The sequence below is a fragment of the Zea mays genome, chromosome 2, assembly GCF_902167145.1.
Source record: "Zea mays cultivar B73 chromosome 2, Zm-B73-REFERENCE-NAM-5.0, whole genome shotgun sequence".
NCBI classification, from domain to species: domain Eukaryota; kingdom Viridiplantae; phylum Streptophyta; class Magnoliopsida; order Poales; family Poaceae; genus Zea; species Zea mays.
In genome coordinates, this window is record NC_050097.1 from 31,024,249 (window position 1) to 31,096,337 (window position 72,089).

General features: G+C 47.5%; 2 protein-coding genes across 2 annotated transcripts; one reads left to right on the forward strand and one right to left on the reverse strand.

Annotated features, from left to right (window-relative positions):
* Nucleotides 1-12,443: 12,443 nt before the first annotated feature.
* On the forward strand, nt 12,444-15,045 carry LOC100194081 (uncharacterized). The gene is given in 2 exon segments (NM_001139136.1): nt 12,444-12,699; nt 14,497-15,045. Coding segments are annotated over 2 exon segments (549 nt in total). The 5' UTR covers nt 12,444-12,478; the 3' UTR covers nt 14,825-15,045.
* Nucleotides 15,046-33,357: 18,312 nt separating this feature from the next.
* On the reverse strand, nt 33,358-35,453 carry LOC541733 (transcription factor MYB4). Its single transcript, XM_008670966.4, has 3 exons — nt 35,191-35,453; nt 34,926-35,055; nt 33,358-34,336 (listed from the first exon to the last, which is right to left on the reverse strand). The coding sequence occupies exons 1-3, from the start codon at nt 35,321-35,323 to the stop codon at nt 33,715-33,717; spliced, it is 885 nt and encodes a 294-aa protein (XP_008669188.1). The 5' UTR covers nt 35,324-35,453; the 3' UTR covers nt 33,358-33,714.
* Nucleotides 35,454-72,089: the final 36,636 nt, after the last annotated feature.

Consider the following 72,089-nt stretch of genomic DNA (forward strand, 5'->3'; position numbering starts at 1 on the left):
AGGCGGAGGCTCCTCTGAGTTCGAGGCTGAGTCCGGGCCCGGGGGTCGGGCGAGGCGGAGACCGTCGTCCGGAGTCGAGGTTGAGTCCGAGCCCTGGGGTCGGGCGAGGCGGAGACCGCCTTCCAGAGTCGAGGTTGAGTCCGAGCCCTGGGGTCGGGCGAGGCGGAGACCGCCTTCCAGAGTCAAGGTTGGGTCCGAGCCCTGGGGTCGGGCGAGGCGGAGTCCGTCTTCCGAGGTCGAGGTGGAGTCCGAGCCCTGGGGTCGGGCGAGGCGGAGCTTCCTATGGCGCCTGAGGCCGGTCTTGGCGGCTGTCAGCCTCACCCTGACGGGTGGCACAGCAGTCGAAGCAGCGCAGGCGGCACTGTTTTCCTGTCAGGTCAGCCAGTGGAGGGGCGAAGTGACTGCGGTCACTTCGGCCTTGTCGTCTGAGGAGAGCGCGTCAGGATAAGGTGTCAGACGATCCTTGCATTAAATGCTCCTGCGATACGGTCGGTTGGCGTGGCGATCTGGCCAAGGTTGCTTCTCCGTGAAGCCTGTTCGAGCTGGGCCTCGGGCGAGTCGAAGGTGTGTCCGTTGCTTGAGGGGACCCTCGGGCGAGACGTGAATCCTCCTGGGTCGGCTGCCTTTGCCCGAGGCTGGGCTCGGGCGAGGCGGGATCGTGTCCCTTGAGTGGACAGAGCCTTGACCTGAATCGCGCCCATCAGGCCTTTGCGGCTTTGTGCTGATGGGGGTTACCAGCTGAGATTAGGAGTCTTGGGGGTACCCCTAATTATGGTCCCTGACAAGAGGGTCAGCTATACTTAGTTGATTTTAATAGAGCTGAACTCGACACTTGCTTAATTGCTAAGACTAACATGGGTTGGCTCTGGCATCGCCGACTAGCCCACGTTGGGATGAAGAATCTTCATAAGCTTCTAAAGGGAGAACACATTTTGGGACTAATAAATGTTCATTTTGAGAAAGACAAGATTTGTAGCACATGTCAAGCAGGGAAGCAAGTTGGTGTTCATCATCCACACAATAACATCATGACGACCGACAGGCCGCTTGAGCTACTCCACATGGATCTATTCGGCCCGATAGCTTACATAAGCATCGGCGGGAGTAAGTACTGTCTAGTTATTGTGGATGATTATTCTCGCTTCACTTGGGTGTTCTTTTTGCATGATAAATCTCAAACCCAAGAGACCTTAAAGGGATTCTTGAGACAGGCTCAAAATGAGTTCGGCTTAAGGATCAAAAAGATTAGAAGCGACAACGGGACGGAGTTCAAGAACTCACAAATCAAAGGCTTTCTTGAGGACGAGGGCATCAAGCATGAGTTCTCTTCTCCCTACACTCCACAACAAAATGGAGTAGTGGAGAGGCAGAATAGAACTCTACTTGACATGGCGAGGACCATGCTTGATGAGTACAAGACTTCGGACCGGTTTTGGGCGGAAGCAATCAACACCGCTTGCTACGCCATCAACCATCTCTACCTTCACCGAATCCTCAAGAAGACATCTTATGAACTCCTCACCTGTAAAAAGCCCAATGTTTCATATTTTAGAGTCTCTGGTAGCAAATGTTTTTTCTTGTTAAAAGAGGTAGAAAATCCAAATTTGCTCCTAAGGCTGTAGAAGGTTTTTTACTTGGTTATGATTCAAACACAAGGGCATATAGAGTCTTTAACAAGTCCACTGGACTAGTTGAAGTTTCTTGTGACATTGTGTTTGATGAGACTAATGGCTCTCAAGTAGAGGAAGTTGATCTTGATGAGCTAGATGATGAAGAGGCTCCATGTGTCGCGCTAAGGAACATGTCCATTGGGGATGTGTGTCCTAAGGAATCCAAAGAGCCTCCACATGCACAAGATCAACCATCTTCCTCCATGCAAGCATCTCCACCAACCCAAGATGAGGATCAAGCTCAAGATGATGAAAATGAAGATCAAGAGGAGCCACCTCAAGAGGAGGACAATGATCAAGGGGGAGATGCTAATAATCAAGACAAGGAAGATGATGAGGGCACAAGAAAGCCACACCCAAGAGTCCACCAAGCAATACAACGAGATCACCCCGTGAACTCCATTCTCAGCGATATTCATAAGGGGGTAACCACTCGATCTCGTGTTGCTCATTTTTGTGAACATTACTCCATTGTGTCTTATATTGAGCCATACAGGGTGGAAGATGCATTAAGAGATTCAGACTGGGTGTTGGCAATGCAAGAGGAACTCAACAACTTCACAAGGAATGAGGTATGGCATTTAGTTCCACGTCCTAATCAAAATGTTGTAGGAACCAAGTGGGTCTTCCGCAACAAGCAAGATGAGCATGGTGTGGTGACAAGGAACAAAGCCTGACTTGTGGCCTTGGGATATTCATAAGTCGAAGGTTTGGATTTTGGTGAAACCTATGCACCCGTAGCTAGGCTTGAGTCAATTCGAATATTACTTGCCTATGCTACTTACCATGGCTTTAAGCTCTACCAGATGGACGTGAAAAATGCCTTCCTCAATGGACCAATCAAGGAAGAGGTCTATATTGAGCAATCTCCCGGCTTTGAAGATAGTAAGTACCCTAACCATGTCTATAAACTCTCTAAGGCGCTTTATGGGCTCAAGCAAGCCCCAAGAGCATGGTATTAATGGCTAAGAGATTTTCTTATCGCTAATGGCTTCAAAGTCGGAAAAGCCGATCCTACTCTCTTTACTAAAACAATTGCTAATGATTTGTTTGTATGCCAAATTTATGTTGATGATATTATATTTGGGTCTACTAACAAATCTACTTATGAAGAGTTTAGTAGGATAATGGTTCAAAAATTCGAGATGTCTATGATGGGGGAGTTGAAGTACTTCTTAGGATTTCAAGTGAAACAACTCCAAGAGGGCACCTTCATCAGCCAAACCAAGTATATTCAAGACATACTCACAAAGTTTGGGATGAAGGATGCCAAGCCCATCAAGACACCCATGGGAACTAATGGGCATCTCGACCTCGACACGGGAGGTAAATCCGTAGATCAAAAGGTATACCGGTCGATGATAGGATCTTTACTCTATTTATGTGCATCTCGACCGGATATTATGCTTTCCGTATGCATGTGTGCAAGATTCCAAGCCGATCCTAAGGAAGTTCACCTTAGGGCCGTAAAACGAATCTTGAGATATTTAGTTTATACTCCTAAGTTTGGCCTTTGGTACCCCAAGGGATCCACTTTTGATTTAATTGGTTATTCAGATGCTGATTGGGCAGGGTCTAAAATTCATAGAAAGAGCACATCAAGGACTTGTCAGTTCTTGGGAAGATCCCTGGTGTCTTGGGCTTCAAAGAAACAAAATTCAGTAGCTCTTTCTACCGTCGAAGCCGAGTACATTGTCGCAGGACACTGTTGCGCGCAATTGCTTTGGATGAGGCAAACCCTTAGGGACTATGGTTACAAATTAACCAAAGTCCCTCTCCTGTGTGATAATGAGAGTGCAATCTGCATGGCAGATAATCCCGTTGAGCATAGCCGCACTAAGCACATAGCCATTCGGTATCACTTTTTGAGGGATCACCAACACCGGGGGGATATCGAGATTGCTTATGTTAGCACCAAAGAACAATTAGCTGATATCTTTACCAAGCCATTAGATGAGAAAACTTTTACCAAACTTAGGCATGAGCTAAATATTCTTGATTCTAGGAATTTTGATTGATATTTTGCACACATAGCTTATCTATATACCTTTGATCATACCTCTTTCATGTGCTATGACTAATGTGGTTTTCAAGTGTATTTCATGCTAAGTCATAGATTGAAAGGGAAATGGAGTTCTTCGGCGAAGACAAGGCTTCCACTCCACTCCATCGAATTATTCATCCTTCGCCGTCACTCCGCCTTGCTCTTCAATTTGGTATAATCTTCACTCCTATATTATTTACCAAAGGGAGAGAAAGTAAAAGGGCTTATATTTAACTCACAAGTATCCGTTTTTGGCGATTCGTGCCAAAGGGGGAGAAAGTATTAGCCCAAAGCAAAAGGACCGCACCACCACCAATTTCAAAAATGTAGTCTTTCAAATTTGTATTAAGAGAAGGTTTTTCAATTGATATCCTATTTTTGATAGAATTTCAAATTAGTATAACCTCTTCAAAATTATTATCTAAAAACCCTCTTGAACACTAAGAGGAGAATTTCATTGAGGGGGAGTTTTGTTTAGTCAAAGGAAAAAGCATTTGAAACAGGGGGAGAAAATTTCAAATCTTGAAAATGCTTCTCAAAATCTTATTCATTTACCTTTGACTATTTGCAAAAATACTTTGAAAAGAATTTCCAAAAGAATTTGCAAAAACAAAACAAGTGGTGCAAGCGTGGTCCAAAATGTTAAAATAGAAGAAAGCATCCATGCATATCTTATGAAATGTAAATTGGTTTAAATCCAAGTAACCTTTGCACTTACCTTATGCAAACTAGTTCAATTCTGCATTTATATATTTGCTTTAGTTTGTGTTGGCATCAATCCCCAAAAGGGGGAGATTGAAAGGGAAATAGGCTTACACCTTTTCCTAAATGATTTTGGTGGTTGAATTACCTAACACAAATAATTAGACTAACTAGTATGCTCTAGATTATAAGTTCTACAGGTGCCAAAGGTTCAACACAAACCAATAAAAAGTCCAAGAAAGGGTTCAAATAAAAAGAGCAAAAGACAACCGAAGGCTGCCCTGGTCTGGCGCACCGGACTGTTCGGTGCACCACCGGACAGTGTCCGGTGCACCAGGGAGATCAACTCCGAACTTGCCACCTTCGGAAATTCTGGGAGCCACTCCGCTATAATTCACCGGACTGTCCGGTGTAGCACCGAACTGTCCGGTGTGCCAAGCGGAGCAACGACTACCTGCGCCAACGGTCGTCTACAACGGCTACAGTGAACAGTGAACAGTGCCGACTGCGCGCGCAGAGTCAGAGCATGCGTCAGATGGTGCACCGGACAGTGAACAGGATCTGTCCGGTGCACCACCGGACTGTCCGGTGGCCCACATGTCAGAATCTCCAACGGTCGAACCCTAACGGTTGGGTGACGTGGCTGGCGCATCGGACAGTGTCCGGTGACGCACCGAACTGTCCGGTGCGCCCTTCGACAGCAGAGTTCCCCAACGGCCATTTTGGTGGTTGGGGCTATAAATACCCCCCAACCACCATTCTTCAAGACATTCAAGCATTCACTACTCCTCATTCAATACAAGAGCAATACACAACACTCCAAGACACAAATCAAGGCCTCTGATCAAATCAAAGTGTCACACCCGGGTTTTAGGGGTCCAAAGCCCGGGCGCGAACATAATCACCAGGTGTGCTGGGACCAAGTCTCACACATATGATGAATCATGGCACAGGATCGAATGTCACATCTTTACTATATAATCGGAGTTCTGTACAAAATAAATAAATAATTACATTATATGGAGACAACGGTCCAGCAACCCGAAGTTGACTGGGAGACGACGACCTAGATCTCTCACGAACACATCACAGCATCCTCCAAGCGCCTCATCCTGTGGTACCTGTTCTTGACCTGTGGGGGGGGGTGTGAGACAGCAAGAGTGAGCTCACATACGTTCATCGCTCAACAAGTTGTGGGGAATAATGTGCATGAACTCGCCAAAGGTGGGAGCTCATGTGAAGTGTAAGGCTTACCAAAGAGGATGGTTAGAGCTGAGCATTGCTTTTAAAGTTGGTCAAAATTTTATTAGCAATTACTAAGTATAAGTAAATACCAACCCAATTAAGTAGTAGAACAAAAGTAACAACATCACCTGCGATGCAATGCATATGACAAATTGAATTTAAGTTCCATAATTTAATCATGTGAGGGTCCGAGCTGCTCATGAGCGTGAGCACGGCTAGTATACCAGTTTTACACTCTGCAGAGGTTGCGCATCTTTACCCACAAGTCATGTTACCCATCTGCCAAGGGATCGCGACTTCCCATACACCTCTACCGAGGAGGCGAGGCAGGGTAACACTACGAGGCCTTTACAAAGTTCCACTAGCTTCAGAAAACCCGCTACAGTTTATAGGAAGCTCCAATGCAGGAATCCCTTGCAGGACCGCCATCGCAGCAAAATCCTCCCGAGGGCCTCCCTACACTGACCACTCCCCTACTGCCCTTGCCCCTTTCGGGTAAGGTAGTCCTCCACTAGCTTTCCTAATTAATCGGCCAAGGGCGTCCCATTAAACCCTTGTGGTAGCACTGTTTTCCCGGGTGGTTATCCATGTTCCAATTAACATAATGATCTTATCATGAACAGTAAATAGCAACTGATAACAAAAGTATGAATAATATGTATCTCAATGCCCAAATCCACATATAGCACTAGCAAGTACTACCCAGAAAGTTTAGTGGTAAACAAGGCATAAAGATAGACAAACTAGGGTAACCTATTAGGTCCCATCAAATTAACCTATGCAGATCATTATGATTAATTAGAACATGAGTGGGTAAAAGAAGTGATCAAGGGCACAACTTGCCTGGGACTTGAGATTCCAGGTACCAGGATGATCTTCAGGTGACTCGTGACCTCACTGCTAGTCGTAGCAATACAACAAACATGGTATATGCAAAATTAACATCACACCAAACATAAGAATAAACTACGTAATAATAATCTACGCGTCGCTACGAGATCGCAGAAACAAGAACCACTAAATTCGAAGCTATGGTTATTAAGTTATGAATTTCTAAAATTATTTAGTGCTTAGAATAGATTAATCCAAATGAAAAATTTTAATTCAAGTTTCATGGCTAAACAAAGGTACTAGGTGATACACAATATTAATAGAAAATTATTGCAACTGGAATGACTTAATTTGGAGTTAAAATGAATTAACTATGAATTATACAAGTTTATAGAATTATTTTCATACTAAAAACCTATTTCTTTATTATTTTCTGAATATCCTAAGTGTTATGGACCGCGCGCTATTTTCTGTAAAGTACAGGGGTCAAACTATAACTTTCCTAGACTCAGGCGAACAACCCTACGGACGGTGGGTTGATTTGGTTAAAGCAGGGGGTCTCTTTTTGAAAATGGTCGCGGCGAAGGGGTATGGGCGGATGAGAGCCGTCCGATCCGAAATCTAGGGACCGGATTAGATCCAAGCTCTATTGAACCGGTGCGCAACGCCAACCGCTGGATCGAGATCCGAAGGCCCAGATCCATTTAACCGAACAGCTCTCCTATGGTCTAATCATATCCGTTGAACTCCAGATGGATGGCTTAGATCTCGGCTTCAATGTGACAACTGGAGATCTAATCTTCACCGTCCAGCGAGCAATCAACGGTTCCCATCTCGTCTTCCTCCTCAGGTCGCCCAGGCCATGCCACAGGCGCCCCCGCGCACCGGCGTTCGTCCAAACCCGGCACGCCACACGCTACCCATGAATCCCCATGCAATACACGCCCTACGGAAGATGGCGAGCACAAGAGATGTATTCTTATCGGAGTTACTGCGCCCGATTAATCACGAGTGACCCAGCCCGAGGATGGGATCTCGCATCCGAGATGCTCCAACATGACCTTCCAGGCTGGCGCGGCCACACGCGAATCACAGAGACCACGACCAAGCACCCAGTGCTGAGCACGCGCTCCAAATAGTGACGAGGACATGGTCCCCACGGCGGCGGACGAAGCAGACCACACACCCATTTTTCTCACGACGATGGTAGCCCCATGGCTACCGCCCTGTTTGGAGGTCGAGGACAATCGTATGGCTGCAACGAAGCAACGGGACCCAGATTTATAGCCCAGACCCCGAATCCTATCAAGTGCGCGCAGATCTAGGAAATCGCAACGATGCGCACGCGAGCTACGGACCCGGATGCGATCTGTTGGACGAGGTGGGGAAAGAGATGACAAGCGGGCCCCACGAGTCAATGGGAGATGGCACTGGGCAGGGAGTTTTTGAGTCTGGGAAGCGGGTCCCGCCGGTCAGTGACCGTGTGCGCAACAGGGACATCTCGCCTGGTTTCTCTCCGTTCGGTACGGTGGAGGAGGCACTGACGCCCGGTCCCACCCACAGCAGCAGTAGAGGGCGCATGGGGCTAAGGGGAAGTGGGCCGCGTGGGGTGCATTTCGGCCCAGGCGCAATGAGATCCTTATTCTTTTTTTTTCTATTTTCCATTCCCAAATCAATTCAAATGCAGTTTTAAATTACAAGTTTATTTAGAATGCACAGTTCAAGAATTCCAGCATGAATATAATTTGTTTAATTAATTAATTTATTATATTATTTAATCAAATGCTTTCAAATATAAAATTCATGCACACTAACATAGAGAATGAGTATTTTAAGAAATATAATCTCTAACATAAAATTATTTAGAGAATAATTATAAATATTCAATTCGTCCAAGGGGTAACAAATTCATATAGATATTCTTTTATTTAAATCTTTATTAGGAACGTGTTTGTTTTAGGTGATGTTGTTTCAAATGTAAGAAAATTTTATTGGAAGGCATTCTAATATCAAAACCCTTGGAGAACTTTTACTAAACTTTAAAAATAAGTTTTTTTGGGTGTTACACAAAGTCCCCAATTCAACTCTAGTTCTTAGGACTTGTGAGAAGATCGGCTTGTGTTCTTTTGTTGTTCTTGTTGCTTGGTTGGCTTTTTTCTTTCTCCCATTCTTACTCTCAAAGCCTTGTAAGCGAAGCAAGAGACACCAATTGTGTGGTGGTCCTTGCGGGGTCTAATTGACCCGGGAAATCAAGGAAGGAAGCTCACTCGGTCTAAGTGATTGTTTGAGAGAGGGAAAGGGTTGAAAGAGACCTGGTCTTTGTGACCACCTCAACGGGGAGTAGGTTTGCAAGAACCGAACCTCGGTAAAACAAATCACCGTGTCACTCGCTCTTATTCGCTTGTGATTTGTTTTCGCTCTCTCTTTCGGACTCGATTATATTTCTAATGCTAATTCTGGCTTGTAGTTGTGCTTAAAGTTTATAAATTTCAGATTTGCCTATTCACCCCCCTCTAGGCGACTTTCAAGTCTGCCATTCCGCGTTCTGCCCATTCCCTGTTCTGCCTTTCCGATTCCCTCCTCCCCGCGCACAGTCCATTCCCATGTTCTGCCACCATTCTATATCTATCATTCTCATTCTCCCTGCCCGCAAATCTCATTCTCATTCTCATTCCCCCGTACAGCCGGCGCCTAGCTAAAATTAAAAAAATACACATGGCCCCAAGGGGATTCGAACCCACGACCTCTCAAGCAAATGCTAGTAATAGCTACCACTACACCACATGTGTGTTTATGTCTACATCTATAATAGAAAACGCATCTACTACATCTCTCCCCAAACCCACCTGCTACCCTTGCACAATGCGTAGTAGTAGATAAGTATAACCGAGATTCTTGAATTATATTTTTGGATGGAGGGAGTAGTATTTAAAGAAGAGCCTTGCATGCAATTTCTTTTGTTTGAATAATGTTTTCAACTTAAATTACTTTTTTGCATGCGTGACATTTATTCTTCGTAATACTTTTTTCCATGGATCTCACTTGTGAGTCATTTTTATAAACCAACGCCAAACATGAATCCATGTTTCTTACTTGAAAACCCCGAACAAACACCATTAGCAGGAGGCACTCGCGTTGGGGTCGCTCATCAACGACAAGAAGAAACTTGACGACTGCCAGTTCGACCTCTAGAAACAGTCCTACATGGCCGTATGTGCCGCTATGTACGACAAGCTCCGGCGCAGCCGCCGCTTGGACGCGGTGCAGAGCGGCTGCTCCGCGCTGTCCATCGTCAAGCAGGGGGACCTCATGGTCGTCGCCAATGTCAACGACTCTCGGGTTGTTCTGGGCACCGCAGTCGACGACGACGCCATCACGCCGTCCAGCTCATCGTCCACCTGAAGCCCAACCTGCCACGTAAGTCGCTACTGACTGGCCATGAATTCTTGTGCGTTGAGACGATGGTCGTTGCTGACGTTGTATGAGTGTTCTCGAACACGATGTATGTAGAGGAGTAGCGCATCCGGTGGTGCAACGGCCAGGGGTACTACCTTGCTAATGAGCCTGAGGTGCACTTCGTTTTACAACCCAGCCAAAAGTCATCAGTACTCGGTATGTCGCGCGCGTTCGACGACTACTATATCGAGGACTGTGGCGTCATCTTGGCGCTAGAGATGACACAGAGGAGGACCGACAACAATGACCAGTTCGTCATCATCGCCAACGTTGGGGTAGCTTTTGTGCCGACTTGCCTTTAATTCTCTTCACAAACACACACTTGCCTTTTTGTTTAAGCAAAAGTGTATGGTGCTACGTGTCTGATGACTAACGATGTACGAGGGAATTTCTTCCGGTATGTGTGGAACATGCTCTCCAATGATGAGACCATGCAAATCGTGACATATATCGAAGTCTGCATGATACTGATGGTTGTAATGTAGTGCTGAAACAGATAGATTATAAATAACAAAATTTATGTATGGCCAGAATCACAAATTGATTATGAAACATTTTCTCATAACGGTATAACACACATTTTGTATATAAGTTATCGTAGTATACTGGTATTATATATTCTTGTTGCAACGCACGGGCATTCAGCTAGTATATACATATGCCTTCAATGGAGCTATAGTTTGTTTCATGGTCATGGCTTGAGATTTACAGTGATCGCGTCATGTGTTTCAAGATTTAGAAACTCGTAATGCCATCTGTATGGGTACACAAAGTTTATATATTTACCAATGATCGTGTTATACATTCTGATTTATTATTTAGGATCAGACTTTACAATGAATAAAAAAGAAAGCTACCAAAGATAAGACAAAAAGATGGCTTACTTGAGCTTATCTCGTGACATTATAGTAAGTAAAATAGGAATGATATTATTAAGCTTTTGAGATTTTGATTACAAACTATTTAACAAGTTGAAGAACTTCAAAATCAAAGTTTAAACAAAAAGGATAAAAGATATGACAAAAACTTTGAAACATCGACAAGTGGACAGCTTATTGAGGATCACCAGAGCACCCGCTGTGTGGTTTCCAATAGATCTGGCGAAGTGCATTTTTGTAGAATATTCTAGAGAATTTACAACCTTTGCAACGAGTACATGCTCGGCAGTAATGAACTTCGGATCTACTAGATATGGACAGATTATTGAAAGGTCAGTGTGCATAACACAGGGTACGGTGACCCCGCACACAATTTCTCATCAGATGAACATGAGTTTTTTTTAATAATCCTATACATAAAAATAACAACTTCTAGTTAGAAGATACGACCAAAACACAAGAAAATTATAGTACCGCCGTAGATTCAATGCGCTTATATATAGTTTTGAACTAACAAATCATTGAGTGAAGTCTAGTAACTTGGCCACAGCATAGTATCATTATACAATCTGGTACTGGTGTTCACAAGATCATCCGGTCGGTGTTTAAAAAAAATACCGGTCGAGCAACATCTGGTGGGTTTGGTAATTTGGTTTATGCTATTTTGATCCACTAGTCAATTTTTAGGAAAAAAAACTACATAATCCCTCACCTTTTTTCTTTTATATCTATTTCACTCTTGTAGAAGTAGTAGAAGTCGATACTGAATAAAAACCAAGCGAACATGTGTCAAGCACCTTAGACTTTTATAAACCAGCTGTTCAATCCCAGTCCAAACTAGTTCACACTGATATGATAACTTTAGGCATCTACACTTCACTTCATATATCAAAACAACGTTGAACTAGACATAGTCACTTATACATTACTCCAACTAAACTTTAGTTCTAGGTGGTCTATTTTTTTTGAATTTATTTGGTGATTAAACTTAGTTTAACTAAATTTTAGATCTAAGTGATCTGAACATGTCTTAAGAGAAGTTTGTCCTAGAAACTTCCAAATGTAAAAGAAACACCATTGAACAGGAAATTTATTTGGTGATTCTCTCTGCTCCATAAAAATATCATTCTCATTTCCCAAGTTGTCAAAATTTCCATCTTTAGCCAAATATATATAGAACTACTAATATATTTATATATAATAATTATTACTAGATAGATCTTTAAATATATTTTTTATAATAAACTTATTTAAGATACAAATGCAACTAATATTTTCTGAGAATGTAGTTAAATTTTAACTTTAAAAATATCCAGCCCATATCTATATAAATAAATAAATAAAATGCTCAGCACACCTCACATTCTCAACGTGTCTCCCTCGAGGCCCATTATCCCATACCATCACCTGCGAGCTGGTTCTAGACAAAATATATTCAAAGTCCAAGGGAGGAGATGAAAATCTCATACCCATGGCATGACAAATAAAGACAGGCATGGGCCCGGTGCACGCTCCTTCCAAAAGGAGCCGATCTCAAAAACAGAACAGTGTCCGCATTTCAAACTGGGCTCCATAAAGTTCTGTCGCCTCGCCTGTGACCTGTAGGGTGTAGGGTAGCAGCAGGCAGCGGAGGGGAGAGAGAGAGAGGGGGGATGGATTCTCAAGCGCCGCTTCGTCCTCCTCTAGCTTTCGCCTGCTTCATCTTCCTTTGCTCATCCTTCTGCGCAGCAAATGGGATGTACGACAGGGTTGGTGCGGCGGCGTCAGATGGGGAGAGCAGGAGGATGCGGCTGCACACCGACGGGAGCCGCGGCGACGCGCACGCGTGGCCTGGGTACCTCTACACCCGAGCAGTTGGGAGATGCACACCCCAGTAAGCAACTCAAACCACTCCCAGTCCCGTTCTTGGAATCAAATGTAGTGCCTTCCTTAGGTCGATGTTAAGAGGGTCTAGCTTTCAGTTGGTTAGTCCAGCAACTTTTGTTGCTCATTGTGTCGAGCACATATGTCGAGCACATATCCTGTGCAATCACTCATTTTGGTGCAAGCGTGCAATCAAACTATCCAGAGCATCCAATCTAGATCCTACGGTTTCATATGGAAGAGGTTAAAAGTAAAATAGGCACTATGTTTTAGGAAGACATTGAATCTATCCTGGTCAAGGAAGTAAATGAATAAGAGGCTGCATCTTGGGATGTTCCTGCGTGTAATCTTTCCTGGTCAAGGAAGTCGGTGGTTTTAGATACCTCCAGAGTACACACTGACACTGTAGGAGCTGGATGCTCTGTAGCGTACTAAACCGAACCTTTTAAGTTCAGGATGCAGAGAATGAGAAGGCATGAAAATGAGAGCCTTTTTGGTTGGTTGATGCAAGATGTGTCCCAAAAATTTAATCTTCTGGGGATTGGTAGATCTCAAATAATTGCCGCTTCAGCCATAAAATTCCAGTTTTTTCGTACTTATACTATTGCAGCGCAACCCTTTGCGAGCCCACCACCTCAAACGTCCTTACTTGAAATACCTTGTCGTACACTCCATCCCGAGCTAAAATTCCTAAGCAAACCATCCCATGGAATCGTCCTGGTAGGCTGTACAGCACTTGCTCCATCGAGTACGTTTCGGCTTTTGAACAAGAAGTTAGGACGTTGTCTGGTCAGGTAGAGATGTCGTTGAGCCATTGGCAATTTTGCCATTATCATTTGTGGGCTTCGCCAGTATGCCATCAGACCCACAAATCATAGACACAGACGGTCCCACCAGTCATAGACACGGGATGGCATAATAACAGGCAGCCAAAATTGAGAGTGGCAAAATAGCAAATTTCTCAGATGATGTCGTTGTAAGTTGTAACAATGTTCTTCCTTGGTAATCATGTCACTCCTTATTTGCAGTATCTGTATGTGGCGCAATTTTCCATTTTTTGAGTTGGTTGTTGTGAGTGCTCAACCATCATAAAACAGCTCCTGTCCTGGCCTAGTCCCATGACATTAGGACCATCCACATTGGTTTCATTAATTATACAAATCTATGAGCATTTCGTCGATCTCAAGCTTTGGTTGTCGTTGTTGTCCTGTTGTGGGGCGTCCTGTTATTAAGAGAAGTTGTTTGGGCTTGTGGCCTTGGGGGGCGTTCTCTGCAATAGATGCATTGCTATCATAACATCTGTGTGATCCAGTTCTGTGGATCACGCCTTTCTACATACGATTTTTATGGCGACAAGTCAGCAAAATGGCTACAACTACCTGCTGGTGCAGCTTGGTAAAAAAAAAAATCCCATCCATGGTGAGTTTTTAAAAAATAATCATAGTTATGGCCTTATGGGTACTGACAACCAGCTAATTGCTAAACAATATCGAGTCCAAAAGAGTCCTTCCATGAATCTAGGGAAGGAAAAACACATCTAGGGAATAAAAAGAGTTCTTGATCAGTTTTATACATCTGGCAATCAAATAAAACTTGGGAACACGTTCCTTTTCCTTTACATCATAGTAGTTATTAGCTGTTGGCCTACTGATGCTCTTTCTGTATGGAACACAACTTCCTTTTTGGATTGTTTTTCCTCAGTACTAACATCTATTTGTGAGTGTCTGCCAAACACTATAACTGTTTATTAAGATGTTGGCGAGATCCTCGTATCAATATCACATTACCGTCTGCAAACACACTGCAGATTCTGGAGCAGCGGAGCCGAGCCCTGGCCCAACATCGTCCCACAGGAAGCGGCGGTGGCGAAGGTGTTCGGGTCTAGGTCCGTGGAGCGCTACGGGCCGCGCCTCACCCTGCTGGAAGCTACCATGAGGACCGACGATGCCGGTGGCAGCGCCTTCGTGAAGCTCGTGAAGCAAGGGAGCGCCGCCCTCCTCAACGCCTACGCGAGGAGAGGGTTCCCTTTCGACTCCTGGGAGGTGAAGGCCCTGCTGCTGGAGGCGCTGGTGTCCGAGGATGCCGCTGTGGTCCAGGCGGAGCGGTTTGAGCAGGCCAACGAGTCCTGCGTTTGATCTTCGATGGATGAAGATGCAACGATGGTGCCGCTGTAGTATCGTGTTCCTGGTTGGTCACCACTTCTGTGACTTTGGCGTTGAGGTTTCTGAAGCCGCAACTCTGTCCAAGTCGGCATGTTTCTCTAGATGCCGGGCTTTGTGTAATGCTGTGTGCACTGATGTGTAGTAGGTTGTAATCTACGGACCGTGATTTTTTTTTTACTATTTCAATGGTAATGGAAGTTCTATGTTGTCGCACGCACCGTCGTGTTCGTCATGCTTGCTACCGTGCCCTGATTGGAGTCTGCGTGGCGCCGAGAACACAGGCCCCAACCCCAAGCCGGCCACCCCAGTGGTGCCGTCTGCCATGGCGCCCGCGCGCCAGTTCGTCGTGTTCGCCCAATCCCACGAAGCTACCGAGCGAGTGGTGAACTGGAGCCGTGGGGCGTGGGCTGGCTGTGGTGGCCTGGCCCCACTTTTGCGGGCGGCTGGGCTCATCGCGGATTTTCCGTTGCGGACCCCAACGGGCCGGCATGGGGATGTGGGCTTGCGCGTCTCTCGTCGGCGTCCGAGTGGAGAAACGAGGTCGTGAGATGGGGTGGGGCGTTGGACCTCATATTTTATTTGGGCTACGCAAAAGATAGAGCGAAATTTGCCGCCGAAGGCACAAAAGATGTGTTGACTTGAGCCTGTAATTTCGGACCTTTTTGGCTCTTGTTTTCACAACGAGTATATAATCTGAAGTCTGGATTGGAAAACGAGAAGTGATTGTCTCCGTTCATTTACTTGTCACCAATCGTGCCCCCCCCCCCACCCTTTTTGTTCCAAACAACCTTTCTGATGCTTCAAAATATATAATGCTAATGAAGTACGCTCATCGAAGAATCATAAATTTGAAACCATGGAGCACCCACAAATCTTTTGCATTAACAAACGTACGGTCAGAAGTGCCACAGTAAATTTTTTATGCGAGCAAACAGAAACGGTGGCGAGACGAGTTTTAATTAGATAGGTTGATTCTACCTAGAATCCGAACATCTGGATCTTCTTCTCATTTTTCCATCTTATTGTTTTTTTTTTGTCTTTCTTAGAAGATCCAAGGACTTGCTGATTTTATTACAACGCATAAATGCGTTAAGTATTTTTTCCCCCATATTTTTCATCTCCTCATACGACAAAGGTTCGCATTTTATATATATGGCTGCTTCTAAACAGGCTCGTAAACATGCATGAGGCCAAGTAATAAATTCCCCGTTTCACTGTGAAAGGATCTACAGCCTAATGGTTACCTTAGTGTTGGACTCTTGTTGAGAGTGAACGTTTTATGATTTAGCGGGGTTGTCTTTTTTTAATAGTAGACGACATTCCTGTCAACACAGTGAGACTTGACGAGGTGTCTGGTGTCAGTTTTAAGGATTCGCTGAATAGATACACATATTTAATTTATGAATGTCTACGTTGCACTATTTTTTTAAAAAAAGTTCCCTCTTGACCACGAAAACTGTGCCAGTTCAGCCTAGATACTACGTTGTTTTTCTCTAACCATTAGATACATCTAAAAAACCCTTCATACAACTCATTTACGTGGTTATATGACTAGAACCGTATCTAGACCTAGAGAACTAGGGTATATATGTTCATTTATTAAGATACAGTCTCTTTTGTTTTTTTACACTTACTCTCTTAATACCGCTTAAAATACGGGTCATTTAGAGTTAGAGTTGTATATTGCCTAATAGACGACGTGTTCACTGTATCTGTACGACGAAAGTCCAGCCGTCCAGGAATGCAGGTTCGACACAACCTCTATCATCAAACACCTCCAGCTATAAATCCAGGCCAAAGTTGCGTGACAGTTCAGAGAAGCAGGCGGCTACAAGCAGCCGAGCGGTGCAAGTGCAGCAGACAATCCATCTCGCGGCACGCGTTGCCAGTTGCCGCCGCCCCCGTTACGACTGCTAGCGTTAGCTGTCACTGTTACGTCCCCTGTCGTCTTCTGCTCGATCGAGCACACATCATCGTCTTCTACATTGCACGTAGCCATCCATGCTCATCCATCCATCCACCATGGACGGACGTCCAGCTCGGCACTGTACCTTTCTTCAGCGCAATCAGGTCCAGTGCACACGACGGTGGCAAAAAAAAATTCCGAAAACGAACGTGTCTACTACTTTACTGTGTTCATTGTCGCCTTCTAGTCGGAAATTCTGTGGACTCTTCTGATGGTACTTTGCCAACCTCCTGCGTTCATAATCATGCTATGCCAGATGCGAAAGGGGTTTCTGATGGAAAACAGTACTACTTGTCTTTGGCACTCAAAGAACTGCATTAAAATTTGCATGACTGTCTGCAGGTGATTTGATATAGGATCTGCATTTTTTTTGCATTAATGGGAAGTTTATATATAATGACTGTTTCTTGCAAAGTTTCAGGTAACAGTTGAGCACTACTAGAAAGTCTAGATGTAGTTGTTTCCTGCAGAGTTACAGAATTTCACGCTTGTTCATAATTTCAATGTACAGGTAGCATCCCCCCCCCTACACTGAATTCGTCTATATGTCCTGTCCTGAACCACGTTTATGTAACTGTGCTAGCGCTTGTTACCCCCGTCAGTGTTGAGCTGCATGTGCTTGCTTGCGATTGTAGATGACAGAGAGTCTCACGTTGTAGTCTGTGTCGAGCTGCATGTGGATGTTGCTTACTGATTTATATTGATTGGCATGCTAACGTGGATTGATCTCATCTCATGTTGGGCTTACTGATTGGCAGAATTTTCCCGTCAAGTTCACTCTCCAATTTCACCACCATCAACCAGCAGGAACAAGAAGAGTTTCTGGAAGGAAGGAAAAGATCGGAACTGGTGTGCTAGTTGCAACTATGGGTGCTCGAAAGGGTTACAACTATATAAATATATTAACATGCTATTATTCATATTGAAGGTTCTACAAAAAAAATATTCTAATCATGTTTGTTTTACTTATGCTTGGTTTGTTTTTTTTATCAATAAGCAACACAATAATATACAGAAAAATTATATTCATGCTGGATCGTGGCTACATGTAAGCGTTCATTACTTTATAGGTAAACAAACCAAAGGCCCATTATATAAAGCTGTCCGTTTAGGTATTTATATGCATGAAAAAAAAACATACATACAATAAACCGGCTGTCGTACATGCCTTCACACAATTAAGGCCTTGTTCGTTTGTGTCGGATTGCACCCGGAATCGTTCCACCTAATCAAAGTTTATATAAATTAGAGAATCAATCCGGTTAGGAATCGTTCCGACCCACCAATCCGGCGGAAACGAACAAGGCCTAAACAAGAACAGTTTAGTCCCTATTTTAGTTCTACTGTTTGGCTATTTTAAGACTAAACGTGACTAAAATGGACAAACCAAACTGGGCTTAATCTCATACGGTGCTGCTATATGTAATGGCATGCAGAAAACGATGTCTTAGCATGCAAAACAGCTTCGGGACACCAATAAAATTAAAAAGGAATGTTTTAACTGGGAAACATCAGGACGAACAATGGGAAGGAAAAGAGTTTTCAACTCCCGAAACCTCAAGCTGCTGCTGGTCATTTATACAGCTGTGATGCCTCCGATCCGTGTCTGACCTCGCCGACAGCGTATACGTTTCAACGACGAAACGAAAGGGCTGCGGCGGCGGTGTGTGTCGTCCATTGTTTTTGTGCTTCCGCCAACCTGTGCATGCATACTTTATCGAGAAGAAGAAAAATACAGCCCGAGTTCGGCTCGTCAAACTCGTTTTTTGTTTTGTTTTGTTTTGTTTTGTTTCTAGGCAGAACAAAACAAAACCTGGACGCTAAGTTCTGGGTTCTAGTCATCTAGCTAGCCGCGCGTCCGCATCATCTGTTAAAGCTAGTTCTTCCCTTTTACACGAAACGAACACTAGCAAATATTCGGCTCTGTGCGTCTTTTATACTTCCTTTTGGTTGGGTTCGTTCAGGTTCAGGCCCGGTAGTGGACAAACAGAGGGGAAGAAAGTACGTGCCGTACGCCGGAACACGCCATTAAAGTTCAGATACGTTGTACAGCTGCACGCCGGTAGACTTCTGATCAGTATCACCAGATCGTCCGTTGTTTGTTTGTTTTTTTGCAATTTCTTGTTTTTTGTTCATAAAAGTAGTAGCATATCGTCGTCGGATGCTTTGAAATTTCCGATAAGTCTGATCTAGCCGTATCTTGGCCTGAAAGCTCAACAACTATGACCTGAAACTGCTTTATCGGTGTTTGGTTTCTAGTGACTATTGTTTAGCTCATCCATTTTATTTTATTTTAGTCTCTAAAATATAAAATAAAATACGGAAAATAAAATAGAGTTTTAATTTACTTATTAGGCAATTTAGAAATTAAAATAAAATAAAATAGATAGACTAAAAATTAGTTATAGAAACCAAACAACCCCTTAGTCTCAACGTGTAGGTCGCCACATGACATGACACCCTTCATTATATGCCCTATATATGAATAAGGCCCCGTTTCAATCTCATAAGATAAACTTTAACTTCATGCAATATTTAGCTATATAAATTGAAATGTTAAAGTTTAGCTTCAATTACCACCATTAGCTCTCATGTTTAGATTACAAATGGCTAAAAGTAGCTAAAAAGTTGCTAAAGTTTATCTCGTCAGATTGGAACAGGGCCTAAAAAGAGGACCTATCTATCGTCATGTCATTGTAAAGTTACAAACGGTTGAAATCAATGTTTTACGCGAGCTGCTTTGCAGCTCCATTGCCGTTCGTCCATCCCTCTGCGTTGTCGAGTTGTGGTGTGCCGAGTTTGCCTGAGTTTGACCGAGAAGCATGGTGGAGCGAAGGTAGATCGTCAGTTTGCTTTTCCACGTGTTACGGCTGCTATTTGAAGCCAGTATATGCAATGAAAATCGTACCATACCCTGCACGAAAATCAACAACTTTCAGCGGACAACATTAATTTCGGTGGGTTTTTTCGAGCCGCCAAAATTAAAAGACTTAATTTTGGCGGTTTCTTGTAGCCGCCAAAAATACTATAAAATATTAATATATTTTATATCTTCAAACAGATATACTACTTCATTCATCTCAAAATAGAAGTTGTCTTAGCTTTTTAACAAATTCACTCAATAATTGATGTATGTGTTTCGTATATGTGTCTAGATTCATTGTCATTTATTTAAAATAGACATAAAAATAAAGATCTATAACGACTAATAATTTGGTACACATAGAGTATAAAATATATTTTGTGGTTAATTGAATACTTTTTATTTGGTACCATAAACAATTTAGTATTTTCAATATTTAGTTAAATTTGAAATTGGTTGGTTGATTAAAGGAAAAGCGAGAAGCATATTCTTTTTTTTATGGAGGGACTAGTAGACGATGGTGAAACATGGCTGCTATTGGATCCTGTTCCTGTGATTACATGTGTGCGTTGGCACATGTGTCCATCTGTCAACCATGTTCCCAACTGCTTTCTAAAGGTTTTTGAACAACTTCCTATTGTTTGCACCAAGCATGCACCTGCTTCCAATAATTTACCAGAAACGAACCAAACAAATGTACAAAAACCGGTTGCGCGGTTCCCTGATTAACATCAACTACACGATTGCCAGTACAATTTTACTTGGTATTTTAATCATTCGGGTGTGTCATTGTAGTACATTTTTTAGAAAGGTTAGGGTACACCATCATGGCTTTTTATGTAACACTAAAAAGCATCATATTGACAAAAAAACCATGAGAAACCGACAAAAACCAAGCACGCACATTTAGAAATTTATTATGGACCAAAAGGTCCAGTAGTCTTGTTATGAAAAGGCAATGGCTACTTGCATTGGGATCACATTTTTTTTTTGCTGGCACGAGTGGTGCAATCATTATTTCATTATTTTGGACTTTAGACTAATTATGCATACACATGTTAGACGTAGTGGTAAGTGGTGTAACCACACTATACTCTCGAGAAGATACTGATCACCTTACGTATCGAAAGCTTGAAGCTGACTACAACTATCGAATCGTGGCACTTATTAGGAATCCCTTCTCTAGCTTCCATGCATCTTCGTCCTTCGATTGAATGTATAATTAAGCAACTGTTGCATCCGGCGTAAACTTCTATATTTAATTGGATTTACCATATTTTTATTAAGCAATTAAATCAAAGAACAAGACTACAACTAATGTCATGTATAATATGCACCAGTTCTTCACTGAATGTAACTTATGGCTTGATAAGTGTTAAGTGCATGATGACCATTATGTGTTAGTATTCATGATGACTATTATGTGCTAGTGGGTCATGATGTTTTTGTTACTAGTAAGAGATAATTAATTTGTCACTTTCATAAGTTCATGTGTCTCACTCTTCATCTCCGTCTTCCTTTGTTGCTATATAAAACAGGCCCTCCCATTGTTAGCGAGTGAGAACACATAGATAAGAAAACTACCAAACTGTTGTTGTGTTTCTATCTATCATCTTTGTTTAGACCTCCTACATGCATAGGTTATTGAAAGAGGAGGCCTCCAAAAACTCTGTCTGCAGATGTACTTGCATGGATAGGCGGTTGATCAAGTTTTTGGGTAGCCCATTGATGCGACTACTCGCTTGTTGGTCACACTCCTATTTCTAGTGTTCAAGTACAAGGTAACAATGATCGACTACTTCCCCTACTTTACAGTGCCCTCCTATTCACAGCGTCATTGTCTACTTCCCAGTGACAGTGGCCTTATGTGATCAGCATTGCGATATTTTTGCACTACATCGAATGGGACGACTATATCAACAAACTACTATGTTCGGTAGTGGAAATGGCTCTGGTGTCGTTGGCTCATCGGTGCAACTACTCGCTTCATCTCTCCTATTTCTAGTATTGGAATATATGGTGACAACGATCAACTAATTCCATTACTTTTGGTGGGCTCCTATTCACGATGTCACTGTCTACTTTCTAGTGATGATGGTTTGGCGTCATTAGCACCTCACTCTCTCTACATTACATGAAATGGGACGAGAACATCAACAAATCATATTTTTTTATGATTAAAATCATTGTGTCGTTGCTGATGACCTTAGGTGTATGTTAGTTAAGGGAAAGAAAGGGAACTTCCTAGTCTATACCACTATATAATCCACCAGTTTAAATTTTGTAAACTCATCCAACCACATCACCCACACAATGACCATAACCTCCATTAAATCTACCAAACAAATTGCACCTAGACTTAACACACCATCAAAACCAACAGTTCAGATTGCTCATAGCCTCCTCTCTCTCTCTTACTCACTCGAATCCAATGGATAATATTATTTAGATCATCCCTCATCACTACCCCCTCCCTCGCAACCCCGTCGGTCCCCCTCACTCTTATCGTCGTTGCCGCTGTCAACCCCTCTCGCGCCATCTCCGTCGTCGACCCCTTCCCTCCCTAGGTTATATGCTAGTAGCTTTATTAACATGGGTTATATGCTAGTAGGACAGAGAGTATAGATTGCATACACTAGAAGTAGAGTAAATATCCCATTGGATGGAGAGGACAACTAACAAGAGGAGACATTGGATCCCGAACCATCAAGCTCGAGAGGCAGTTGTCTCATATGACTTCTGAATCTAGCATGCTTTTTTTGGGCAGCGGGATCGAATAACGACGTAAACATGCTCAAACAATTATCGTTGTTCACTAACGTGCTCAAGGGTGAAGCACCAAACATGAACTTCTAGTGAATGGCCACGAGTACAACTAGGAGTAGCACCTCGTCGATGGCATCTACCCTTGGTGGTTGGTGTTCGTGAAGACCATTTTGCTCCTACAGACTTCGAAGCGATGGATGTTTGTTGCATGCCAAGAGGGCACATAAGGACATGGCGATGATATTTGGAGTGTTCAAGGATCGATTTCATATTCTCGCAATCTCATGTTGTTCTTTTCTCCACAAGGTACTCAGTGTGATCATGCGTCTGTATCATTCTGCACAATATAATCATTGAAGATGGGTGCATAGGATCATACGATATAGATGACTACAAGGCAGTCGAGTCCTCCTTTGCAGTACCAACCATCATCCCCGAAGCATCGATGGGCATTACAATCATTCTTTGGCGTGAGGTCGGACTACATGCAAGCCCGTTACTTGATCATCTCTAAAATGATTTAGTGAAGTATATTTGGATCTGTACCATAGAAATTAGATTTTATTTGTATCAGTTATGTGATTTTGACTTTTTAAAGTAATGTAAGTTTTATGTATTGTGTAATTTTTATTTTAATTTGACCTATGTATTGTCTAATTATATTTATGAAGTACATAATTTTTATTTGCTTATTTACATGTTCAATGATTTTTTTTCAATAAAACACCACATTTTATTTGCAACAAAAACCTATAAAATTAAGAAAAGTTATTGTGGCTATAGGCTGATGGTAAAGGCTGTGTATCAAAAAGTTGTGGTAGATAGATATAGACTAATCGATAATGATGCATTAGTGGATATAGTCGAAAGGGGTCGGAACCAGCCTTGCGAGTGTAAGAGCACATGTTCACTTGTCTGAGGAAAAGCTGGACATTTTTTTTCGTGGCTTTGTTACTGTTATTAGGATCAATATAGTACGAACTAAAACACACGAAAGGATACGTACAAACCTTTAATTAGAAGCATATCATTGAGCTAATAGCGACCAGCCAGCTATATATCTCCACTGGCATTTGGAAATGGGATTTAACCAGAACCTACGGCTATAGCCAGTTTGAAGGATTGTGGAATATTATAAAGTTGATCTAACCTATCCACATCCCGTAGCCAAATTTGAATCTCAGATGTTGCTTAGACCAATAATTAGAGATGGTACCCGAGGCGGCCCTGGCCTTTTCTAGCTATGATCGTATTGCTGTTGGTAATGCCTACACATTGCCTTTTAGATTTTATTTTTTTTAGATAATGGAACAAAATCCGGCTTTCGCCTCTTTCGAGGGTAGGGCCAAGGTCAGACACCAAATAACAACTCCAAGTACTCGCAAAATAAGGCCAAAACATTTAGCCTAAAAGACTTAAACTCTCTCTTACTCCTCACCGTTTCAACACTCACTTAAAAAATGAAAATGATCAATACAACGTAATCCTATTAGAAAATCTCCAACCCCGATAAGCAAAAAAGTGCATGGCCATCGTCTCCAGATGTCGACAAGCTCTTCTTAACAGATTCGCTGAATCGTCACTTCTTTGCAGCTGCGCCCAAAGTCTGAGCCAATGAGTTCCTCTGAATAGAACCTACAAATAAGTAAACATTTGTGCTCTATTAAATACTAAGTCATTTCTACTTATCTAGATAGCCCAACACAATGCTGAGACACCTGTAATAATGAGATTCTTAGTATTTAAATCCACTCCCATCAACCAGTTCCCAAAGAAATGTTTAACAGATCTAGGTCCTGGTAAACCAAAACAGATTGATATCAACCGCCACATAAAGTGAGCAACATGACAGTCAATAAATAAATGCTGATTGGTTTCATCCAAATTACAAAAGCCACACTTACTGCTACCTTGCCAGTTGCGTTTTGCTAAATTATCTTTCGTCAGCACTACTCCTTTTAATAAGTACCACATAAAGATTTTAATCTTAAGTGGCAGTTTAAGTTTCCAGATTTCCTTATGATTAAAAACATTCCCATTATTAATAATACTCATATACATAGATTGAACTGTAAACTGCCCAGAATTAGTTAAACTCCATTTAAAAATGTCCCTATCGACACTCAACTGAACATGTAAAATACTCGCCACTAAATTATACCACAAAGTGAGGTTTTGACCGATAAGCGCCCTACGGAATGATACGTTTAAAGGTACTGTAGCCAAAACTGTAGCAACCGTGGCACTTTTATGTCTCACAATATGATAAAGAGACGGGTAACAAATCATAAAGGATTGAGTACCCATCCAAATATCCTGCCAGAACCTTATTTGTTCTCCATTTTTAATAATGAAACTTCCTAGGTTAAGGAAGGTATCCTTTACTTTCATTAACCCCGACCAAAAATGTGAATCACCATGTTTAAGTTTCACATTCGACAATGGATATCTCTTAAGATATTTGTTACGCACCAATTGTTGCCACATCCCATCCTCATTAATAAGCTTAAAAAGCCATTTGCTTAGCAAGCATTTATTTTGAACTTCTATGTTCTGAATTCCTAACCCTCCTTGATCCTTAGGTTGGCATAGGATGTTCCATTTGGCAAGTCTGTACTTCTTCTTATGATTCCCTCCTTGCCAAAAGAACCTAGACCGAAAGCAGTCTATTCTCTCGAGAACCCCTCTGGGTATCTCGAAGAAAGATATCATAAACATAACTAAGCTGGTAAGCACTGAATTTATTAGTACTAATCTGCCTCCAACAGACATAAGCTTCCCTTTCCATCCACTGAGCTTCTTTTCGAATTTTGCCTCTACTATTTTCCAATCACTATTGTTTAACTTCCGATAATGCATTGGTATCCCTAAATATTTAAACGGATAGTCCCCATTTCTGCAACCGAACAAACGTTGATATTGATCCTTAACATCGGAGGCCTGACCAAAGCAGAAAATCTCGCTTTTGTGATAGTTAATTTTTAACCCCGAGACTTGCTCAAAGGCCAGCAGAAGTAATTTCATATTCTTGGCTTTCTCCAAGTCATGCTCCAAAAATAGGACAGTATCATCTGCATATTGCAAGATAGATAAATCGTCCTCCACTAAATGAGGCACCAATCCTACAACTTGTTCCTCCTCTTTTGCTCTTTTAATTAGAATACCAAGCATGTCCACCACTATATTAAAGAGAATAGGGGACAACGGATCCCCCTGCCTTAATCCCTTTTTAGTTTGAAAATTTGCCCCAATTCGATCGTTTACCTTAATGCCGACATGGCCTCCTGTCATAATAGAATTAATCCATGAACACCAAGTACTGGAGAAACCTTTCATACGTAAGGTCTGCTGCACAAAGTTCCATTTAACATTGTCATATGCCTTTTCAAAATCAATTTTAAATATTACCCCACTCTTTTTCCTTCTATGAAGTTCGTGAATCGTCTCATGCAAAACTACCACCCCTTCCATAATGTTCCTGCCAGGGATAAAAGTTGTTTGGGTCGGAGAAATTACTTTCGAAGCAACCGAAGAGAGCCTATTTGTCATCACCTTTGTAAAGATTTTAAAACTTACATTAAGTAAACAGATAGGTCTATATTGCTGAATCGTCTCCGCCTCCCTACATTTTGGTAAAAGTATGATCGTGCCAAAATTCAGACTATAAAGAGGTAGGTCGCCTCTATGAAAGTCCTGGAAGATAGCAACTAGATCATCTTTTATTGTAGACCAAAACACTTGGTAAAACTCCGCAGGGAATCCATCCGGACCAGGAGCTTTATTATGCTCCATCTGGAATAGAGCCTTACGAATTTCGTCCTCAGTAAAAGGTGAAATCAAAAGATCATTTTCTACTTCCGAGACCTGAGGTATGTCTTGTCTATGGCTCTCATCTAGACCCGCATCTGTTTCCTCCGGTGGACCGAACAACCTTTTGTAATAGGACGTTATATGCTTCCTCAAAGCTTCTTCCCCATGTATGACATTGTCTCCATCCCGCAATTGGTAAATCCTAGACTTCCTATGTTTCCCACTAGCAACAAGGTGGAAATACTTAGTATTAGAATCACCTTGAAGAAGTTCCTTAGTTTTCGCTCTTTGATACCACTTGATTTCTTCCTCTCTAAGCATATGGGCTAACTTATTCTGAAGAAATTGTTTCAAATCAATTTCATCAACTGCCAGACCAACCCCCTCTGCCTTTTTATCCAAGAAATCTAGTTTATTCAGAATATCTTTCTTCTCTTTTTTGTACGCTCCGCTGGAATTTTTTGCCCAACCCCTAAGGTGTTGCCTCACCCGTCTAATCTTGGCCAGCCACCTTTCCAACGGGGTATTTCCCACTGTAACTGAAGCCCAAGTATTCTTTACCATATCTAAGAAACCATCACGAAGTAACCATCCTAATTCAAATTTGAAAGGATGTGGATGTGCACAATCATTAGATTCTCCAGTGTTCAACAACAAGGGCGTATGATCAGAAATATCCCTGTTCAGAGCTACTACTGTAGATAAAGGATATTTATTGTCCCATTCAGTAGCTACTAGGACACGATCCAGCTTTTCATATGTCGGATTAGGTAACCTGTTAGCCCACGTGAACTGCCTTCCAGACATCTCAATCTCTTTCAGGTTTAAACTATCAATTACTGCATTAAACATAAAAGGCCATCTACTTTGAAAATTGTCTTTATTCTTGTCCTTTGGACATCTAAGAATATTAAAATCACCACCTATTACTATAGGCAAGGTCTCACGACTCACTAATTGAACAAGCTCTGTCAAGAAAGCATCTTTCCTATCATTCTGAGCAGGACCATACACTACAGTTAAAGCCCATTTGAAGCAATCATTTTTGTTGCACAAAATGAACTTAACGTAGAAATCCCCTTCATCAATAGCTCCTATGTCATAAATATCCATATCAATACCCATTAGAATTCCCCCTGAATGACCAGAAGGTTCTTTTGTATGCCAAATAAAATTTCTCCCTCCACATAAATTCCTTAAAAAAGATTCTGCAAACGATCTCTTAACTGTTTCTGAAATAGCAATAAAAGATAAATTTTGCTCCTTTGTTAACTCTGAAATAAATCTATGTTTTAAAGGGTCTCTAAACCCATCACAATTCCAAAACACCCCTTTCATTTAGACTCAAAAGAATTTGACTTAATTCTCCTCATGGAACCCATTGTGACTTCGGACATGTCAGTACGAGACATTACTATATGTCCACTTTCCATGTCCATCACCTCATCTGTATTATCCTCAGAAAGAACCCCCAAGATAAAGTTATCCAGTTCCGCCTCATCTGCTCTCTCTCGCTCCTCCTTATCTAAGGCCCTAGACCTCGCCTGTTGTTTAAAATCCAACTTTTTACTTTGTTCCAACTTAACTAGGAAATTTGCAAACTTATGCACAGACTCCTCAGATTTATTACCAAAAAAACCCAAAGGACGTAATTTATCAACAACTTGCTGAACCGACATACTGCATAAAACAAGCGACTCATTACCTTCCATGAAGTCGGAGTCGAGGTTGCGAGACGCCTTCAACTTGGAAGCCCTCTCCAAACTGTCTCCCGCTGAAGTTGCAGCCCTCCTCTTGCTACGATATGACACGGATGAACCCGTATACACTGCCGGAACAGCAGCACAAACCGCCACCTCTGGAGTAACCTGACCGTTCTTTTTTACCATTTCATAAGCTGAGAGCAGACTACCTGGCACACCTTCTGGCTGCGACCTAGTTCTGCCAACTTCCTCCTCTCCCAAACCCTCCTGCAACTCGTCACCCAAACCCAGCCCCTGGAATATACCCGACCCTGAACTTCCATCCTCCAAAATCGAGTCCAGATCCACTACCTTCTTCCCCGCAAATTTTCCTGCATTGTCCTGCATTCCGTGTGTGCTACTTTGCTTTGATTTTGTGGCATCCACATTTGGATCAGCCAATGCATTACCAATGCCTTTGTTTCCATTGTTCTGTTGATCTTCATCACCAACCTCCAGATCCAAGTCTTCCATATCCATCGGTTCCGGATTATCATTGTCCATATTCTCTTCCACTCTGAACTGAAGCTCATACAAGTTATCACCTATCACTACATCCACAAACTGAGGTAACAAACTCGCATCCAAAACTAACACCTGTAAACGACAAATTTCATACTTATTTGTGAACTTCATGTCCACCGCCTTTGTCACCCCGAGGATGGAACCCACCGCCCAAATAAGCAGAAAATCCATCATCTCCTTGGGGATGCCAGTGAACTGAACCCAAACTTTGCCCAAAGTTGATTTCACTTCCACTGGCAACACCTTCTCCTCTATTGACATTGACGCATTGAATTTTGTTTGGACCACACCCCATTCTATCATATGCTCTAGATCGGCACGAGATGGAAATTGAGTCTTGAACACATTGGTACCAACAGACTCCACCTCCCATTTCCACCTAACCGGCACCAGACGCTCAAGTTCTGATGACACCTGTGCTGTGGACAGAGCACCCCCTGAAACCTTAATTATAGCATTTTTTGAATCCCCTCTATGCTTCTGCGAAGGAGTGTAAGGGATGTGAAAAAAACCGAGCCCATCGACTGCATACCCACAAGTCACAGCATTTGGTTTTACCCCTCTAAACTGATGGCATCTCTCAGTGTTATGGGCATCACAATTGCATATATCACACCACAGCTCTATAGTACAACCCTGCATTACATGACCCTTTGTCAGACATCTCCAGCAATACGGAGGCTTTCCATCCTTGGTCTTACCCTGTGCTGCACCCCGGACCACCACATCCTCCTGTTCACTATTCTTCCCTGGCAGCACAGTTTCCTCCCGCGCATCCCCCACCAACTTATCCCCTGAGTCGAAAACCTGCTGCACAACTGCAGGGAAAGACACACCTGAAACAGAAGGTGTCTGCTTCGAAAACGCCTGGTTAATCAAGGCCACAGCCTGAGCCAGAGCCTCAGCCGACGGCGGCACTGCTGCAGAAGAAGAGGCCGCCTCCGCCCTTGAAAAATTCACCTGAGAACCTGCACGCTGCCCACTCCTTGGTTCCTGACCTCCAAATCGATTGAACACACCAGCCCCTCTCCCCCTGAAAGCACTAGATCCTCGGACAACCCTGGAATTGGAGAAATGATTCATACCACGGCCGAACTGGTTAAAGCTTCCCCGCCTAGCATCAAATCCTTGCCTGTGTGCCTGCTGAAAGCCCGCACGACCAGGCACAGCACCTTGCCCATGGCGGAACCCACGGCCGCCAAGACCTGCGCCACGGCTGCGAGCACCACCCTGAGTGACCCACCCGTCCCCCAAGTCTGCACCTGCGCGGCCAGGCCCCGCACCGAGACCAGTGCGAGACCCGCCAGGCCCCGCTCCCCTGCCACCAGCACCACCCTGAGAACTCCGGCCGCCGTCCATGTCCGCCGCCCTCAGCACGTCAGCGTAGGAGATAGGTTTCCTGCTTGGTATGTGCGGCTTACGGAACAGTGTCGCACGCGGCCCAGTGCGTGAAGTGCCGGTTCTAGCAAACAAAGAAACCAGACCGGGAATGGGCCGAAAGTGTGACCTGGGGCCGAGAACATAGTTGCATCTAGCCGCACTGTCAGGCCCCGGGCGCCCGTCACGCAGCATGCTCTGCTGCCGTGATTCCCGTTCCGTTAACTCGGCACTGTTTGAATTCGAATCCTGTAGCCATCTTGCGCAAACGTCGTGATTCTCATGCATGTACCCAGCCCCTGACTCCGGCGAGCTGCCCGGCGAGGTGGTAAACCTTTCAGCTACACCATCAGGCCGGAACGACGCCGACGAAGTGTGTTTCAAGGGCATGAACCTTGCCTTTTCTAAGGCATCTCCCAATGTTATCTTTGGTGAAACCCGAGGACCCGGCAGGACACCAACCCACGGCATCAAGCCACTGGCCTTTGGGTTTTTCCTAGTGTGCCCGGCAACTAGATCAATAATTTTTTTTCCCATCTTACACCGCTCATCATCGTCTGCCTCCCGTAGATCATGCATAGAACACCCCTGGACGGCAGCCTTTAAAATTTCCAGGGTATCAGGTACGTGAATCTCCTCATCGACATCTAACTCAGAATCCGCGCCGTCGCTCGAAATTGCCCAGAATCTATTCCCGTGGAGATCTTCCAAACCATGAACATGAGGCCGAGATCCGTTGGACGATGCGGCCACGAGTTCGTTAACTCGATGGAACCGCTCGTAATCCACGATTTGATCCACCTCATGCTCCAACTCACTATTCTCATGAACAAGCTTAGAAGCGGAGCGCGGAGCCAGAGTCAACCGCCTCACACGAAACTTATTTGGCATAAAGCAATAGAAAAAAAAACGAAAAAACAAAACCAGAGAAGAACGAGAAGGATAGATTCAACAAAGGTGAAAGAAACTCCCCTGATGGATGAAGCCAGCAAGATGTTAATAAAATCTCTCTAGAGAAATGGCATCAAAAAAACGAAAAAACAAAACCAGAGAAGAACGAGAAGGATAGATTCAACAAAGGTGAAAGAAACTCCCTGTTCGGGACGACGATCGGTTGTTTATGGTGCCATGCAATGTTTTCAAATGATCTAATCGACCCTAGTTGCCATGGCACTGATAAGGCGACCAGTTGCGACCAGCTGTAGAACACCTTTTGTGTTGGTAAGTTGATAACTGCCTCAAAAGTATCTTTCTTTCTTGTCTTATCTATTTAATTATTTACAGTATGTAAAGCAGGCCTCTATGTAGCTTTATGTGATTGAAGGAATAAACAGCATGGTAGACCATTGAATCAACGAGACGGAGAATCCAACACTTGTTATCCTTGTTGCTTTAGATTGTGCAATTTAGCAAACCAAAACTATACTGTTACTAATATGTTCTATCAGTATACAATAATATTAAAAGGAGACACCATGTTCATCTAGAAGTTATGAGATTAATCAGAAGAAAAATATATTGTATTTATGATTGCCTAACGATCTAAAGTAAAGCTAAATAAAGGTGGTCCATATCCACTAAAATAGTAAATTCAGAGTAATAAAAAAGGGGGAAATAGTAATTTGATTTCCACCACTGTTTAGTAAGGGGATTACTGAGCTGTTATGACATGTACAACCTTGAGCCCCTACAACGGTTTTCTAAATACAAGAGTCAACTAAGAGTTTGCATGATACAATTATGAGCCTCTTGATAATAAATGTAGTCAAGACATAGTATGTATAGATAGTTGTGTAGAGACAGACTCTTTACGAAAAAATCGTCTCTTAATTTTTTTCACTTATCACCTTAGAGATCCCACAAAAGACACCTATTAATTTAATGGGGTTGTAAACACGCAGCAGTTTCTTTACGCCAGCAGTATGTCATATTTACGTCCGCATGCACTTAAGTGATATGTTTTCTGCATATAATTTTCCCCTTCTAGATATGGAACTAATTCCTTATGTCCTGCAGTCATATACGAAAATTGCCTTTTGAAACCTTCAGTCAAAGGATAAATTCCATGTCCTAAACTGTGGTACTCGTCTACTCGGACAAATACTTTGACTTGACTAGAAATATGGGATGCAATGCGGAAGTGTTCACATCTTGTTTTGGAAGAATTAAGAGCATCTTCAAGAGCCTTTTTCTAAAATACATTCTCTAAATTACCTTTTAGAGAGACTTTTTAGTAAGGATCGTTTTCTATATCTTTAACTCTTCCAACAGTTTTTCTATATCTTGTGCATGATCTAAGGAGTTATCCTTGTTCTTTATATTTGGCTAGTGAGAAATCCAGAATAGAGGGTGTCTATATTTGCATATCCAATTGAAGAGACCGTTGGATGATTTTTTTTTTCTATTAAAATCTCTAATTCTCTATTCTTTAAATTAGTAAAGATATAAGGAGTCTAAGGCCTTATTTGGAAGCAACTCAGTTTTTAAAAAACCAGTTTTTCTTTTTTAGTTAGAAGAGACAAGTTTTTTAGTTTTTAAGCGAGTGAGAATCTAATTTTTATAAACTGAGTTATAAAATGGTATGTTTGGAACCAACTCAATTTTTATAAACAAGTTTCTTAAAAATTGGATGATTCCAAACATGTTCTAAATAGTAATATTTACGTTTTGCTGCAACATATACTTACTGTATGTATTCATTTATTTTTTTATAGAGCTTATATGTTTTTTGAACGTAATTGGCCTAAACATGTTCTAAATAGTAATATTTACGTTTTGCTGCAACATATACTTACTGTATGTATTCATTTATTTTTTTATAGAGCTTATATGTTTTTTGAACGTAATTGGCCTATATATAGGGCGTATATGATCATTAAGCGCCCCTTGTTGCGATGCTCATCAAGCTGTCGTCGCCGGGCGATAAGTACCAGCGTGTTCCACTCATCTCTAGCACAGCTCAAAAGGTACCCTCGGTAGTATAGTATCTGAACCCTATCGCGTAGACAACGGCAGGAGACCTGCTTATGCAATTGAAGACTGTTAGCTTGATTAAGCATGAAAGGCACAGGTTGGAATAGAAAATGGCGGCGCCAATACGCACTTGTACATGGATCAGCATAGCAGCCCACATGTTCTTCGTTTACTTTTTTTTTCCAGATCAAACAAAGCCACAACAAAGGTGACGCAGAATCAATCAGGAGACAGCCAGATCTGTGATTGGCATTGTTTAACTGTCAATGGCGCAAAAAAATCCTCCTTTGGTTTGTCCGGTTCCTCTGCACACGTGTTCCAGCCTTTTTTTTTTCTCTTTCTCAAAGGCAGGCAGGCAGCAGTTACCACTAGTTCAACCTCAGCTGTGCTGCGAGACGAAGCGTGCACTGGAGATGAACAGACCGCGGGACTGGAGGCGTACAGCATCGCCATGACGTGATTTCGTAACCGACCGAAACACGAGTAGCACGAGCTAGATGAATTAACTCAACGAATTGGAATTTGGAAGAGGCCGGATCCATTTCTGTTCTGGCGGCGGCCGTGGCTACTGTACATACATGGGAATCTGCATGCACAGCACAGCGTGCTTCTGTTCTCAGAACGCATAGGCTTGGATGGATTCTAGTATCTATACAACAAGAAGGCAAACAAGATCGATCCAAGTTGCAACGGCGTGTCGCGTTGTTTCTGCCTGATTTCCTTCTCTGTTAATCAGCTGCTGCTGTCCTTGTCCGTCCCCTCCGATGCAAGACGTGCAGAGAGAGATAGAGACAAAAGAACGATGAATCAATTAGGAGCCGAAAATTCTCGCGCGAGCGGTCTAAATCTGCGGCAGTTCTGGGTGCGCGTCGCCGGACTCCATGAACACTCTGAGCCAGTAGTCCAGGTCGCCGTCGGCGCCGACGGACGAGGAGGAGGCGGCAGCCACGTCGACGTCGCCGAACGCGTCGTCGTCGGAGGGCTCCATGGGGACGACGTCGTCGAGGCTGTCCAGCGGCATCGACAGCGTCTCGGACCAGAAGCTGTCGTCGAACTGGAACTCCTCGGCGTCCGAGGAGGAGGTGGTGAGGCTCTCCTCCTTGGGGAACGCGGGCGAGCTCCCCGTGTTGCCGTGCTCCTGCTCCTGCTCCGTCATGGACGACTCGGTCACCGACGACGAGGCCGCCGACCGTTCGGGAGACGCCGGCGCAGCGGTGGCCGGGGCCGGGGCCGGGACGACGACGGCGTCGGCGTTGGCCGTCGCCTTCCTGGCTCCGCCGCCCCCGCGCTTCGCCGCCGCCGCGGGCCTGTGCTTCTTGCCGGCGCCAGCCGCCGGCGTCGTCCCGTGCTGCTGCTGCTGCTCCTGCTTGGTGGGATCCAGGCGCTTCTTGAGGTGCGTGTGCCAGACGTTCTTGATCTCGTTGTCCGTCCGCCCGGGCAGCCTGGCGGCGATGGCGGACCACCTAGCAATTCAGAGCTCATCGCATCAGCGCACAGCTTTTATGTTTTGTCAAAGGAAAGGAATTGTTGATTACTCTATCTGCGAGATGACATGACATGCATGATCCATGCTAGATCTACTCCTGAGTCCTAGTATCTCTGCTGCTGCGTGATTTGATTCCCCTTGCCGCCGGGAGGGATCACATGCACTTGTTTAACGGCGGAGCGGAATCCCCATTCTTTTTTTTTAACTGCACTGAGAGCTCTAGACAAGCTAGACGACGGACAAACTAGAGGAGGTGGAAATCTCCGGCAGATCTCGCGTATCATCATGCTCATGCATCACTGACGTCTGACGCCATGAATTAACTAGCGACCAAGTGGTCAGCACACTTGGATTTTCTTTCTCCCTTCGTCGGGCGGGCCTCGAGGCGGGGCCCACGGGGATAATGTATTGTATGCCCTACCCCACTGACAGGAACAATTCAGACGAAGACGAATAGTAATTTGCGTTTGAAGCAACATGCAAACAATCATTGATTCTCCGATTTTTACACCCGAGAAGACAGCAATGCGAGGAAGGGAAAGAACAGCGGCGTGAGTAAAAAGTACCTGTTGCCGAGCTGCTCGTGGAGGCTGATGATGGCGTCCTCCTCCTCCTTGCTGAAGTTGCCGCGCTTGATGTCCGGGCGCAGGTAGTTGATCCACCGGAGCCGGCAGCTCTTGCCGCACCGCAGCAGCCCTGCACCAGCAGCACGTGCGTCTCGTTAGCGCTCCGACGGCCGGCCGGCGGGGTAGGATAGGATCATAGGATAGATAGCTAGCTAGCTACGGCGAGAAGCAATCAGAGGGTCGAGTACGTGCGTGGGTTGCTCACCGGCTTGCTTGGGCAGCGCGCGCCAGTTGCTGTGGCCGAAGCTCTGGATATGGGCGACCAGGACCTTGTCCTCCTCGGGCGTCCATGGCCCCTTCTTCAGCCCCATCTTCTCGCAGCACGGAGCCCTCCCCATTATTAGATTGGCTTGTCTCGGTTCGAGCGTGTGTGTTTGCTGCTCGCCTGTTTGTCTTTGGGGAGGGAGCACTGTGTCCTGGTCGTGCTGTGCTGAAGGCAAAGGGTGGATCGTCGGCGAGGGTGCCTTGCCCGGGTATTTATCTTGGTGGTGGCGAGCGATGACATAGAGCTTTTGAGAGTTCAAACGGACACGTGCTCGAATGCGTAAGCCCACGCAACTTCCGGGCAAGTGGATCCTCTAGCTGGGCCAAGTGGGGCTGTAATTTTTTTTTTTTGGCGTTTGTGATTTATTATTTTTTCCGAAACCTTTTTAGCGCGCCGCATTATAGACACACACACTGCATAGAGCAGCATTTATTGGAGAGCTTCGTGACGCCGAGCTCCACACCAATGACCTCTGCACCTCCACATGTCGTTGGTCGTTGAGCTCCACACGCCGGCCGCCGCGAGACTTTACTCACCCAAGCAACGAGGTGATCTTACATTACAAACATACGTTGCAAGTATTACACAGCAATTATATGTTTCAACTATTTCATAAGTATCTTTACAATATTTTGTTCTAATGTGACAGAAGTAGAGTTGTATGTTCCAAATATTTTATTTGTTTAGACAGCATGTCACAATTGTTTTATACGAGCGTTGCAAAAGTAAATCCGTTCTAAACTCCCGTGTGCGTGTGCGAAAATGGAGCGGGTGAATACCCTAGGCTTGATTTTTGGTCGTTGAGATAACTAGAGTAGTACTCTAGTGTTGTGATTGAGATAGGATAAGTTCACACTAAGGTTGAGCAAGCATGGCACTAATGGAGGTGATGATGGCCACAATATGATCAAGTGTTCAACATGGAAAAGAAGAAAGAGAAAAATAAAAATACATAGGCTCATGGCAAAGGTATGAGTTAGAATTTTTTTATCAGTCAAGATACACAATAGAGTGGGTGATCATGTTTGGGATACATAGCCATACTCAAAGTTCAAAACTGTTATCTAATTGTCACACGTGAATCAATTTATTGCATGTACATAAGACCTAACGAGGATGTGAAAAAGCCCTTTAAAATATTTATGAAAATACAAACTTCATTGCACAAGTGTTTAAACACTTTTGGAGTTGGCATGTTTGCAAAATGGATGGAAGGAGCCAAAGAGGCATCAGACTCCAACAAAGGAGTGTCAGACCCAGTGTCACCCTAGCTCCAGGCCGTTTCAGTCACATCGAGCCCTGTTGATGTGTATCTGTATCCGTACCTAGGATACCCTAAGAATAGCATAAAAAAGTTCACTCTCAAAGATAAAGAGCTTTACATGGCCTAGAATGACCCCGAGGGTAGCCATGACCAGGGTGGAACTGGCCACCCCAATCCCCCCAACTTGAGTCCCCGACTTGGTCACCCAAACAACACCAGATTCAATCATAATAGAACTGGCTAACACTCCCCATTCTAGTCATCCAAACCAGGTCAGATTGGACCTCTATCATGTTGGCCGAGGGAGGGAACCCTAAATCATTTTTCACATCTCACCGTGCAGCGATCTCCGCTCTCCTCTCCCTCCCGAGCGCATCCTTTCCACTGCCTTCTCCCCAAACTCCAACGAGGAAGAGAGAGGAATGGCGAAGTCCTGCCACCGCCCATGGGTCCCTATTGCCAGTGCGTGTGCTCCACATTAGGCTGAGCGCACCACCATTGAACGACCTCTTGATGGTTCCCTAAGGGCCTGCACGTAGTGTCATGCTCTAGCTCGATGATCACGTTGCCTTCTGTCCTAGTGGGCGACAACCATGTAATGTCTTACCCTTACTCCTTTTCTCTCTCTTTATGTGCTCGTGATATTTAGGGTTAGGTTTAGGGTTCGAGGAGAACCGGTGAGGGTTCTTTCCTCCCCGTCTTTCTCTTGCTTTCTAATGGATGAATCCGAGCCTTTTATAAGGTTTGCTTGGGTTCATCCATAATTCCGAAGGATTTAAACATATCTAGGGTACCAACCTTGCTTTGTTACCATCGCTAGAAGATTGTAGGTCCTTGTACACAAAACCTAGCTCCTAGATACGTAAGTGAAAGTCGCCTAGAGGGAGGTGAATAGGCGAAATCTGAAATTTACAAACTTAAGCACACACTACAAGCCGGGGTTAGCGTTAAAATTAGACTCGAGTCCGAAAGAGAGGGCGAAAACAAATCAACCAATAAATAAAGTGGATGACACGGTGATTTGTTTTACCGAGGTTTGGTTCTTGAGAACGTAGTCCCCGTTGAGGTGGTCACAAAGACCGGGTCTCTTTCAACCCTTTCCCTCTCTCAAACGGTCACCTAGACCGAGTGAGCTTTCTCCTTAATCAAACGGGTCACTTAGACCCCACAAGGACCACTACAATCTTAGTGTCTCTTGCTTTGATTACAAGTCACTTTGAGAATAAGAAAGAGGAAGAAGAAAGCGATCCAAGAACAAGAGCTCAAAGAACACGAACAAAACACTCTCTCTAGTCACTAGGTGTTTGGAGTGAATTTGGGACTTGGAGAGGCTTTGATTCTTTTGAATTGTGTCTAGTATTGAATGCACTAGCTCTTGTATTAAATGTGAAGTGCTGGAAACTTGGATGCTTGGAGTGATGGTGGTTGGGGGGTATTTATAGCCCTCAACCACCAAAACAGTCGTTGGGGATGGTTGTTGTCAATGGGCGCACCGGACAGTCCGGTGCGCCAGCCACGTCACCCAACCGTTAGGGTTCTGGAGCAGTTGACCGTTGGAGCTTTGTCTTCATGCGGCACCGGACAGTCCGGTGTCACACCGGACAGGCACTGTTCACTGTCCGGTGCCCCTCTGACTTATGCGCTCTGACTCTGTGCGCACTGTTCATGCACTGTAGCTCTGTCCTGCGCTTTTGCAATCGACCGTTGCATCAGAGAGCTATTGCTCCGCTGGTGCACCAGACAGTCCGGTGAATTATAGCGGAGCGCGGCATAAGAAACCCGATGGTATCGAGTTTGGAGTTGTACGGTCCTGGTGCACCGGACACTGTCAGGTGGCATACCAGACAATCCGGTGCGCCAGACCAGGGCATACTTGGGTTTCTTTGCTCCTTTCTTTTTGAACCCTTTCTTTAGTCTTTTTATTGGTTTGTGTTGAACCTTTATGCACCTGTGGAATATATAATCTAGAGCAAACTAGTTAGTTTCTCATCTAGTGGCTTGGTAAAGATATCGGCTAATTGATCTTTGGTGTTAATATAGGCTATCTCGATATCCCCCCATTGTTGGTGATCCCTCAAAAAGTGATACCGAATGTCTATGTGCTTAGTGCGGTTGTGTTCAACGGGATTCTCCGCCATGCGGATAGCACTCTCATTGTCACATAGGAGATGGACTTTGCTCAATTTGTAGCCATAGTCCCTGAGGGTTTGCCTCATCCAAAGTAATTGCGCACAACAATGGCCTGCGGCAATATACTCGTCTTCGGCGGTAGAAAGAGCTACTGAGTTTTGTTTCTTTGAAGCCCAAGACACCAGGGATCTCCCCAGAAACTGATAAGTCCTTGATGTGCTCTTCCTATCAATTTTACACCCTGCCCAATCAGCATCAGAATAACCTATTAAATCAAAGGTGGATCCCCTGGGGTACCAAAGCCCAAACTTAGGAGTATAAACTAAATATCTCATGATTCGCTTCATGGCCCTAAGGTGAACTTCCTTAGGGTCAGCTTGGAACCTTGCACACATGCATACGGAAAGCATAATATTCGGTCTAGATGCACATAAATAGAGTAAAGATCCTATCATCGACCGGTATACCTTTTGATCTACGGATTTACCTCCCATGTCGAGGTCGAGATGCCCATTTGTTCCCATGGGTGTCTTGATGGGCTTGGCATCCTTCATTCCAAACTTGTTGAGTATGTCTTGAATATACTTCGTTTGGCTGATGAAGGTGCCTTCTTGGAGTTGCTTGACTTGAAATCCTAAGAAATATTTCAACTCCCCCATCATAGACATCTCGAATTTTTGTATCATGATCCTACTAAACTCTTCACAAGTAGATTTGTTAGTAGACCCAAATATGATATCATCAACATAAATTTGGCATACAAACAAACCATTTGCAACAGTTTTAGTAAAGAGAGTAGGATCGGCTTTGCCGACTTTGAAGCCATTAGTGATTAAAAAATCTCGCAGGCATTCATACCATGCTCTTGGGGCTTGCTTGAGCCCATAAAGCGCCTTTGAGAGTTTATAGACATAGTCAGGGTACTCACTATCTTCAAAGCCGGGAGGTTGCTCAACATAAACCTCTTCCTTGATTGGTCCATTGATGAAGGCACTCTTCACATCCATTTTGATACATCTAGCCTAGGTGGGGTTGGCCGAGGCCCAACAAATTAGGGTTGCCCAGAGCCCAACAGTTCATTAAGCACAACCAACTCATGGAAAGGCCCAATCGCCCCAAAAGACTAGTCCAATGGGGGAAGGGTGTCTCTTCTTTTTAAAGTGGCTTCCTCCTCCCAAGTTAAGTGAGGTGGGATAATTCTGAGGCTCACACGGTCGCCGTCTGACTATAATTGGGCCAACTGGGCCAATTGCGTCTTTGCCAACGGGTAATAGTAGAGGGTGTCCTCATCATTCCCACCTTCATAAAATAGGCCCTAGCTCTGATACCAAATGATACACCTAGCCCAGGTGGGGTTGGCTGAGGCCCAACAAATTAGGGTTGCCCGGAGCCCAACAGTTCATTAAGCACACCCAACTCAAGGAAAGGCTCAATCGCCCCAAAAGACTAGTCCAATGGGAGAAGGGTGGCTCTCCCTTTTAAAGTGGCTTCCTCCTCCCAAGTTAAGTGAGGTGGGATAATTCTGAGGCTCACATGGTCGCCGTCTGACTACAATTGGGCCAATTGCGTCTTTGCCAACGGGTAATAGTGGAGGATGTCCTCATCACATTTGATAGAGCTTGAAGCCATGATAAGTAGCATAGGTAAGTAATATACGAATTTACTCAAGCCTAGCTACGGGTGCATAAGTTTCACCAAAGTCCAAACCTTCTACTTGTGAATAACCTTTAGCCACAAGTCGGGCTTTGTTCCTTATCACCACACCATGCTCATCTTGCTTGTTGCGGAATACCCACTTGGTACCTACAACATTTTGATTAGGACGTGGAACCAAATGTCATACCTTATTTCTCGTGAAGTTGTTGAGCTCCTCTTGCATTGCCAGCACCTAATCCGAATCTCTTAGTGCGTCCTCCATCCTGTATGGCTCAATAGAGGACACAAAAGAGTAATGTTCACAAAAATGAGTGACTCAAGATCGAGTGGTTACCCCCTTATGAATGTCACCGAGGATGGAGTTCACGGGATGATCTCTTTGAATCGCTTGGTGGACTCTTGGGTGTGGCGGTCTTTGACCCTGAATTTCTTGATCATCTTCCTTGTCTTGATCAACCTCATCTCCCCCTTGATCCTTGTCCTCCTCTTGAGGTGGCTCATCTTCTTGATCTTCTTCTTCATCACCTTGAGCCTGTTCTTCATCTTGAGTTGGTGGAGATGCTTGATTGGAAGATGACGGTTGATCTTGTGCTTGTGTAGGCTCTTCGGATTCCTTAGGACACACATCCCCAATGGACATGTTCCTTAGCGCGACGCATGGAGCCTCTTCATCATCTAGCTCATCAAGATCAACTTGCTCCTCTTGGGAGCCGTTAGTCTCATCAAACACAATGTCACAAGAAACCTCAACTAATCTAGTGGATTTGTTAAAGACTCTATATGCCCTTGTGTTTGAATCATATCCTAGTAAAAAGCCTTCTACAGCCTTAGGAGCAAATTTAGATTTTTTACCTCTTTTAACAAGAATAAAACATTTGCTTCCAAAGACTCTAAAATATGAAGCATTGGCCTTTTTACCAGTGAGGAGTTCATATGATGTCTTTTGAGAATTCGGTGAAGATATAACCGGTTGATGGAGTAGCAGGCGGTGTTAATCGCCTTGGCCCAAAACCGGTCCGGTGTCTTGTACTCATCAAGCATGGTCCTTGTCATGTCCAGTAGAGTTCTATTCTTCCTCTCCACTACACCATTTTGTTAAGGTGTGTAGGGAGAAGAGAACTCATGCTTGATGCCCTCCTCCTCAAGAAAGCCTTCGATTTGAGAGTTCTTGAACTCCGTCCCATTGTCGCTTCTTATCTTTTTTATTCTTAATCTGAACTCATTTTGAGCTTGTCTCAAGAATCCTTTGAGTGTATCTTGGGTCTGAGATTTTTCCTGTAAAAAGAATACCCAAGTGAAGCGAGAATAATCATCCAACATTACAAGACAAACTTACTCCCGCCGATGCTTATGTAAGCAATCGAGCCGAATAGGTCCATGTGGAGTAGTTCAAGCGACCTATCGGTCGACATGATGTTCTTGTGTGGATGATGGGCACCAACTTGCTTTCCTGCCTGATATGCGCTACAAACCTTGTCTTTCTCAAAATGAACATTTGTCAGTCCCAAAATGTGCTCTCCCTTTAGAAGTTTGTGGAGATTCTTCATCCCAACATGGGCTAGTCAGCGATGCCAGAGCCAACCCATATTAGTCTTAGCAATTAAGCAAGTGTCGAGTTCAGCTCTATTAAAATCAACTAAGTATAGCTAACCCTCTAACACTCTCTTAAATGCTAATGAATCATCACTCCTTCTAAAGACAGTAACACCTACATCTGTAAAAAGACAGTTGTAGCCCATTTTGCATAATTGAGAAACTGAAAGGACATTGTAATCTAAAGAATCTACAGAAAAACATTGGAAATAGAATGGTCAAGTGATATAGCAATTTTACCAAGTCCTTTGACCAAACCTTGATTTCCATCCCCGAATGTGATAGCTCATTGGGGATCTTCGTTTTTCTCGTAGGAGGAGAACATCCTTTTTCTCCCCTGTCATGTGGTTTGTGCATCCGCTATCAATTATCCAGCTTGAGCCCCCGGATGCATAAACCTGCAAAACAATTTAGTCCTTGTTCTTAGGTACCCAAACAGTCTTGGGTCCTTTAACGTTAGAAACAAGCACCTTGGGTACCCAAACACAAGTCTTTGAGCCCTTGTGTTTGGCCCAACATATTTGGCAACTACTTTGCCTGATTTGTTAGCTAAAACATAAGATGCATCAAAAGTTTTAAATGAAATGCTAGGTTCATTTGATGCAGCAGGAGTTTTCTTTTTAGGCAATTTAACATGAGTTGATTGTCTAGAGCTAGATGCCTCATTCTTATACATGAATGCATGATGAGAAATAGTGTGAGGTTTTCTAGCATGAGTTCTCCTAATCTTATGTTTGGGATAATTAGCAGGATACAAAATATAGCCCTCATTATCGTGAACCATGGGAGCCTTGCCCTTAACAAAATTAAACAATCTCTTAGGGGTATTAAGCTTGACATTGCTTCCCTGTTGGAAACCAATGCCATCCTTAATGCCAGGGCGTCTCCCAGTATAGAGCATGCTTCTAGCAAATTTAAAGTTCTCATTTTCAATTTCATGCTCATTAATTTTAGCAGTTAATTGTGCTATATGATCATTTTGTTGTTTAATTAAAGCAAGGTGATCATGAATAGCATCAACATTAACATATCTACATCTAGTGCAAATGGAAACATGATCAACAGTAGATGTAGATGGTTTGCAAGTATTTAATTCATCAATCTTAGCATGTAAAATAGCATTCTCATTTCTAAGACTGGAAATAGCATCATTGCAACCACTTAAATCTTTAGCCTTAGCAATTAATTTATCATTCTCAATTTTAAGGCTAGAAATTAATTCATTCAATTTATCAATCTTAGCAATTAAACTATCATTTTCATTCCTAAGACTGACAATTGAATCATTGCAAGCATTTAACTTCTCAACCTTAGCAATTAAATTAGCATTCTCAGTTCTAAGGTTGGAAACAGTGTCATGGCATATGCTAAGCTCTTTGGTCAAATTCTCATATTTTTCTACTTCCTGAGCATAAGCATTTTTAACTTTAACATGCTTCTTATTTTCTTTAATAAGGAATTCCTCTTGGCTATCCAAAAGTTCATCCTTCTCATAAATAGCACCTATCAATTTATTCAACTTTTCTTTCTGTTGCATGTTAAGATTGGCAAAAGTGTAAACAAATCATCCTCATCTTCACTAGAGCTAGCCTCATCACTAGATGTTGTATATTTGGTGGAGGCTTTAGATTATACCTTCTTCTTTTTGCCGTCCTTTGCCATGAAGCACTTGTGGCCGACGTTGGGGAAGAGGAGGCCCTTGTTGACGACGATGTTGGCGGCATCATCGTCGGAGGAGGAGTCGGTGGAGCTCTCGTCGGAGTCCCATTCCCGACATACGTGGGCATCGCCACCCTTCTTCTTGTAGTACTTCTTCTTTTCCTTCCTCTTTTCCTTCTTGTTGTCGCCCCTGTCACTATCACTAGACATAGGACATTTAGCGATAAAATGACCGGGCTTACCACATTTGTAGCACACCCTTTTGGAACGGGGCTTGTAATCTTTCCCCTTCCTTTGCTTGAGGATTTGGCGAAAGCTCTTGATGATGAGCGCCATTTCCTCATTGTCAAGCTTGGAGGCATCGATGGGGAGTCTACTTGGTGTAGACTCTTCTTTCTTCTCCTCTGTTGCTTTGAATGCGATGGGTTGCACCTCGGGTGTGGAGGTGCCACCTTGCTCCAAGTTGATGATTTGTTTGGAGCCTTTAATCATCAATTCAAAGCTCACAAACTTCCCTATTACCTCCTCGGGAGACATTAGCTTATATCTAGGATCACCACGAATTAATTGAACTTGTGTAGGATTGCGAAAAACGAGTGATCTTAGAATAACCTTGACCATTTCATGGTCATCCCATTTGGTGCTTCCGAGGTTGCGCACTTGGTTTACCAAGGTCTTGAGCCGGTTGTACATGGCGTGTGGCTCCTCTCCATGGTTGAGGACAAATCGACCGAGCTCCCCCTTGATCGTCTCTCGCTTGGTGAACTTGGTCACCTCATCTCCTTCGTGCGCGGTCTTGAGCACGTCCCAAATCTCCTTGGCGCTCTTTAACCCTTGCACTTTATTATACTCCTCTCGACATAGAGAGGCGAGGAGTATAGTAGTAGCTTGGGAGTTAAAGTGTCGGATTTGGGCAACCTCGTCCGAGTCGTAGCCCTCTTCCCCCACCGTAGGTACCTGCGCTCCAAGCTCAACAATGTCCCAAATACTTGCATGGAGTGAGGTTAGGTGATGCCTCATCTTATCACTCCACATAAAATAATCCTCACCATCAAAAAATAGAGGTTTGCCTAATGGAACGGAAAGTAGAGGAACGAGCTTAGAGATACGAGGATATCGAAGGGGCATCTTACTATACTTCTTGCGCTCATGGCGCTTAGAAGTAACGGACGCCTCGTCGGAGCCGGAGGTGGAGGGCGACGAAGAATCGGTCTCGTAGTAGACCACTTTCTTCATCTTCTTCTTCTTGTCGCCACTCCGATGCGATTTGATGTGGGGAGGGGATTCCTCCTTGCCTTTGGCGCCGGACTCCCTTGATGGAGCCTTCCCGTGGCTTGTGGACTTGTCGCCGGTCACGATCTCCCTTTTGGCGTGATCTACCGACATCACTTCGAGTGGTTAGACTCTAATGAAGTACTGCGCTCTGATACCAATTGAAATTCGCCTAGAGGGGGTGAATAGGCGGAATCTGAAATTTACAAACTTAAGCACACAATACAAGCTGGGGTTAGCGTTAGAATTAGACTCGGGTCCGAAAGAGAGGGCGAAAACAAATCAACCAATAAATAAAGTGGATGACATGGTGATTTGTTTTACCGAGGTTCGGTTCTTGAGAACCTAGTCCCTGTTGAGGTGGTCACAAAGGCCGAGTCTCTTTCAACCCTTTCCCTCTCTCAAACGGTCACCTAGACCAAGTGAGCTTTCTCCTTAATCAAACGGGTCACTTAGACCCCACAAGGACCACTACAATCTTAGTGTCTCTTGCTTTGATTAAAAGTCACTTTGAGAACAAGAAAGAGGAAGAAGAAAGCGATCCAAGAACAAGAGCTCAAAGAACATGAAGAAAACACTCTCTCTAGTCACTAGGTGTTTGGAGTGAATTCAGGACTTGGAGAGGCTTTGATTCTTTTGAATTGTGTCTAGTATTGAATGAACTAGCTCTTGTATTAAATGTGAAGTGCTGGAAACTTGGATGCTTCGAGTGGTCATGGTTGGGGGGCATTTATAGCCCTCAACCACCAAAACAGCCATTAGGGATGGCTGCTATCAATGGGCGCACCAGACAGTCCGGTGCACCACCGGACACTGTCCGATGTACCAGCCACATCACCCAACCGTTCGGATTCTGGAGCAGTTGACCGTTGGGGCTTTGTCTTCATGCGGCACCGGACATGCACTGTTCACTATCTGGTGCCCCTCTGACTTCTGCGCTCTGACTCTGCACGCACTGTTCATGCACTGTAGCGCTGTCCTGCGCTTTTGCAGTCGACCGTTGCACCGAAGAGCCGTTACTCCGCTGGTGCACCGGACAGTCCGGTGGCACACCGGACAGTCCGGTGAATTATAGCGGAGCGCGGCCAGAGAAACCCAAAGGTAGCGAGTTCGGAGTTGTACGGTCCTGTCGGGTACCATAATTAGGGGTACCCCCAACGCTCCTAATCATGGCTGGTAAACACCCTCAGACCAACTGACGGGTGCGGTTCAAGTCAAGGCTTCGTCTACCCAAGGGACGCGATCTCGTCCGAGCCCAGCCTCGGGCCGGAGCAGTAATCCCAGACGAGTTCACGCCTCGCCCGAGGGCCTCCTCAGGCAGCGGGCGCCCCCTCGGCTCTCCCGAAGCCCGGCTCGGGCAGGCTTCGTTGTGAAGCAACCTTGGCCAGACCGCCTCACCAACCGATCGCTTCGCAGGCGCATTCAATGCAGGGGATGCTTGACGCTGTATCCTGACACACGCGCCTCAGTCGGCCAGGCCGAAGTGACCGCAGTCACTTCGCCCCTCTTCTTTACTGTACTGATGTGACAGGAAAACAGCGCCGCTCGCCCTGCTCCGACTGCCGTGTCAACCACCCAGGCAAAGACTGACAACAAGTCACGATCAACCACCGAGTTCGGCCTCAGGCGCAACAGGAAGCTCCGCCTCGCCCGACCTCAGGCTCCAGCCTCGGGAGGAGGTTTCCGACTCGGCCTCAACCTCAGGCTCCGGCCTCAGGAGGAGGTCTCCGCCTCGCCCGACCCCCGGACTCGGCCTCGACGTCGGTCTCGGGAGGAATCGTGTCCTCGCCCGACCCTGGCCTCGGCCTCGACAGAAGTCTCCGCCTCGCCCGACCATGGGCTCGGACCGACCGCGCCAACAGGGGATACATCATTACCCTATTCCTAGCCTGCTCGGGCTAGGAGGAACAAGACCGGCATCCCATCTGGCTTACCCCGGTGATGGGTAATGATGGTGCCCCGCGTGCATCATGATGTCGGTGGCTCTCAGCCCCTTACGGCAGCAAGGAGACGTCAGCAGGACCCTTGCCGCACTGCCAGCTATACTCCTACAGGACTCAGGCGCTCCTCCGACGGCCACGCCATCATGTGTACAAGGCTCGAACTCTCCCCCGACGGCCACTTTGGCATGTACACAAGGCTTAGGTGCTCCTCTGTCGGACACGTTAGCGCATAGCTACGCCCCCCGTTGTACATCTGGACCCTCTCCTTGCGTCTATAAAAGGGAGGTCCAGGGCCACCCTGAGGAGGTTCGCATGAGGGAAGGAGCAGACAAACTCTCTCTCTCTCCCTCTCACGACGCGCTTGTAACCCCTACTACGAGCGGCACCCCTGGTGCAGGATAATACAAGGCTTGCCCCACATCTTGTGTTCCATCCTGCACCAACCCATCTGGGCAGGGGCACGCAGCGATTTCACTCGTCGGTCCAAGGGACCCCCCCGGGTCCGAGACGCCGACAGTTGGCGCGCCAGGTAGGGGCCTGCTGCGTGTTAACGAACACCTTCCCGTTGAGTTCCAGATGGGGAGTCTTTAGCAACCTCTTCAGCCCGAGACGGTGCTCCGCTTCGGGAGTCTCGAGTTCATGTCCCTCGACGGCAGCTACGACATGGTACTCCTCCCCCCGCGGCGTGACGACAACGACAGTCTCCGATTCGCCCGACGACGGCGAGCTCTACGACAACATCTCCCCGCGGCGGAAGAGGAGCGTTCTGGTCATCCCCGCCACCCTCCTCACCGGAGGAGGCGGAGATGAGGCAACCATGGCCACGCAGGAGGTGGCACCTTGTCCGCTGTCGCACCAGAGCGAGTCGACGACGCCGGCACTCCCCCGGGGGACATGTCGGGCATTGTCCTCGCACCTGAGACGACAGCGGGTATCACTTCCCTGCAACGTGTCAGCCCCAAGCGGACTGATGACGCCAGCACCCTCGCAAAGGACCTGCTGGGCGTTACTCTCGTACCTGAGATGACGGTGTGCTCCGCCCCCGACGCGACTTCACCACCGTCCATCGGCCAAGAGGTACCGTCTGTTATCTATCTCGTACCTTTTTGGTTCAGCTTCGATCCACCTAGCGACCCCGCTGCGGTGAGCGCCTTCGTAAAGGCGTATCCAAACCTCCCGGGGGTACCACATGTGGTCGACCTGGGACCGACTGACAGCCGTCTCAACCTTCGGACCGGCGGGTTCTGAGGAGGAGGACGACCCCGACTCCGGTTGGGATTTCTCTGGCCTCAATGACCCCAGTGTCATGCGGGACTTCATGTCCGCATGTGACCATTGCCTCTCTGGTTGTTCTGATGATGGCCATGACCTTGGCGACGAGGGTTACGGCCCAAGTCGCGAATGTTTCCACGTCGATCTAGGAGATCACAACGAAGGCAACCACCTTGGTATGCCAGAGGTTGATGATCCTCCTGGACCCGCATCTCGCGTTGACATCCTACGGGAGCTAGCTGTGGTCCCAGTCCCTGCGGGGGGTCAGGACACATAGCTCGAGCAAATCCGCGAGATGCAGGCCCAGGTCGATGGGGAAGCAGGCCGGCTTGTGCAGCTCCGACAGAACATCAAACAGGAGTGGGCAGGCCGAACACTCGCCGGAGAAGCCTGTCATTGGCCCCAAGACATCCGGCACCGCATCGTCGACAATGCCAGGGCAGCGCTGCCCCCGGCCGTCAGCGGGTCCGGCCAGGACCTAGCTGCAGCGGCTATGCTACTTCGAGCCATGCCGGAGCCATCCACCACCGAGGGACAGCGTATCCAGGGCGAACTCAAGGATCTCCTAGAAGGCGCCGCGGTTCGACAAGCCGAGAGCTCCACCTCTCGTAGGCGAGCTGACCCCTCGGAGCATCACGCGGTGTCCTCCCGACGCATTCGGGAAGCCTCGGTCCATCCCGAGCACGTGCGGGATGAGGCGCCTGCCACCGGGAACGCCTCGGCAATGAGCACCACCATCCCGACCATCGAGCCCGCCTCGACGAGAAGGTGCGCCGAGGCTACCATCCCAGGCGTGCGGGACGCTGCAACAGCGAGGAGGATCGCAGTCCTTCGCCCGAACCACCCGGTCCGCGGGTCTTCAGCCGGGCCATACGACGAGCGCCGTTCCCTGCCCGTTTTCGAGCCCCGACTACCATCACCAAGTACTCGGGGGAGACGAGGCCGGAGCTGTGGCTCGCGGACTACCGACTGACATGCCAGTTGGGAGGGGCGGATGATGACAACCTCATCATCCGTAATCTACCCCTTTTCCTCTCTGACGCCGCCCGAGCCTGGCTGGAGCATCTGCCTCCTGTGCAGATCTCCGACTGGGACGATCTGGTCAAAGCTTTCGCGGGAAACTTCCAAGGCACGTACGTGCGCCCTAGGAACTCGTGGAACCTCCGAAGCTACCGCCAGCAGCCAAGGGAGTCCCTCCGAGAGTACATTCGGTGGTTTTCGAAGCAGCGCACCGAGCTGCCCAACGTTACCGACTCGGATGTCATCGGGGCTTTCCTCGCCGGCACCACTTGCCGAGACCTGGTGAGCAAACTGGGGCGCAAGACTCCCACCCGTGCGAGCGAACTGATGGACGTCGCCACCAAGTTTGCCTCAGGTCAAGAGGCGGTCGAAGCCATCTTCCGAAAGGACAAGCAGCCTCAGGGAGAGCCGAAGACAGATGCCCCCGAGGTGTCCGCCCAGCGGGGCACGAAGAAGAAGGCCAAAACAAGTCGCAAGCGAAGCGCGACGCCGCTGACGCGAATCTCGTCGCTGCGGCCGAGCACAGGAACCCTCGGAAACCTCCTGGAGGGGCCGACGCGTTCGACAAGATGCTCAAGGAGCCGTGCCCCTATCACCAGGGGCTCGTCAAGCACACCCTCGAAGAATGTGTCATGCTCCAACGCTACTTCCATAAGACCGGGCCCCCGGCGGAAGATGACAAGGGCCATGACAACGACAAGAAGGAGGGCGGCAAGGAAGAGGGGTTTCCGGAAGTCTATAACTGCTTCATGATCTACGGCGGGCAGGCGGCGAACGCCTCGGCTCGGCACCGCAAGCAGGAGCGCCGGGAGGTCTGCTTGGTGAAGGTGGCAGCGCCCGTCTACCTAGACTGGTCCGACAAGCCTATCACCTTCGACCGGGGCGACCACCCTGACTTCGTGCCAAGCCCAGGAAGGTACCTGCTCGTCGTCGATCCGATCATCGGCAACGTTAGGCTCTCCAAGGTCCTCATGGATGGAGGCAGCAGCCTTAACATCATCTACACCGAGACCCTGGAACTCTTAGGGGTTGATCGGTCCGAGGTCCGGGCCGGTGCGGCACCCTTCCACGGGATAGCGCCCGGTAAGCGAATCCTACCCCTCGGGCGGATCGACTTACCCGTCTGCTTCGGAACTCCCTCTAACTTTCGAAAGGAAGCTCTCACCTTTGAGGTCATCGGGTTTCGAGGAACCTACCATGCGGTATTGGGAAGACCATGCTATGCCAAGTTCATGGTCGTCCCCAACTACACCTACCTCAAGCTCAAGATGTCGGGCCCGAACGGGATCATCACCATCGGATCCACGTGCCGCCACGCATACGAATGCGACGTGGAGTGCGTGGAGTACGCTGAGGCTCTCACCGAGTCCGAAGCCCTCATCACCGACCTGGAACGCCTCTCCAAGGAGGCGCCCAACGCGAAGCGGCACGCCGGCAACTTCGAACCAGTTGAGGCGGTCAAGTCCGTCTCTCTCGACCCCCAGCAACGACGCCAGCAAGAAAGTTCGGATCGGCTCCAAGCTCGACCCCAAATAGGAAGCAGTGCTCGTCGACTTTCTCCGCGCAAACGCCGAAGTCTTTGCGTGGAGTCCCTCGGACATGCCCGGCATACCGAGGGATGTCGCCGAGCACTCACTGGACATCAGAGCTGGAGCCTGACCCGTGAAGCAAACCCTACGTCGTTTCGACGAATAAAAGCGCAGGGCCATAGGCGAGGAGATCCACAAGCTACTCGCGGCAGGGTTTATCAAAGAGGTATTCCATCCCGAATGGTTAGCTAACCCTGTTCTTGTAAGGAAGAAGGGTGGGAAATGGAGGATGTGTGTAGACTACACTGGTCTAAACAAGGCATGTCCGAAAGTTCCCTATCCTCTATCTCGCATCGATCAAATCGTGGACTCCACTGCTGGGTGCGAAACCCTGTCATTCCTCGATGCCTACTCAAGCTATCACCAAATCAAGATGAAAGAGTCCGACCAGCTCGTGACTTCTTTCATCACACCTTTTGGCATGTACTGTTACACTACAATGCCATTTGGTTTGAGGAATGAAGGTGCCACTTATCAGAGGTGCATGAACCACGTGTTCAGAGAACACATCGGCAGAACAGTCAAGGCTTACGTCGATGGCATCGTTGTCAAGACGAAGAGAGCCTCCGACCTCCTATTTGACCTTGAAACGACATTCAAGTGTCTGAGAGCGAAAGGCGTGAAACTCAACCCCGAGAAGTGTGTCTTCGGAGTCCCTCGAGGCATGCTCCTTGGATTCATCGTCTTCGAGCGGGGCATCGAGGCCAATCCGGAGAAAATCGCGGCCATCACCAACATGGGACCGATCAAAGATTCAAAAGGAGTACAGAGGGTCATGGGATGCCTTACGGCTCTGAGCCGCTTCATCTCACGCCTTGGCGAGAAAGGCTTGCCTCTGTACCACCTCTTAAGGAAGGCCGAGTGCTTCACTTGGACCCCCGAGGCCGAGGAAGCCCTCGGAAACCTTAAGGCGCTCCTTACAAATACACCCATCCTGGTGCCCCCCGCTGCAGGAGAAGCCCTCTTGATCTACGTAGTCGCGACCACTCAGGTGGTCAGCTCCGTGATCGTAGTCGAGAGACGAGAAGAAGGGTGTGCACTGCCTGTCCAGAGGCCAGTCTACTTCATCAGCGAAGTGCTTTCCGAGACCAAAGTTCGCTACCCACAGATCCAGAAGCTACTCTACGCAGTGATTCTGACACGGCGAAAGTTGCGACACTACTTTGAGTCTCATCCGGTGACTGTGGTGTCATCCTTCCCCCTGGGGGAGATCATCCAGTGTCGTGAGGCCTCGGGTAGGATAGCAAAGTGGGCGGTGGAAGTTATGGGTGAAACGCTATCATTCGCTCCTCGGAAGGCCATAAAATCCTAGGTCTTGGCAAACTTCCTCGCTGAGTGGACTGACACTCAGTTACCGACAACTCCAATCCAGCCCGAGCTCTGGACCATGTACTTCGATGGGTCACTCATGAAAACAGGAGCAGGCGCTGCCTTGCTCTTCGTTTCACCCCTCGGAAAGCATCTCTGCTACGTCATTCGCCTTCATTTTCCGGCATCAAACAACGTGGCCGAGTACGAGGCCCTGGTTAACGGGCAGCGCATCGCCATCGAGCTAGGGGTCCGGCGCCTCGACGCTCGTGGCGACTCACAGCTTGTCATCGACCAAGTCATGAAGAACTCCCACTGCCGCGACTGGAGGGTGGAAGCCTACTGCGACGAAGTCCGGCGCCTGGAAGACAAGTTCTACGGGCTGGAGCTCAACCACATCGCTCGACGGTACAACGAGACTGCGGACGAGCTAGCGAAGATAGCGTCGGGGCGAACGACGGTTCCCTCGGACGTCTTCTCCAGAGACCTACATCAACCATCCGTCAAGATCGACGATGCGCCCGAGACTGAGGAAGCTTCGGCCCAGCCCGTGGTACCCTCGGCCGAACCCGAGGCACCCTCGGCCATCGAGGAAGAGGCCTTGCCCGTCGAGGAGGAACAGAATGGGGTCACGCCAGATCCGAACTGGCAGACGCCGTACCTGGAATATCTCCTCCGAGGAGAGCTTCCCCTCAACAAGACCAAAGCTCGGCGGCTGGCTCGGCGTGCCAAGTCATTCGTCTTGCTGGGTGATGAAAAAGAGCTCTATCACCGCAGCCCCTCGGGCATCCTCCAACGATGCATATCTATTGCCCAGGGACAATAACTGTTGCAAGAAATACACTCGGGGGCTTGTTGCCACCATGCAGCACCTCGAGCCCTCGTGGGAAATGCCTTCCGACAAGGTTTCTACTGGCCAACCACGGTGGCCGACACCACTAGGATTGTGCGCTCCTGTCGGGGGTGTCAATTCTACGCAAAGCAGATGCATCTGCCCACTCAGGCCTTGCAGACGATACCCATCACCTGGTCGTTTGCTGTGTGGGGTCTAGACCTCGTCGGTCCCTTGCAGAAGGCACCCGGGGGCTTCTCGCACCTGCTGGTCGCCATCGACAAATTCTCCAAGTGGATCGAGGTCCGACCCTTGACCAGCATCAGGTCCGAGCAGGCGGTGGCGTTCTTCACCAACATCATCCATCGATTCGGGGTCCCAAACTCCATCATCACCGACAATGGCACGCAGTTCACCGGAAAAAAGTTCCTGGACTTCTGCGACAACCACCACATCCGTGTGGACTGGGCCGCCATAGCTCATCCCATGACGCATGGGCAGGTGGAGTGTGCCAACGGCATGATTTTGCAGGGACTCAAACCGAGGATCTACAATGACCTCAACAAGTTCGGCAAGCAGTGGGTGAAAGAGCTACCCTCGGTAGTCTGGAGTCTGAGGACGACGCCAAGCCGCGCCACGGGTTTCTCGTCGTTCTTTCTAGTCTATGGGGCCGAGGCCGTCCTCCCCACGGACTTAGAATACGGCTCCCCGAGGACCAAGGCGTACGACGACTGAAGCAACCAGACCAGCCGAGAAGACTCGCTGGACCAACTCGAAGAGGCTCGGGATGTTGCCTTACTACATTCGGCACGGTACCAGCAGTCGCTGCGGCGCTACCACGCCCGAAGCATTCGGTCCCGAGGCTTCCAAGTGGGAGACTTGGTGCTTCGCCTGCGATAGGACGCTCGAGGGTGCCACAAGCTCACTCCTCCCTGGGAAGGGCCCTTCATCATTGCCAAGATCTTGAAGCCCGGAACATACAAGCTAGCCAACAACCAAGGCGAGGTCTACAGCAACGCTTGGAACATCTAACAGCTACGTCGCTTCTACCCTTAAGGTGTTTTAAGTCATTCATGTACCTCATTTACATACATAAAGTCTAACCGTCAAGGAAGGGTCGGCCTTGCCTCAGCAAAGCCCGACCCTCCCTCGGGGGCTAGAAGGGGGGAACCCCCTCTGCGTCAAAATTTTCCTCGGAAAAAATTTCTACCAAAACGACCTTTCATGCCTTCGACTTCTGTATCAATAGCGGGATCCTAAAAACGACGAGATTACACGTAAGCAGCAAGGCCGACCGAGCCGAGGGACTCCTACGCCTCCGGGATACGGATACCCCACTCGTCACCTTCCGCGAAAAGTAACTCTCGCTCGGACAAGTGGTTCTGCTGCCAACGAACAAGTCATGGCACACGAAACAAGAGGAAAAGAAAGCCTAACTTTATGGCACGACGATGAAAGTGTTTAGGCCTCGGCGGCCGCAAAGAACACACGCATGCTACAAATAAACTGCTCCAGCAGGATCAGGCATCTGCAGGGGAAGCAGATGCGCCCTAGGCGCCGTTCCCGCCTTCGGCGAGGTCTGGCCCAGCCTCAGACGACGACGTGGGTGGAAGGATCTCCACCTCGAAGGAGGAGGCAGCATCGCGCTCGGGCCCTCGGCGATCGCGTCAAGCCTCTGGACCTCGGCTAAGGCGGCCTCGTCTTCGTCGGGTAGACAGTACCCCTCGCTGACCCACTCCAAGTCCACATCATAGTGGGAAGCGAGCACGGCGAAGGCCCGCCTAACGCCGTGATGCAGCGCCCCGTGGAGTCTGCTGCGCACATGGCCGCCCAAGGCCCGCAGATGACTCTGGGGGGAGCTACCCGAGGGGACGTCGTCGAGGTCAAAGGCTCGGCAAAAGCCCGAGATAGCCTCAGACATAGCCACACGGTCGGCCTCATTCTGCTCAGCCGCCCGGGCGTGCGCCTTGGCGGACTCATTAAGAGCCCTCTCAAGCTCTGCAGATAGCCGATCAAAATTCTTCAGACACGAGTTGAAGAGTGAAGCGGAATTGAAGTCGCGAAGCAGGCGAGACATACCTTCAGCCCAGGCACGCTCCTGTGAGGCCACGACTTGGGCCGACTGGGCAGATCCGATGGCCACGGCCAGGTCCACCGCAAGGGCCCCGGCCCGAGCAGACACCTCGGCCAGCTGACCCTTAAGGGCCTCCGCCCGGCCCGCGGCCTGGGCAGCCTGGTTACGAGATTAGTCCCGCTCGTTGATGGCCTGGCCAAGCTCCAGCTGCCGCTGTTGTGCCTCCGCCCGTGCCAACGCCGCCTCTGCCCGCGCCGCCGTTGCCTCCGCCTTCAGATCATCACAAAGCAGCCGAAGGTCCGCCAGCTCGGTGCTCTGTTGGGCAAGGCGCTCATTAGCCTGGGCAAGCGCGGCCCTCTGGGACCACAGCGAACCCCAGACGCCGCTCTCGCAGCGGATGAACAGCGACTTGGCGGTGCTTACATCCGCCAGTTCCTGAGCAAGGAAGACAAGATATTACAAAGAATGCCTTGGCCACGCAAGGTACGCGACTGAAATCCTTACCTGGAGGACCCTGGGAACGTCCCTGGAAAGGATCTCCATGGTCGACCGAAGAGACCCCATCGCCGCCTCGGCATACTCACGGAGCTCATCCCGAGACTGCTCCTCCTGCTCATCGTTGAGGACAAGGAGGGGTTTCGAGGCGCCACGGCTCTAGAACCGGAACGCCTGCCCACACCACTCATTGGGGTTGCGCTGCACGGGGATGAGGACGCCGCCCCCTGAGAAGGGCCGCGGCGTTGAGTGCTCCTCCGCCAAGGCATCGGGTGCCCCTGCAGTCAACACGTCGGGCACCCTCGCCACCGACGCGCTGGGCTCCCCCTCGGCTAAGGTGGCGGGATCCCGGTCGCCGACCTCGGCAATAGTGTTGGCCCCCTCCTCAGGGCCAGGAACGGGGAGGTCGGGGACGGTGGACGGCTCCGCGGGCTAATCAGCAACGACCACGGCAGAAGTCGACGCCGTCACCGGTGACACGTCAGGCGGGCTTGGAGCCACGGCTGCGTCAGCAGCCCCCCACCCCCCCGGCACGACGACCGCCCCGACGAAGGGGTCGGCCTGGGAGGCTAGCTCCATGGCAGCTCGTGCCGCCTGGGGCCCTCGCTCGAGAGCATCCTGTGCGGAGGCCACCCAACCAGCATGGCGCGCCGCGGCACCGGCTGCAGACGCCGGCACCGTCTTAAGGGCCTTTGTGGCGGTCAGGCCGGTCAGACCCTGCCTCCGCTTGCTAAAGGGAAGAGAGAAAGCAAGTTCGAGACACGCAACGAAAGAAGCTAAAACAGAGGCATTCTCAGACACTTACCCGCTCCGGACCAAGGCCAATCGTGCCTGCGGGGAGGTCCCTTGGGGCTCGGTCCCCACGGGCGCTGCCAATGGTTGCCCCGCCACCGACTTCGGCACCGCTCCCACCTCGGGCGCCCGAGGCGTCAAAGGAGCAGCCTGCCCAGGTGTCGCCGCAGCAGCCGGAGGGTTGACCTCCTGCGCAGCCGGCACGGGCACTTGCCCCTGGAGGACAGAAGGGTCGGCCTGACTCCCCGGAGTCGACACAGCCACCTCGGCCGAGGGGTCAGGTGCCCCCTCGGCCTGCCTCCGCTCCTCGGACTGGGATCCCGATGTCCCGGCCTCGGGCACTGATGGTACCAGCCCACTTGGAGGCTGGCACGGCAACCCCTGGCCTGGCCCCAGGTTCGGGCTGAGGCCAAGATGGGCCACTGAAAGGGAATTAGGCTTACACCTAGTCCCTAATTAATTTTGGTGGTTAAATTGCCCAACACAAATAATTGGACTAACTAGTTTGCTATAGTGTATAAGTTATACAGGTGCCAAAGGTTCACACTTAGCCAATAAAAAGATCAAGTATTGGGTTCAAACAAAGGAGCAAGGGCCAACCGAAGGCACCCTGGTCTGGTGCACCAGAGAACTCCAACTTCAAACTCGTCACCTTCGGGAAATTCCAGAGGCAACTCCGCTATAATTCACCGGACTGTCCGGTGTACACCGGATATGTCCGGTGCTCCAAGGAAGAGCGGCCTCAGGAACTCGCCAGCCTCGGGAATTCACTTCGGCTGCTCCGCTATAATTCACCGGACTGTCTGGTGTAACTGCGGGGCAACGGCTACTTCTGGCGCCAACGGCTACCTGCGACGCATTAAATGCGCGCCAGCGCGCGCAGAGGTCAGGCACGCCCATGCTGGCGCACCGGACACTCAACAGTACATGTCCGGTGTGCCACCGGACATCCAGGCGGGCCCAGAAGTCAGGGCTCCGACGGTTATAACCCAACGACTTTGGTGACGTGGCTGGCGCACCGGACTGTCCGGTGCACACCGGACTGTCCGGTGCACCATCGAACAGACAGCCTCCACCAAACGGCTAGTTTGGTGGTTAGGGCTATAAATACCCCCAACCACCCACCATTCATTGCATCCAAGTTTTCCACTTCTCAACTACTTACAAGAGCTCTAGCATTCAATTCTAGACACACCAAAGTGATCAAATCCTCTCCAAACTCCACACAATGCCCTAGTGACTAGTGAGAGAGATTTGCTTGTGTTCTTTCGAGCTCTTGCGCTTGGATTGCTTTCTTCTTTCTTTGATTCTTCATTGCGATCAAACTCACTTGTAATTGAGGCAAGAGACACCAATCTTGTGGTGGTCATTGTGGGAACTTTGTGTTCCAAGTGATTGAGAAGAGAAAGCTCACTCGGTCCGAGGGACCGTTTGAGAGAGGGTAAGGGTTGAAAGAGACCCGGCTTTGTGGCCTCCTCAACGGGGAGTAGGTTTGAGAGAACCGAACCTCGGTAAAACAAATCCGCGTGTCTCACTTCATTATTCGCTTGCGATTTGTTTTGCACCCTCTCTCGCGGACTCTATTATATTTCTAACGCTAACCCGGCTTGTAGTTGTGATTATTTTTGAGAATTTCAGTTTCGCCCTATTCACCCCCCTCTAGGAGACTTTCAATTGGTATCAGAGCCCGATACTTCATTAGAGCCTAACTGCTCGAAGTGTTGTCGGGAGACCACACCAAGAGGGAGATGGAGACCGGCGACAAGCCCACTACGAGTCACGGGAGCACTTCATCGGAAGAGTCCCGCACCAAGAGGAAGGAGAAGAAGAAGGACTCCTCCAAAGGGAAGGAGAAAAGATCTTCTTCTTCACACCACAAAGAGAAGAAGGAAAAATCTTCTTCTCACAAGTCGCATCGGAAAGGCGACAAGCACAAGAGGATGAGGAAAGTGGTCTACTACGAGACCGACACTTCATCAACATCGACCTCCGACTCCGATGCGCCGTCCGTAACTTCTAAGCGCCAAGAGCGCAAGAAGTTTAGTAAGATCCCCTTACACTATCCTCGTACATCTAGACCTACTCCATTACTTTCCGTTCCATTAGGCAAACCGCCAACCTTTGATGGCGAATATTATGCTAGGTGGAGTGATTTAATGAAATTTCATCTAACCTCACTCCACAAAAGTATATGGAATGTCGTTGAGTTTGGAGCACAGGTACCATCCGTAGGGGATGAAGACTATGATACGGACGAAGTGGCCCAAATCGAGCACTTCAACTCTCAAGCTACAACCATACTCCTCGCCTCTCTAAGTAAGGAGGAATACAACAAGGTGCAAGGGTTGAAGAATGCAAAGGAGATTTGGGACCTTCTCAAGACCACGCACGAGGGTGATGAACTCACCAAGATCACCAAGCGGGAAACGATCGAGGGGGAGCTCGGTCGTTTTCGTCTTCGCCAAGGGGAGGAGCCACAAGATATGTACAACCGGCTCAAAACCTTGGTGAACCAAGTGCGCAACCTCGGGAGCAAGAAGTGGGACGACCACGAGGTGGTTAAGGTTATTCTAAGATCTCTCATTTTCCTTAACCCCACTCAAGTTCAATTAATTCGTGGTAATCCTAGATACACACTAATGACTCCCGAGGAAGTTATTGTGAATTTTGTGAGCTTTGAATGTATGATTAAAGGCTCAAAGAAGATCAACGAGCTTGATGAACCCTCCACGTCCGAAGCACAACCGGTGGCATTTAAGGCGACGGAGGAGAAAAAGGAGGAGTCTACACCGAGTAGACAACCAATTGACGCCTCCAAGCTCGACAATGAGGAGATGGCTTTAATCATCAAAAGCTTTCGCCAAATCCTCAAGCAACGGAAGGGGAAGGATTACAAATCCCGTTCCAAGAAGGTTTGCTACAAGTGTGGTAAGCCCAGTCATTTTATTGCAAAATGTCCTATATCTAGTGACAGGGGCGACGACAAGAAGGGAAAGAGGAGAGAAAAGAAAAGGTACTACAAGAAGAAGGGCGGCGATGCCCATGTTTGCCGGGAGTGGGACTCCGATGAGAGCTCCACCGAGTCCTCCTCCGACGAGGACGCCGCCAACATCGCCGTCACCAAGGGACTCCTCTTTCCCAACGTCGGCCACAAGTGCCTCATGGCAAAGGACGGCAAAAGGAAGAAGGTTAAATCTAAATCCTCCACTAAATATGAGTCCTCTAGTGATGATAATGCTAGTGATGAGGAAAATAATTTACGTACCCTTTTCACCGACCTAAACATGCAACAAAAGGAAAAATTAAATGAGTTGATTAGTGCTATTCATAAGAAGGATGATCTCTTGGACTCTCAAGAGGACTTCCTTATTAAGGAAAACAAAAAGCATGTTAAGGTTAAAAATGCTTATGCTCTACAAGTTGAAAAATGTGAAAAATTATCTAGTGAGCTAAGCACTTGCCATGAGACCATTGACAACCTTAGAAATGAAAATGCTAAATTAATTGCTAAGGTTGATTCCCATGTTTGTATTGATTCAATTTCCAATCCTAGAGATGATAATGTTGATTTGCTTGCTAGGATTGATGAATTGAATATTTCTCTTGATAGCCTTAGGATTGAAAATGAAAAAAAGTTAATGCTAAGGCTAAAGATATTGATGTTTGCAATACTACTATTTCCGACCTTAGAACTAAGAATGATATGTTGCATGCTAAGGTTGTAGAATTAAAGTCTTGCAAACCCTCTACATCTACCGTTGAGCACACTTCTATTTGTACTAGATGTAGAGATGTTGACATCAATGCTATTCATGATCACATGGCTTTAATTAAACAACAAAATGATCATATAGCAATGTTAGATGCTAAAATTGCCGAGCATAACTTAGAAAATGAAAAATTTAAATTTGCTAGAAGTATGCTCTATAATGGGAGACGCCCTGGCATCAAGGATGGCATTGGCTACCAAAGTGGAGACAATGTCAAACTTAGTGCCCCTCCTAAAAGATTGTCAAATTTTGTTAAGGGCAAGGCTCCCATGCCTCAGGATAACGAGGGTTACATTTTATACCCTGCCGGTTATCCTGAGAGCAAAATTAGGAGAACTCATTCTAGGAAGTCTCACTCTGGCCCTAACCATGCTTTTATGTATAAGGGTGAGACATCTAGCTCTAGACAACCAACCCGTGCTAAGTTGCCTAGAAAGAAAACTCCTAGTGCATCAAATGATCATAGCAGTTCATTTAAGACTTTTGATGCATCTTATGTTTTGATTAACAAATCCGGCAAGGTAGTTGCCAAGTTTGTTGGGGGCAAACACAAGGGCTCCAAGACTTGTGTTTGGGTATCCAAAGTTCTTGTTTCTAATGCCAAAGGACCCAAAACCGTTTGGGTACCTAAAGTCAAGAACTAAAATTGTTTTGTAGGTTTATGCATCCGGGGGCTCAAGTTGGATCATCGACAGCGGGTGCACAAACCACATGACTGGGGAGAAGAAAATGTTCTCCTCCTATGAGAAAAACCAAGATCCCCAACGAGCTATCACATTCGGGGATGGAAATCAAGGTTTGGTCAAAGGATTGGGTAAAATTGCTATATCACCTGACCATACTATTTTCAATGTTTTTCTTGTAGATTCTTTAGATTACAATTCGCTTTCTGTATCTCAATTATGTCAAATGGGCTACAACTGTCTCTTTACTGATGTAGGTGTCACTGTCTTTAGAAGAAGTGATGATTCAATAGCATTTAAGGGTGTGCTAGAGGGTCAGCTATACCTGGTAGATTTTGATAAAGCTGAACTCGACACATGCTTAATTGCTAAGACTAACATGGGTTGGCTCTGGCATCGCCGACTAGCCCACGTTGGGATGAAGAATCTTCATAAGCTTCTAAAGGGAGAGCACATTTTAGGACTAACAAATGTTCATTTTGAGAAAGACAGGATTTGTAGCGCATGCCAAGCAGGGAAGCAAGTTGGAACTCATCATCCACACAAGAACATCATGACGACCGACAGGCCACTGGAGCTCCTACACATGGACCTATTCGGCCCGATCGCTTACATAAGCATCGGCGGGAGTAAGTATTGTCTAGTTATTGTGGATGATTATTCTCGCTTCACTTGGGTGTTCTTTTTGCAGGAAAAATCCCATACCCAAGAGACCTTAAAGGGATTCTTGAGACGGGCTCAAAATGAGTTCGGCTTAAGGATCAAGAAAGTTAGAAGCGACAACGGGACGAAGTTCAAGAACTCTCAAATTGAAGGCTTCCTTGAGGAGGAGGGGATCAAGCATGAGTTCTCTTCTCCCTACACCCCACAACAAAATGGTGTAGTGGAGAGGAAGAATCGAACTCTCTTGGACATGGCAAGAACCATGCTTGATGAGTACAAGACATCGGATCGGTTTTGAGCCGAGGCGGTCAACACCGCTTGCTACGCCATCAACCGGTTATATCTACACCGAATCCTCAAGAAGACATCCTATGAACTCCTTACTGGTAAAAAGCCCAATATTTCATATTTTAGAGTTTTTGGTAGCAAATGCTTTATTCTTGTTTAGAGAGGTAGAAAATCTAAATTTGCTCCTAAAACTGTAGAAGGCTTTTTACTAGGATATGATTCAAACACAAGGGCATATAGAGTCTTTAACAAGTCCTCAGGACTAGTTGAAGTTTCTTGTGACGTTGTGTTTGATGAGACTAACGGCTCTCAAGTAGAGCAAGTTGATCTTGATGAGATAGGTGAAGAACAGGCTCCGTGCATCGCGCTAAGGAACATGTCCATTGGGGATGTGTGCCCTAAGGAATCCGAAGAGCCTCCAAATGCACAAGATCAACCATCCTCCTCCACACAAGCATCTCCACCAACCCAAAATGAGGACGAGGCTCAAGTTGATGAAGGAGAAGATCAAAGAGATGAGCGCCCTCAAGATGACGGCAACGATCAAGGGGGAGATGCAAATGATCAAGACAAGGAGGATGAAGAACCAAGGCCGCCACACCCAAGAGTCCATCAAGCAATACAACGAGATCACCCCATCGACACCATCCTCGGGGACATTCATAAGGGGGTAACCACTAGATCTCATGTTGCACATTTTTGTGAGCATTACTCTTTTGTTTCCTCTATTGAGCCACACAGGGTAGAGGAAGCACTCCAAGATTCGGATTGGGTGATGGCGATGCAAGAGGAGCTCAACAACTTCACGAGGAACGAGGTATGGCATTTGGTTCCACGTCCTAACCAAAATGTTGTAGGAACCAAGTGGGTCTTCCGCAACAAACAAGACGAGCATGGTGTGGTGACAAGGAACAAAGCTCGACTCGTGGCCAAGGGGTATTCACAAGTCGAAGGTTTGGATTTTGGTGAAACCTATGCACCCGTAGCTAGGCTTGAGTCAATTCGCATATTATTAGCCTATGCTACTTACCATGGCTTCAAGCTTTACCAAATGGACGTGAAGAGTGCCTTCCTCAATGGACCAATCAAGGAAGAGGTCTATGTTGAGCAACCTCCCGGCTTTGAAGATAGTGAGTACCCTAACCATGTCTATAGGCTCTCTAAGGCGCTTTATGGGCTCAAGCAAGCCCCAAGAGCATGGTATGAATGCCTTAGAGATTTCCTTATTGCTAATGGCTTCAAAGTCGGCAAGGCCGATCCTACTTTATTCACTAAAACTCTTGACAATGATTTGTTTGTATGCCAAATTTATGTTGATGATATTATATTTGGGTCTACTAACGAATCTACATGTGAAGAATTTAGTAGGATCATGACACAGAAATTCGAGATGTCTATGATGGGGGAGTTGAAGTATTTTCTAGGATTCCAAGTCAAGCAACTCCAAGAGGGCACCTTCATTAGCCAAACGAAGTACACTCAAGATATTCTAACCAAGTTTGGAATGAAGGATGCCAAGCCCATCAAGACACCCATGGGAACCAATGGGCATCTCGACCTCGACACGGGAGGTAAGTCCGTGGATCAAAAGGTATACCGGTCGATGATTGGTTCATTGCTTTATTTATGTGCATCTCGACCGGACATTATGTTTTCAGTTTACATGTGTGCAAGATTCCAATCCGACCCTAAGGAATCCCATCTTACGGCCGTAAAACGAATCTTGAGATATTTGGCTTATACTCCTAAGTTTGGGCTTTGGTACCCTCGGGGATCCACATTTGATTTGATTGGTTATTCGGATGCCGATTGGGCGGGGTGTAAGATTAATAGAAAGAGCACATCGGGGACTTGCCAGTTCTTGGGAAGATCCTTGGTGTCTTGGGCTTCAAAGAAGCAAAATTCCGTCGCTCTTTCAACCGCCGAAGCCGAGTACATTGCCGCAGGCCATTGTTGCGCGCAATTGCTTTGGATGAGGCAAACCCTGCGGGACTACGGTTACAAACTAACCAAAGTTCCCCTTCTATGTGATAATGAGAGTGCAATCCGCATGGCGGATAGTCCCGTTGAGCATAGCCGCACTAAACACATAGCCATTCGGTATCATTTTCTTAGGGATCACCAACAAAAGGGGGATATTGAGATTTCATACATTAACACTAAAGATCAATTAGCTGATATCTTTACCAAGCCACTTGATGAACAATCTTTACCAAACTTAGGCATGAGCTCAATATTCTTGATTCTAGGAACTTCTTTTGCTAATTTGCACACATAGCTCATAAGTATACCTTTGATCATATCTCTTTTATATATGCTATGACTAATGTGTTTTCAAGTATATTTCAAACCAAGTCATAGGTATATTGAAAGGGAATTGGAGTCTTCGGCGAAGACAAAGGCTTCCACTCCACTCTACTACTCATCCTTCGCCGTCGCTCCGAGCATTTCTCCATCCTTGGTATAATATTCACTCATATACTTTATTTGCCAAACGGGAGAAAATTGTTAGGTAAGGGCTTATATTTCACTCAAAGTATCCGTTTTTGGCGATTCATGCCAAAGGGGGAGAAAGTATGAGCCCAAAGCAAAAGGACCGCACCACCACCCTAATTTTTGAAATTAATAATTTTCAAATTGGTAAATTTCAAATTGGTATCTCTTTGTGTTCTAAAGGGGGGAGCAATTAGTATCTTAAAACCCTCTTGATCACTAAGAGGAGAATTTATTTGAGGGGGAGTTTTGTTTAGTCAAAGGAAAAGCATTTGAAACAAAGGGAGAAAATTTCAAACTTGAAAATGCTTCGCAAAAATCTTACTCATTTACCTTTGACTATCTTGCAAAAAGTCTTTGAAAAGAATTTACAAAAGAATTTGCAAAACAAAACTTGTGGTGCAAGTGTGGTCCAATATGTTAAAAATGAAGAAACAATCCATGCATATCTTGTAAGTATTTATATTGGCTCAATTCCAAGCAACCTTTGCACTTACATTATGCAAACTAGTTCAATTATGCACTCTTATATTTGCTTTGGTTTGTGTTGGCATCAATCACCAAAAAGGGGGAGATTGAAAGGGAACTAGGCTTACACCTAGTCCCTAATTAATTTTGGTGGTTGAATTGCCCAACACAAATAATTGGACTAACTAGTTTGCTCTAGTGTATAAGTTATACAGGTGCCAAAGGTTCACACTTAGCCAATAAAAAGATCAAGTATTGGGTTCAAACAAAGGAGCAAGGGCCAACCGAAGGCACCCTGGTCTGGTGCACCGGACTGTCCGGTGCACCACCGGACAGTGTCCGGTGCACCAGAGGACTCCAACTTCAAACTCGTCACCTTCGGGAAATTCCAGAGGCAACTCCGCTATAATTCACCGGACTGTCCGGTGTACACCGGACATGTCCGGTGCTCCAAGGAAGAGCGGCCTAAGGAACTTGCCAGCCTCGGGAATTCACTTCGGCTGCTCTGCTATAATTCACCGGACTGTCCGGTGTACACCGGACTGTCCGCTGTACACCGGACTGTCCAGTGTAACTGCGGGGCAACATCTACTTCTGGCGCCAACGGCTACCTGTGACGCATTAAATGCGCGCTAGCGCGCGCAGAGGTCAGGCACGCCCATGCTGGCGCACCGGACACTCAACAGTACATGTCCGGTGCGCCACCGGACATCCAGGCGGACCCAGAAGTCAGGGCTCCAACAGTCAGAACCCAACGGCTTTGGTGACGTGGCTGGCGCACCGAACTGTCCGGTGCACACCGGACTGTCCGGTGCACCATCGAACAGACAGCCTCCACCAAACGGCTAGTTTGGTGGTTGGGGCTATAAATACCCCCAACCACCCACCATTCATTACATCCAAGTTTTCCACTTCTCAACTACTTACAAGAGCTCTAGCATTCAATTCTAGACACACCAAAATGATCAAATCCTCTCCAAACTCCACACAACGCCCTAGTGACTAGTGAGAGAGATTTGCTTGTGTTCTTTCGAGCTCTTGCGCTTGGATTGCTTTCTTCTTTCTTTGATTCTTCATTGCGATCAAACTCACTTGTAATTGAGGCAAGAGACACCAATCTTGTGGTGGTCCTTGTGGGAACTTTGTGTTCCAAGTGATTGAGAAGAGAAAGCTCACTCGGTCTGAGGGACCGTTTGAGAGAGGGTAAGGGTTGAAAGAGACCCGGCCTTTGTGGCCTCCTCAACGGGGAGTAGGTTTGAGAGAACCGAACCTCGGTAAAAACAAATCCGCGTGTCTCACTTCATTATTCGCTTGCGATTTGTTTTGCACCCTCTCTCGCGGACTCTATTATATTTCTAACGCTAACCCGGCTTGTAGTTGTGATTATTTTTGAGAATTTCAGTTTCGCCCTATTCACCCCCCCTCTAGGCGACTTTCAGCCACCATGTCGTCATCCTCGTCATCATCATCGTCATCATCGTCGTCGGGCGTCTCCGGCGATGGCTCCATCGGGAGCCTGTCCCTCTCTTGTCTCCGACGACGCTTCTCCAAGGCGTCCCGAGCTCGCATCCGCTCGCGAGCCTGAGCCTTCTCGGCGTCCTTCTTCTTCTCCTCCGCGGCGACCCTCCGCATGGCTCGGTCCACCGCGTCCTCCGGGACCCGCGGCGGGGTGGGTTTGTAAAAACTTAACCCCTGGAAGAGCAAAGACCCCAATAGTGGGAATCGGAGGCAACTCGGCGCAGTACGGGAGAAGGATCGGATACTTACTAGGGAAACATACCCATGGTCGGGACACATCGTAGGCTAGGTAAGGGCGCCGGCCTCCAGCCTCCCTACCGTACCCGCTACCCGCCTGTGGAGGTCGTCGTCAGGGAGGGAGGCCGAGGACATCTGCGAGCCCTCCAGATCGACCCCCGGTCTCATCTCCGAGAGCTGCAACCGCCGCTCTACCAAAGGGAGCACCCTCCGGCGATGGATGGCGGCAACAACCCCCGCAGCGGTAAGGCCCCCGTCTCGTAACTTTTGCAAGGCTTGCAGAATAGGCTGGAGCTTCTCCTGTTTCTCGCGCGTGGCACCCCAGCACCAGTTGCTGCCGGCGGCGGTCACCACTCATTGAGAAAACGACGGAAGCCTCCCATCGTCGTTCCGGAGATAAAACCATCGGCGCTGCCACCCCTTGTTCGAAGACACGAGGATGGCAAGGATGTACTGCTGCGCGCGCCCCTGCCTCAGCTGGAGGGTGCAGCCACCGGCCCGCACCGCCATACGGACCTTCTTCGCGTCCGTCGTTAGGGCGAAGAGCTCCGCGGAGAAGAGGTGGGTCCACAGATCCCAGTGAACCCCGATCCCCAGAAAACCCTCAAAACCGCCACGAAAATGGCCGCTTGCGCAATGGAGTTGGGGTTGAGGTTGTGCAGCTCCACCCTGTAGTGGTGCAGGAGCGCCCGCATAAAGCGGCTTGCTGGCACTCCAAACCCCCGCTCATGGAAGGCGATGAAGCTAACCACGTACCCCAGCAGCGGGGAAGGGACGGCCTCGCTCGGGGCCATCCACTTCGGCTGCGCCCACCAGAGAGGGGACGGAGCAGACCATCAGCAACGAGGGCCTCCAGATCCTTCGCGACGACGGTGGAGGAGGGCCACGGGTCGCGCGGCGGGACAACGGTCACCCTGTCAGCCATCACCAAACGGAGGTGGTGGAGGCGAAGGAGATGAGGTGCGCAGTTTCCTTTTCCCTGGCTACTCTCTTAGGTTGCGAAAACCAGAGCAAAAGCAGGCGCAAATGGCAGAGTGACGAACCACTGCCGGCCTCCCTTCCAAATATATAAAGGCCCAGGCGAGGACCGTTCAAAACTTTGCCCGAACTCGCCGCAAAATTCAAAACTCGAAGATAAAGCAATCTTCTCGTTCCTCGAACGGCTCGCACACGCAACGGGCGCTACGCGAATCGCCCATCCCGCCGCATTAACTCCCCGGCGGAGCAGGCGACACCTCTGGCAGGCGAGGCGGGCGTCGCTTCGCCTTCGCCATAATGACCGCGTCAAAAAAGGTGTGCCACCTTATTTAAATTCATATCCTTCCCCTCCTCCTCCTCTCTCTCTCTCTTGCTACAGGGACCGGGAAAGGGGATGTTGTGGAAAGGATCCTTCTCGGCGAAGGAAGCGGGCCCCAAGCCCTCCTACTGATCAGGGGTTCGAAGGCTGGCCCCTCGGAAGGGTTTCGACAGCCGCCCCAGAGCACTCGAACTTCAAACCCATTACTGATCAAGGGTTCGATGGCTGGCCCCTCGGAAGGGTTCGACAGCCGCCCCAGAACGCTCAGGCTCCGTGCCCATTACTGATCAGGGGTTCATAGGCTAGCCTCTCGGAAGGGTTCGATAGTCGCCCCAGAGCACTCAGAGTGAGGGATGACTCTGGGTACGTCCGATACATGGCCGAGGCTCGGGCTACGCTCCTGAGGTACCCTAGAACATTTCCGAGACCGGCGGGAACGATCTGTAACAGAATCCCACCGGAGGGAGGCATCGAGCCCTCGGACCCTATTGAAGGGGTCTGGGTCCGGCGAATCACCCGCAGGTACTTTTAGAGCGCGCCTCTGGGCCACCAGCCGACCCCTAACGAAACGGGGCACGGGCGTCCACTCGGATCACCCGTTAGCAGCTCACTGGAAATACCATGTTCAGCGCCCTCCGAGGGCAACATGGCACTTTCCCCTGTCCTCCTTGAGGAAAGGCGACGCAGGGGCGTATGATAAAAGTCGAGAAAGTCCTTGATCGTCCTCTCACTCCGTGCAGAGGCTCGGGGGCTGCTTTTGCACCCGGCTACGGCCAAAACTGTTGACAGCGTCAACAAACCAGCTTGATAACTTGGAACCCGACCACACACCTGGGCTACGGCCAGGCCGCATGAGGGAACGATCAGACCGGCCGAAGCACCACGAAAAGCATTCAGACCTCAGAGGAGTCAAACCACTCCTCCGAGGCCTCGGGGGCTACATCCGGCGGGTGCGCTCGCGCGAACCCACCAGAACAAGGCAAAAACCGAGAAAGGCCGGTCCCCTCACCGAAAATGCGGCAAAAGCCTCCAAGCGAGTACCAACACTCCCTTCGAGGCTCGGGGGCTACTGTCGGGTACCATAATTAGGGGTACCCCCAACGCTCCTAATCATGGCTGGTAAACACCCACAGACCAACTGACGGGTGCGGTTCAAGTCAAGGCTTCGTCTACCCAAGGGACGCGATCTCGCCCGAGCACAGCCTCAGACCAGAGCAGTAATCCCAGACGAGTTCACGCCTCGCCCGAGGGCCTCCTCAGGCAGCGGGCGCCCCCTTCGCTCTCCCGAAGCCCGGCTCGGGCAGGCTTCATTGTGAAGCAACCTTGGCCAGACCGCCTCACCAACCGACCGCTTCGCAGACGCAATCAATGAAGGGGATGCCTGACGCCGTATCCTGACACACGTGCCTCAGTCGGCCAGGCCGAAGTGACCGCAGTCACTTCGCCCCTCTTCTTTACTGTACTGATGTGACAGGAAAACAGCGTTGCTCGCCCTGCTCCGACTGCCGTGTCAACCACCCAGGCAAAGACTGACAACAAGTCACGATCAACCACCGAGTTTGGCCTCGGGCGCAACAGGAAGCTCTGCCTCGCCCGACCTCAGGCTCTGGCCTTGGGAGGAGGTTTCCGACTCGGCCTCGACCTCAGGCTCCGGTCTCAGGAGGAGGTCTCCGCCTCGCCCGACCCCCGGACTCGGCCTCGACCTCGGTCTCGGGAGGAATCGCATCCTCGCCCGACCTCGGCCTCGGCCTCGACAGAAGTCTCCGCCTCGCCCGACCTTGGGCTCGGACCGACCGCGCCAACAGGGGATACATCATTACCCTATTCCTAGCCTGCTCGGGCTAGGAGAAACAAGACCGGCGTCCCATCTGGCTTACCCCGGCGACGGGTAATGATGGTGCCCCGCGTGTACCATGACGCCGGTGGCTCTCATCCCCTTACGGCAGCAAGGAGACGTCAGCAGGACCCTTGCCGCACTGCCAGCTGTACTCCTACAGGACTTAGGCGATCCTCCGACGGCCACGTCATCACGTGTACAGGGCTCGAACTCTCCCCCGACGGCCACGTTGGTATGTACACAAGACTTAGGCGCTCCTCTGCCGGACACGTTAGCGCATAGCTATGCCCCCCGTTGTACGTCTGGACCCTCTCCTTGCGTCTATAAAAGGGAGGTCCAGGGCCACCCTGAGGGGGGTTCGCGCGAGGGAAGGAGCGGACAAACTCTCTCTCTCTCTCCCTCTCGCGACGCACTTGTAACCCCTACTACGAGCGGCACCCCTGGTGCAGGATAATACAAGGCTTGCCCCACATCTTGTGTTCCATCCCGCGCCAACCCATCTGGGCAGGGGCACGCAGCGATTTCACTCGTCGATCCAAGGGACCCCCCCCCCGGGTCCGAGACGCCGACAGGTCCTGGTGCACCGGACATTGTCCGATGGCACACCGGATAGTCCGGTGCGCCAGACCAGGGTACACTTGGGTTTCTTTGCTCCTTTCTTTTTGAACCTTTTCTTTAGTTTTTTTATTGGTTTGTGTTGAACCTTTATGCACCTGTGGAATATATATTCTAGAGCAAACTAGTTAGTCCAATTATTTGTGTTGGGCAATCAACCACCAAAATTATTTATGGAAAATGTTTGACCGTATTTCCCTTTCAGTAAGAACTCATATGTATACCTTTGGGGTTGGATGGAGACGCCATTAGTACAATGTACCTTCACCCTAAGGCATCAAAGTATGGCGGTGGTCTTTCCCTTCACTAACAGTGTGTAGGAGAGATCGGATCTCATTAGTGTTTGCGGGATAGGAGGCTATAACGAACGGTGGTTCGCATGATGGTCCTCTCCTCTTGTTTATATACATGCTATGAAAGAGGTTGTAACCATAAGTTTATAACACCCTTCTAGACGAAGATACAATAGATGTGTACGACTCGGACCCTGGACCGGACCGAATGAGATCAACCTCAACAAAATGTACGGTAGTTTTAAGCTAGGATGCCAGCTCTCGCGAAAAGAATAGTATGTTCTAAATCATTCAATGCTAACACCATTGATGTATAAAAGTGACTTCATAGTAAACAACAATTGTGTGCTTTGTTATGCACGACATACGCAATGTTTGCCCAAACCATCGTTTAGTTCATTTACATGTCGCTTGAACGTTGTACGATGGTATACATTGCTTGTGCTTGATCGAGCGTTTATCTCGTACGCTTAAGTGGCTATTTACGTGCTGTTTGGTTCGCATCAGGGACTGGATGGTAAGGTAAATGGAAACAGAAAACGTCGCTACCTGTTACAGCTCATAGAATAAGATATTATGTTTGGTTACCTATGTTAGTGCTTTCTATTTCCATTTCCAGTATCTTGTTTGTTTGGAATTAATTAGCTGGGACCCTAGGAACAAGCTACGAGTAAATAGGCCGCTATCGGATTACAGGGTACCAAATTACAGGCTAGACCGAACCAAACTGTATTGATATACATTTCCCTCTGAAATCTAATTGTGGTACAAGTTGTCGAACCAAACGCCACCTTAGGACTTGTTCGTTTTTCAGCTGAATCCATGTGGATTGGACGAGATTGTGTGGGTTTAAATCCATAGGAAGTCAAAATCTCTAATTCATGTTTTCCAATCTCATCCAATCTATAGTGTAGAAATAATCAAACAAGGACATAGCGTGAACAGTCCGTAAACATTATAGGGCCGACTATTTATCGTTTAAAACAACCTCGTGTTCACGTGGTCGCCACTTAAACATGTACCACAGCAAATCAGCAAGCGGCCATATGGACGAAGTAAAGACAAATCTGCACACGTAAGGCTGTCCGCAACGGATGCCGCGGAACGCTCTCTCCCCTTCGACTGTACCTGCATGGCGGCTACAGGGCAGCCGCTAGTGCTGCAGCGGCTCTCCCTAGCGAGCACTCTACGCGGAGGTAAGGCTCTCTCTCCCCCTCGTTCTGGCGTATGCCTCTCTCTCCCTCTAAACACTGTTCACGTGGGCCCGCTTTCAATTGTTAGTTGATAAAAAATTTATAGTAGATGAAAAGTATGTATAAAAAATGATATTTTATAGTGTAGTGGGATATAGGGGGAGTATTTAGAGGAAACCACTGCGGAAGATGAAAAAATAGGGGGTGGAATGTTGATGATGTGACCCAAAAAAGTGATATAGCGGGAAAAATTTAGGGGGAACGGTTGCGGATAGCCTAAGGGCGAGGGAGGAGGAGGAGACTACGAAAGGTTGAAAGGAGACAGTCGTACTACTTGCAGCGATGCAGCGTATGTACGAGAGAAGCTGGCTGACTCGGATACGGTGGTTTCACCGTACTCGCCGATGCAGGGAATTGGTGTCTACCTTTGGTGCAGTCCGTGCCTTTGAGATGCAGATAATTAAACATACGCTCAGACCAAATCAATGCAATTAGAACGAAGGACGCGGGCAACCAATCAATCAGGTGGTATGTGACGCAAGCGACTCTCTTGTGTACATCACGATGAACATACTCTCCTCTGCT

Excerpts from the sequence above, each read along its gene's own strand:
- LOC541733 (XM_008670966.4), bottom strand. The coding sequence starts at position 35,323 with ATGGGGAGGGCTCCGTGCTGCGAGAAGATGGGGCTGAAGAAGGGGCCA. Across the intron at positions 35,056-35,190 it reads CGCGCTGCCCAAGCAAGCCG|GGCTGCTGCGGTGCGGCAAG; the intron begins GTGAGCAACCCA and ends CTGCTGGTGCAG. Across the intron at positions 34,337-34,925 it reads CACGAGCAGCTCGGCAACAG|GTGGTCCGCCATCGCCGCCA; the intron begins GTACTTTTTACT and ends CTGAATTGCTAG.